The sequence below is a fragment of the Hylobates moloch genome, unplaced genomic scaffold (genome assembly GCF_009828535.3).
Source record: "Hylobates moloch isolate HMO894 unplaced genomic scaffold, HMol_V3 SCAFFOLD_3, whole genome shotgun sequence".
NCBI lineage: Eukaryota > Metazoa > Chordata > Mammalia > Primates > Hylobatidae > Hylobates > Hylobates moloch.
The window spans coordinates 108191258-108263346 of NW_026652278.1; the positions used below are offsets into that span (position 1 = coordinate 108191258).

Consider the following 72089-nt stretch of genomic DNA (forward strand, 5'->3'; position numbering starts at 1 on the left):
AGTTGTGCTCACTTCAAAGGAGCGTATATTTTTACGAAGTTGTAACTATTATGCACAGATATATATTGCAGATGATAACAAGTGCTATCAAGCAAAATAAATCAGGGTTATGGAAGTAGAGAAGGCTGGGACTGCAGTAATAGGAACTTCTCTTTTTTATAGGGAAGCCAGGAAAGGCTCCTCTGATAAGGTGACATCTAAGTTTAGCAGACATCTGAACCTAATGTACGAGTAAGTCAACGAGAATATGTGGTGGGAAGAATGCTCAAGTCAGTGGCAAAAGAAAATGCTATGCGATCATTTTGAAACACAGCAAGTAGGCTGTGAGGCACAAGTGGAGTGTAACTTAATAACTGTGGCAGAAGATGAGCTCAGAGAGGGAGCTGGAAGTGAGATAAACAAGCTTTCTGCCCTAGGATAGGCATTTATTCTCACTGATGTATAATGCTACTGGTGGATTTTGATCAGAATAGGAATGTGAACTAAATTATTCCATCAAGGTCATTTTACCTGCATTATGGAGAATCGATTATATGTAGACAAAGATGGACAATAACTTATACCAGGGTAGTAGTGGTTGGTTGCTGAGAAACACCCATATTTGAGATAAATTTTGAAGGTAGAGCCAATATGTCAAGTTGATGCATTGGCTATGATATTAACAAAGAAAGGAAGGAGCCCAAATATTTAGTTTTAGTATCTAAAAGAAATTATTTACTATTGAGATAGGAAAAAATGTGGGAAGAACAGCCTTGAGAGATAAAATAGGAAAAACAACTTGGGAACATGAAATTTGAGAAAAATATTACATATGCAAGTGGCGATTTTGAAAAAGCAGTTTTATATATGCTTGGCATTTTAAGGGGCAGGTCATTGGTACACAATGACTAAAATATTTTGAATATGAATCAAAAGAGTCTGTTTCCAAGAATGGTGTTTGGTAAAACTTTGGGACAAAAAAAGAATAGAAACTCAACATGGAAGTTGATCAAATTTAGCTTTATATAACTGAACCTGATATCATTTTGTTTCATTAACAATTTAATTAGTGTGCTGAATACTCTATATTAAATACTAGTTTTAAACATATATATGTTTGCATGTGCAATTATTTTGTTACAGTTTTATTGAACCAGATTACAAGCAGATTTTAAAAATAGGTAATTATTGGGCATATGCAATGGTTCTCCGTATACAGAAAATTGGGTCATCATGAAACAATGTTAATGACAATAACACTAATTATAACAGTAAACATGTGTTAACAGTTAATCAAGATAAACATTCCTGAAACAAATAGCCATTTACATGATACTAGGCCTCTGAAGAATATAATAACAGTCAAAAATTGAACCATATCTTCACAGCATGTATTACATTTTAGGATTGAAAACAAATAGAACCTCATAACTCTCCAGGTAGAAGAATTTGGGCACCAAAAATGCAAAACATCAATAACACAACCCTCAGGGTAACTCATCTTATTAATTATCTTACATAAAATTAAAAAAGAAAGAAACTTAAGAAGTGTCTGTAGAATTTTGAACCAACTCATGCTTTTCTGAATGAGGCAACAATTTCAAATATATAACAACTTTGAAAGTATTCTTATCTTTTTTCGTTATAAACTTATTTAAAAATTTTAACAATTCAGCTAATATGTGAATCCAAGTTAAACTTTCAAGAATGGAAGTAGAGGTATAAAAGTACTGGCAGAAATCAATTAAACTCACTTATACAGAGAATGTACAAGAAATAACCAAAGTACTTCTGGTCCTAAAATAAAATACAATTTTCAAGAACCATTGCTAGGTGTTCATTGAGAAATGTCGTCTTCTAAGTTTTATCACTCCTTTTTTCTGGGTTTTTCTGAAGTTGATTTAATCATGAAAAACTTTCATTTTCTTCACCCTCTCCTTTACAAACATATATACTTATACACATATACAGAGCTTTTTATACTTTGCAATGAAAGAAAACAAATTTTTTTTGGTGAAGCTGAATAGTAGATCTTCATGATCAATGATATCTGGGCTCCAAGGGAAGACACATTCTATTTTCTGTATCTTATTTATTCAGTCTTATGTGGAAGCTTAATAAGCAAGAAATGGTTGAATCTGCCACCACAAACAAAACTTTCTTACTCTGTCTGCAGTATGTTGGATGAAAATGAAAGAGCTTTTCTCCTTAATACAAAAAGCAAGACTTAAACCAGGGTTGTGTCTGTCTCTTTCTAAAACAGTAGCATAAAATAAATACCGTGTGGAATCATGAGCCAATTCAACTTCTTTTCTTTATAAATTACCCAGACTCAGGTATTTCTTTATAGCCATGCAAGAACAGACTAATACAAGACCATAATAAGTCTTATGTCTCACAACTGTTACAATGTCTTAAAGGACTCAGACTTAATTTCTTATACATTTTAGTTTTTTAAACAATGCCTTTTTAATGTTTGATGTAAGTGCTCCAAGATGATATAATTCAAATATAATTTCTAGCCAAAAGAAATATCACAAGAGTCTGTTTTTACAGATATATTTATTCACATATGCCATTAATCATCATTCTCTGGTAAGTAGGAGAACACTTGGATTCTTAAAAAAAGTCACAATAAAATTTTACTTTAATCATAAGCTGAACATATTTTTGGACCATATTTTATTAGAATTAGAGTTACTCTTGGCTAAATCTTTGTTGTGTCCTTTCAAATCTGAGATTGCATGAATTAGAAAGCTGGAAAATCAATGAGCCTGTTTTGGTGTCAGCATAAACACATGATGGCATTTCCAAGAAGGGTCACACCTTGGATGAAAATCAAAATTCCCAGAGCCATTCATCCTTTTAGGGTCTGTTATCCAATCAAATAAATGAGCTACTCTTATTTCATAAAAAACAAACTTGCTTTTATTATTTGTGTTGCAAGAAGAAAAAACTGCCAAAAGCCAAATGAATGCTGTAACATATCTTACCCAAATCTGGTATTTAAATTCTTTGGAATGCACAGCCAATAGTCATAGTATTAGGTCAACCAAAAAATACTTCATGTGTAGAGGTAAGATTACAGATATTGACTTGAATTAATGGTATCTATTAAAATATCTGTTTGGCTTTGTGATTGTCTCTAATCTCCAAAAGTATTCTTATATTTTCTTTTCTAACTGCAATTTTGACATAAATTATTTTATGATAATAAATCATGTTGTTACAGCCTTAACATCTAATAAAATATTTAAACTTTACAAAATGCTTTCTGAAAAATAAAGCCGATAACGTTTAATAGTATCTTATTTGTTTATCTTGGAAAAACAATGGCAACAACAGAAACACTTTACAAAATAAGAGATCAGTTTACTTTTCCACTGAAGCTCTTACTATCCGAAATAAAAAGATAAACTGGCATAAGGTCAAATTACAGATGAAAAATAGAATGAAAGAATAAGTGAAATGGACATCTCCCCATTATCCTCTTTTAAAGGTTATTTTCATTTTGACAAAGTATCTCCTTCCATGTCACACTGATTCAATTGGCTTTATGCAATCCAAATATCATTTGAGACTCTCCCTTTTTCATAAATATTTGCAAAAAAAAGCTTTCTTTTTAGAATAAGTAACTTATAACCTGACAGTTGTAAGTCAGGTCATTATTTTTTATTAAAACAAAAAACTTTTAGCAATTTTAATTTAAAATTTCTGCACCAATAATTGGAAAACATGTAGTTAGTTTAAAGAGATTATTAGCTGTCTTCCTTAAGCAACTCTTACAGTTCCTCCTAAAGGAAAGCTTAATCATATGTAAGCCCTGTGGCAAAATGGCATGTAGTACCAGGGAAAACACATTATTGGAAAAATTCGTCAGAGGTCACGTTCTGTGGCTACTTAGGAAAAGTGGCACATCCAACAATGGTTATATTTTAAAGATGGGATTTCTACTCTTTGTGTTAAAAATATGATAACTCAAAATAAATGTAGTGTTATCTCATTCACGCATGCTTTTTTTGAGGTAAAATACATATAAAATTTACCATTTTTGCAGTTTAAAAGTGTACAATTCCATGGTATCTGATACATTCACAACATTGTGGAGCCATCACCACCATGTAGTTCCATGTTTTAAAGGTATGTATTGCAGGCATATGAAGAGAATTAAAAAATGAAAATAAAGTCATGATTTCTACATTCAGTCTTAATTCAGCCTTCACATCTGCTCTGTCCCTTTGAATAGAACTTTTAAACTTTAGAGCCACATTTTACTAATCCCTAAAACGTACGTGTGTGTGCACATTGTGTGTGTGTTTTTAAACTTTAAGGGATCTCCAAAGTCTAATTTTACGTTTCTGAGAGGAGCCTGATATTAATGTGATATATGACACATTAATTTAAGACAAAAGTCTAAAAGACAAATAGATTACTCAAGCCACAGAAATAGTGTATCATTTGTATTTTTAAAGTTTTCCTACTTTTAACAACTAAATATGTTTAAACTAATTTAAATGAGACTTTTAATGAGAAAGCATTGCTTAGCTTTGATAGCTAACTTCTCAATTATAATCCATGTTATGGTGGCATCTGAGGATTTCCATCCTGGCTTGCTGAGCACAGTTTTTAACTATAACAACCATTGACTTTATTTTTTAAAAAAATCTATCAGTTATTTGTTTGTTTGCCATTTCTGTACAGTTTTTTCCGTTTTTATTTAACGGATATTTTTGTTTTAATCTTTGTATGTCATTAAGTTTTAAATGTTTCTTGGCTCATTACCAGAAACATAATATGAATAATTGTTTCTTGCCTTGAAGCTATATTTTTAAATGTACCCTTTTTAAAAGTAAGCATATCTTTTTAGTTTTGTTTCATGACTATAATATTTGATTTTGTAATTTATAAAATTTGGGGTTTTCTTTAGTTTCGATTATTTTGCTGAACTACATACATTTTTTAGGCCCCCATCAACTTTTTAATGAGATTCCTAAATACTTAGTCTCCTATAAATTTTATTATAACTTACCTTAATATTTTCAGCCACAAATGGACCCATTGAAAATGTACTTGAATATGGTAGCCATGTCAAAATTCCACAAAAGTTTCTAAAATATTCTATCAATTTTTGACTTTCTCTAGTTCTAGACTGGTAATTAGTTTATCAGCCAGTGCTTGTGGGCAGGATGCACTTTTAGTAGAAACATTTTACTAGTCTCCTTGGTATCTCAGCAACATAGTCCTCAACCAAGATCAAGAAAGTGGACTCATGGACTCATATTTAAGAATTCTCTGGTCTTCTAATGTTTTCCATTACCTAGAAGTGGCAAACCTGGAAAAATTGTAAAATGGCTTATTGTATAATCAGTTAAGATGCCAGTAGGTTAAAACATTTTCTGCAAGTAGGGGAAGCTGTTATATAGCCTTTATTGTATATTTTTTAAGGTCATCATATAACTTATCGTGTAAGCTAGTATACCTTCTGGAGGAAAAGGAAAACAATATTCAAAATGATGAAAATAAAAGCTGTGAACTGGTACTGTTTGGGGATAACTCCAAAATATAGTTACCCCACCTTCAACCCAGGGCCATTTGGTATGATCTCCTCCATGGAAAGAAAGCAAAGGACTGGGATGCATGAGGATGAGTGAGAATAACCTCCCTCACTATCATACCTAATCAATCACTTGTAAAATTATTATATTCTATTTCTTTTGTCTTAGAATCCTTATGTTTTGCTGTCCTGCTACCTAAGGAGGAATGCTTTCACCAGGGAACCCATCTATCGTTCTGTTACATTAAGAGAAGGTAAGAAAGTTCCCCTCTCATTCAAGCCTTCTATGACACTGACCCAACAGGCAGAGATGAGTTAATGTACTGTCTAAGGTGATTTATCTTGATTACTAAAAGGAAATTGAGCTGCTCCTCCATAATAGTGTAAAGAACAGCTATATAATCATATCACAAAGTGAAGAGAGTCTCTAAAATTCATTCTAGTTTTTCCATGCTGAATAATCATGGTCAACCTATCAGGACAGAAACACAGAAAACTTGGACCCATGGGAATGAAGATTTGTGTCAATATAACTCTCTACATAAAAATGTCCAACCAGCAGATATACCAGCAGATATAGAGGGTAAGAAGAATATAGAATAAGTCATACAAGAAAGATTTTTTTGCCTAGGCCTAATGACTAGTTACATAAAAGCAACCATCTTTTATGTAAATTTATCAATTTATTTGCCCTCCTACCTTGCTTGAGTCTTTTATTCAAATGAAATATCCGAGTCAATGTTAAAGGCAAAAAGGTGAAAAGATTGTGAAAGTTATTCTGTTAGTTGTCCGTCCACATTCATATTTCCACCTACTCTATCCTTCTACAAGCACTGAAAAACTTACTTCCAGGTGCTAACAACTGACATCTAAAAAGCCCCTAAATCTCCTTCCAGGAGGGTTTGTCCAGTGGAAGGAACTGAAAGGGGTTGAAGAACAGTTGGAGAGAGAAGTCACAGGATTTACTATCCTGGCTCACATGAATTGCTGTTTGGCTGTACTTTGACAGTGATTGCTCACCACATTTTTAAAAAATAGCCCCAGCAATCAGAATTGATAAGCACTAGTTCCCTATTTCCTACTAGCCTAGGGGTCGTAAGGAATGACCGCTCTTGCTAGCACTGTACAATTCACCATCCCGTGTTAGGTTTCCTTAACTTTTTCTTTACTTTTATAAATAGCATTGCATTAAACTCTTCATTTATGCATTTTTAGTCACCATCTGTTTCATGTTAGAATTCTTACCAATCCTATAATGGACATTTGACACTGTTAGAATTGCTGAAGACCTTTTCTTTTTGTAAAAAATTTATCTGTACTGATTATAATTTTTATTGTGTATAGAATAACTGCTGCTGGTAAAGGTCAAAGAAGGTGGGATTTAATAAAGAAGTAAAAAAGAGGATTATTGATATAAGGTAAATGAAAATTGGTCTTTCATTTTATAGTTGTATCTATATTAACATTACATACATACATATATACTGAGAAATTACTTCATGAATAAAATTCATAAAAATAAATGAGCTGCTTGAGAGCAAAGACTTGATACAGTTTAAGGTCATAAGTAAATTTCTCTGCACATGATACAGCATTTTTGAAACAGGAATTAACAGAAAAGAGATAAAAGACAATGCAAATTCAAAAGTGAAAAGACGAACTAGGTAGCAATGTAGAAAGCTAGTGAACATGAAATTTCTTTGGGAAAGGTTGACAACCAACTTTTTATTACTATTAGAGACATATCCACTGTAGATTATTTATTCTATTGTATAATAACATTAATCCATCTCCTCAAATATTTAGTAAAAACTGGTACACCAAGAAAAGGCTTGAATAATAGAACTAGGAGTAAAAATAGTGCAAAGCACTGACATACATGATGGCCTACCCAACATTCACTCCTCTGCTTCAGTTAAAATGGCAAGACCAGCACTGAAAAGACAATACAAGTCTTTTGCTATTTTCAGCCGTGACAAAAGCAGCAGAGTGAATGCACTGGAGACGAGAATGGCAAAGAAAAAAGCTACATCCTAGAACTGCCCTCGGAAATGATTAAGATAAATTCCTTTTTGGCCTAATATACTGAGGAAAGGGGAAGATTGACAGTCGGGTTACTTTTTAAATGATATTTTTATTACAGCCTTTAATATGAAGTTTTATAAGTCACGAATCATGCATGTTCATCAGTAAAATAAGCATCACATTTATAATATTTACCTTTAACATATTTTGAATGAATTACATTCTATACGGTAAGACAATTTTATTTCACCTACGGCCTTTTCATACACTTCTCCTGAATATAATCCCCTAAAGACATGTTTTTCTTTCACTTTCTGGTTCCCCATTTTCTCTCCTTATTTGCTGTTTTATCCCCTTTGATATGACAGGGCAAGTTTCAGGAGGTCAATGAAGATACAGGGAAGGTTTTCAGATGATTGGTTTCATGTAATTGGGTCATGTACTAATCTGTATTTGGTAGATTCAAAATTTCTTGCCGTTTCCCTTAGGTGATGCTTATGTGGATTTCCTAAAAAATTCATTTGCTGTGCATTTCAGCAGTTCACACTGTCAATTAAGAAATTTTCCTTCTGATGGGCCATTTTTCCTACAACCTCTAGTTGGTACCTCTGTTTGTATATCCTGGCCTTTTCAGGCATATCTGTTGGACAGAGATGACTCAGTCTAACTCCCTTTTGCCAGGTTCACAGGAGAGTTATAGGCATCCTTACCCCATCAGTTTCTGGGGGTGTCAGCTGTCCCTGCTCTGCTGCCCACAGTAGTGATTCTAGTCATCATTGCTCACCTTTGACTTGTGTAGATGGAGTCAGTATACCCTAGGTTCCATGACCTCATAGCAAACTCTTTCAGTGTTTATTTTGAAGACTCTCAACTGGCTTGATACATATAAAAACACTTCTTCTCATTCCCCATGAGTTAGAGTTGAGAAAGAAAATATAAGGCAAACCATCAGCTCTCTTTACAATAGAAACTTTTCTTTGTCCTATAAATAATTCACATATACCTGGATCTACATATATATATATATATGAATATACATACACAAACATATATATATATTCATTTATATACATCTTCAAAAGTAATAGTCTATTTAATCTCCTTAGTGATTACTTTTCCTTTAAAAGGATGGAGGTAACGGACCAGGTGCCGTGGCTCATGCCTGTAATCCCAGCACTTTGGGAGGCCAAGGTGGGCAGATCACCTGAGGTTGGGAGTTTAAGGCCAGCCTGACCAACATGGATAAACCCAGCCTCTACTAAAAACAAAACAAAATTAGCCAGGCGTGGTGGTGCATGCTTGTAATCCCAGCTACTCCAAAGGCTGAGGCAGGAGAATTGCTTGAACCCGGGAGGCAGTGGTTGCAGTGAGCCCAGGTCGCACCATTGAACTCCAGCTTGGGCAACAAGAGCAAAACTCCATCCCCCACACCCACAAAAAAGCATGGAGGTAATGATATGCTGTTTGTGAGAGTACACTTTAATATCTGTTTAGTATATCCTGCAGTGGTGATCTCTTCTCTGTCTTTAGGATGCAGGACTACTTGAAACCAATAATTTATTATTTGCTTTCAGTTTGGGAGCCACAGTCCAACTCAAGAAAAGTCTCCTTGTAAGTGCTTGCATATGTTTAAAATATTGTAAACCTATACACTGTTGGTTGTTTTAAAGAACAAACATCATTTTACATTGCAAATATATTATTTTAATTTTGAGTGATATTAATTTGTGTTCTTTATTTTTTCCATTTTACTTTTCACTCTTTCCCCCTCAATTCTCTTACGATTTAAAATTCTCTCCTCAATTCTATTAGGATTCAATAATTTAGTACTTTCAGTGCCGATTTTCCCAGGGGAAGTATATAACCAAACACAATTGAACCTTTTTAAAAATACATCATTATTTTTTTTAAAAAACCTTTGACATTCCATGACATTAGGCAATTTGATAGTCTAGTCATAGACAAAATTGTTGATAGATATTCAGGGATTGTAACAGGGCATCTGTCAAGTACGAAGACTTCCTCTGAAGACTAGAAAATATTTTTCCTGGATTTAGGCTAAAGAAGGGCCAAACGATATAACAATGTTCCAGTTTAGGGCTTGTAGCCGGTGTGGTGAAAGACAGAGAAGTCCTGTGCCCTGCTTTTTATAGGCATCCAGTAAGACCTATTAAAAAAATAGCATGTATGTTCATGTCCTTCACCCACTTTTTGATGGGGTTGTTTGTTTTTTTCTTGTAAATTTGTTTGAGTTCATTGTAGATTCTGGATATTAGCCCTTTGTCAGATGAGTAGGTTGCAAAAATTTTCTCCCATTTTGTAGGTTGCCTGTTCACTCTGATGGTAGTTTCTTTTGCTGTGCAGAAGCTCTTTAGTTTAATGAGATCCCATTTGTCAATTTTGGCTTTTGTTGCCATTGCTTTTGGTGTTTTAGACATGAAGTCCTTGCCCACGCCTATGTCCTGAATGGTATTGCCTAGGTTTTTTTTGTAGGATTTTAATGGTTTTAGGTCTAACATTTAAGTCTTTAATCCATCTTGAATTAATTTTTGTATAAGGTGTAAGGAAGGGATCCAGTTTCAGCTTTCTACATATGGCTAGCCAGTTTTCCCAGCACCATTTATTAAATAGGGAATCCTTTCCCCATTTCTTGTTTTTGTCAGGTTTGTCAAAGATCAGATAGTTGTAGATATGCGGCATCATTTCTGAGGGCTCTGTTCTGTTCCATTGATCTATGTCTCTGTTTTGGTACCAGTACCATGCTGCTTTGGTTACTGTAGCCTTGTAGTATAGTTTGAAGTCAGGTAGCATGATGCCTCCAGCTTTGTTCTTTTGGCTTAGGATTGACTTGGCAATGCGGGCTCTTTTTTGGTTCCATATGAACTTTAAAGTAGTTTTTTCCAATTCTGTGAAGAAAGTCATTGGTAAGGACGTGAACAGACACTTCTCAAAAGAAGACATTTATGCAGCCAAAAAACACATGAAAAAATGCTCATCATCACTGGCCATCAGAGAAATGCAAATCAAAACCACAGTGAGATACTATCTCACACCAGTTAGAATGGCCATCATTAAAAAGTCAGGAAACAACAGGTGCTGGAGAGGATGTGGAGAAATAGGAACACTTTTACACTGTTGGTGGGACTGTAAACTAGTTCAACCATTGTGGAAGTCAGTGTGGCGATTCCTCAGAGATCTAGAACTAGAAATACCATTTGACCCAGCCATCCCATTACTGGGTATATACCCAAAGGAGTATAAATCATGCTGCTATAAAGACACATACACACGTATGTTTATTGCGGCACTATTCACGATAGCAAAGAGTTGGAACCAACCCAAATGTCCAACAACGATAGACTGGATTAAGAAAATGTGGCACATATATACCATAGAATACTATGCAGCCATAAAAAATGATGAGTTCATGTCCTTTGTAGGGACATGGATGAAACTGGAAAACATCATTCTCAGTAAACTATCGCAAGGACAAAAAACCAAACACTGCATGTTCTCACTCATAGGTGGGAATTGAACAATGAGAACTCATGGACACAGGAAGGGGAACATCACACTCCGGGGACTGTTGTGGATTGGGGGGAGGGCGGAGGGACGGCATTAGGAGATATACCTAATGCTAAATGACAAGTTAAATGGTGCAGCAAAACAACATGGCACATGGATACATATGTAACAAACCTGCACATTGTGCACATGTACCCTAAAACCTAAAGTATAATAATAAAAAATAATAAAAAATTTAAAAAAATGAAATAAAATTCACACCAAAAAAAAAAAAATAGCATGTACGAACTCAGTCATTCTGGGCTATATGGAGGTTCTTTGAGAGCTATTATCCCAGCACAATGAGAAATTGCAGAAGGATTCTCAGCTACAGCCTGAGATAACTGCAGAGCGCTGCTGATCCTGAGTCTTTAGAGACAGTAGGGAAGAACATGCTCACATTTACAATTTGGAAACAAATAAACAGATGTAATGAGGCATCTCAACAAGTTGGTTGACATGCATGTAGACAAATGATGTCAGGGCTACAGGTATTTCCTACTACTAGTATAATGGCCTCCCGGCATTTTCACACAACTGGAAATCTTCACTTCTGAAAATGGAGGTAAGTAGCACATGAACTAAGATGAACTTTTTCCTACCTTAATGAAAACGTGATTCAAAATAAAGATTAACCTGAGTTCCCAAAAATACATATGCACTAATGCATATCAGAGCTAAGACTGAAAACTGGAGAGTATTTCTGTGTGTGTATAAGAGAACATATACCAAATGAATACAAGTATTTAGAAAATAATATTTGTATATTACAGATGTCATTTGGCTGTATAATCAAGAAGATGAGTGGCAAATAAATTGTAAGTTCATATGGAATAATGAAAGAATAAAGTTAACATTTCATAAATAATTTAAATCTAATTTATTATACACAAACTATCTATCTTTGTTCCTTCATAGCACAGAGAATTTTTTAAAACCTGCAGAGAGTAGGGTGATTTTTTCCATTATCACTTTGAGTTAAAGCTCACCACATGTAATGCCTTAGGTGTAATAAATTACTCAATTCTACAAACATTATTTATGCCACCAGGTGCCTTATTTTCATAAAGAATCAATTTTCCATAATCCCTAGAATAATTAAATTACACGAACAATACTGTGAAAACACATACAGAAAAACTAAGCTCAGAAATATTTAAGTAGCTTATGGGAAAAAATGAATGATAGAAATGTTAAGTAATGAAATATTAAATGATTATTTTTAAAACATGATGGTTAATTTGCCTTTGCATGTAATTTGTACACTGTGCATATTGACTCCTAAGACCAACGTATCATCCCCCAATCCTCTCTAATTGCGAAACTGTCAGGTTCCTTACTTTGGCAAGCAGTGCCCTGTTCCAATAGCTGTTCAAAAAATCAGTGCTGATAAGAAGACTTGTGCCAGAACTCGTAAGCAATTAATTTCTACATTGATCTCTGGAATTCATCCAAACTTTTCAAAACTGAAAAGAGCCTTGCCATACTGTCACTCATGAATATATTTCCAATTAGGCTGTCTAATAATTTCACCGTGAAGTGGTGAGATTAACTAAATCTAATATTAAGGTATTTGGTTCCTATTTTAATGTATAAATGTATAATGCATACTTCTATCAGTGAAAGATGTTTATTAAAAACAAACCAATGAACAGAGCTAGTTCTTGTTAAAACACATTTGGACCAGAAAAATAATATTTATTTCAACATGGAATAAAAATAAATGTCCTGATCAAATATCTTGAGATTATCCTTCGAGGAATAAACTTGCCACACCCCATATTTGCCTTCTCAGAGAATCCTCATGACTATAATTTCCTCATATGTATAAGGAAATTACATATATATACATATTATATATAATAAATACATATATTCATATTTTTATCTGTACCTAAATACCTCTTATCGCTTACCATTTTCTCTCCAGTCCATGTCACCGATATCGCACTCCTGTACTGACTTTAAACTTACCTTCCTAATATCTGTTTTCCACATATTAATCATAGTCATTGCATTAGTTTTCTAGGGATTATATAACAAAACCACAGGCTGAATGGCTTAAAGAAATAGAAATTTATTCCCTCACAGATCCAAGATGAAAGTGTCAGCAGGTTTGTTTTCTCTTAAGGACTTCTTCCTTGACTGGCAGATGACTGCCTTCTCTGTGTGTCCTCACGTGGTCTTTCCTCTGTTCGCATGCATTCCTGGTGTCTCTCTGCGTATATAAATTTCCTTTTATTATAAGAAAACCATTCAGATTGGATTAGAGCCAACTTATATGACCTAATTTTACCTTCATTACTCCCTTAAATGCCTCAATTCCCAAAGCAGTCACTTTTGGAATTACTGAGATTTAGGGCTTCAATATACAAATTTTGGGGTAACAAATCCAGCCCTTAATAATCATCCTTTTCAAGCCAAAGTAACACTCTGTCATACCTGTGGTGTGATTACTTCCCAAAACATCTAAAATGAAAGGAGCATTTGGTTCTCTCTTCAATATCTTTCTCACAATTTTCCACCCCTGTACCAGACAAATTTACTTCTTTCTTTTCCATAATACTGAAGGAAGCTAGAGCTAGTGAACTGGTGATTCTTCAGTGTGAAACCCTCTTCTCTAGATATCACTAAGACTTTCTCCAATTTGTATGCTAAATCTTTGTTTTACCTATTATCTGATACTTACAGAGGTTTCCCTGGTCACTTGTCAAAAGTACTACCACCCTACTTCTCTGTCCTTTTACTTGCTTTTCTTTTTATTTTTTATTACTGTCCAATATGTATTTGTTGATTATTTGTTAATCTCTTACTGGCACAAATAGAATACAATGACTTCTCACAGATTCTGTCTAAATGTTCCACCCTAGCTTCCCTGAGGAATGTCTTAGCTTTAAGCTTCTTCTCACATAAACAAAAGTAAGTTCTTTTATTTAAGAACTTACTTTGTAGTTTTCTTCATACATTGAACTTCTCTGATAGTTGCTATATGAGATAGGATCAAATAAACAAATTTTAATATAAACAAGATTAGTAATTTTGTACCTACAATATATTCACATGTTTTAAGCTTAATGACTTAAAATAAGGATGGATAAAGTTTCAGACATCAGAAACAAGATAGTTTGTCAGATGCTGGGTTCTCTTCCTCCAAGACCAGTTGAGAGAAGCCTAAGAGTCTCAACCACAAGCCCCTCTACTCAATCGAATAAGCATCAGCCTCACTTCTTGTGTTTTGATTACTAGTGATTCAGATCTGCCTTATTTTTCCTAAAGAAACATTGTTTTCTTCACTGTTAGCTTATATACTAATCTTTCTGTCTGACTAGAAATTGCATCTACCTATTAGATCTTTTGTTCTATATATAATTGCTTTCCTGTTTTAGCTTTGTTTTCCTTCATATTGGTTCAATTTCCCCCAACACTGCAAATATTACTATTTGTTTCCCATGCTTGCTTGGGGATGAAATGCAAGAGGAGAGGTTAATATTTAGGGTAAACCGTCTGGTCTCTTAAATCATACAATTTGCACTTTCTATTCTTTGTAGAAAACACATTGAATGAACATGATATGGTGCTGGCTTATGGTTTTATACTGAGTATTAATAATAAGGCTTTTTAACTCTGAGGAGAATCCTGGTTTGGATGATACACTGTATGGTCACCCTATAAAGGAAAGTGTTAACACAGTGGGTTGGGTTACTCAATATTTGTATATCTCTGAAGGGTCCTGGAACGATGATTGATCTTTAGTCATCCCTTGGGAATGTGGTCTTTGGATTGTTCTTTATGTCACTGACAGATGATGTTGTTTTATACCCCTGGATAAACAGGGCACAGTGTACTGCTAGGTTATGTTGTAAATGTATCTGTAAATGTTTACCAAAATTTATAATATAGATCTGGGCCCTGTACTAAATCTTGGGTATCAGTTATCATGGCTGTTAGCAGGAATGTGCCTACATGATCAATTCTTATGATCATTAACTACCCAGGCCTGGAATTCAGTGGAAAGATAAGCAGAATTCAGTGGAAAGATACTTCTCTCATGGGTTCCTATAGTTTGCTGCTAGAGAGAAAGTGCATCCTATGGTACCCTATGAGTAAAGGATTTGTAAACCTGTTTTTGATGACTCTGGACTTTGCCTAATATATGTTTTACTTGTTGCTTTTACTCTTTTATTTTTTGTTTTTAATCATTCTGTAATAAACTCTAGCCATGTGTATAACCTGCTGCTATGTCCTATGAGTCTTTCTGGCACATTAATTAATTTAAGGTAGTTGTAGAACCTATGAAACACTGTGATGTGGGCACCATTCACTTTCTTATAGATAATGGAAATACCATAGGTAGATATTAGATAATTTGCAGAATTATCTAATAGGTGACACGTCAAGAGAATTTGCTCTTGTAACTTCTCTTTCAATTAGATAGCATAATTTTTAAATGAAGTTATTCTAATTTTTTTAAATTTAAATGCCACCTGGATAGCTGCATCTAATGATATATGTTTTGATTTTTAAATAAAATGCCTGTGGGTGATCTCAGGATTATCCAGCTCTACAGACCAAACTCTGCTGAGTTTGTAGGCCTTATATCTAAATGCATACTCAATATTCTCACAGAGGTATCTGAGAGATACATCCAACCAAACAATTAATCTCAATTCTATATGGTAACCTGAGCTATTTTATCTCCTGTTTCCCCTGAGACTCTATTAAATAACAACACAATTTTTAACATCATGAACTTACCATAAATATGATAATTAGACAGGACTGGCAAAATGAAATAATTTCAAAGTTTCTGGAAAACATTAAGGATGGTAGGGTAAAATGAAAAAAATAGAAGCTAAAATATGAGGAGAAAAAGATACAGCTGAGACAAGTATCAATAATCTCTGCAAAAATACAGTAAAGTAGCAGATACAGGGAAAGATGGCCATGCAGAACAGGGGAAGACAGAAAACATGACAATCTGCTAAAGTCTGTACAGTTCTTTTCACTGCTTGTCCTTCAGTATTCTCATGTTCACCATGTCCAATAATTTGGCATCTAGATGAAAAAAACTAGGTTACAAACTTTACCCAATTTGTTACTTGTCTGAAGTATTTTGTTAATAGTTTATGGACTGCTATGTTGCACATTCTTACATGTAGGAAAACAAAACATTCAAGTCTGTTTTACAATTTACTCATCAAAAATTAAAACTTAAGCCCTGCACATATACACACAATGCCTATAGCTTCATGCCTAAGCCTGAATTAAAACTTAAGGCTCACTAAATATTTCCACAAAGTTTGTGCATTGCCACTTGTGATGCTAACGGAAAAAGATAGAAAAACAAACCCGCTTTAATTTAATTCTGCATTATTACCTTAGGGACACAAAATAGGAAATATAGTATGAATATCATTTTCATCTCATCAGGAATTCTAGAAGCTATCCACACACATCTTTATTTCCTCCTTCCTTACCCATACCAGATGTGTAAGCCTGCTGCAGACAAGAGGCAAGGTACATGAGTATCACCTAACCCCAAGTATTCATGCAAACTCACATGTCCAGGGATTTGTAAAAAAAATCAAGAAAGATATATCTTATTATAATTTCCTGTGGCTTCCAAGGGCTGATGAAAGAAGAGAGGCAGGCCAGGCCCAAGGTCATTTTACCTAACTTGACTAGGCCAGCACAATCTTCAAAATTCCTTAGTCAAAGACTGTATCATAAAAGAGTAGTACACACCCTCCACACCAACACACACAGATTAAAACATCATGCACACACACACACACACACAGACACACATAAAATCCTAGGTCTCAGTGAATCAGAGTTAATATACATGATTTAACTTACAATTATAATTGACAATATAATTTTTAGAAATACCTGAGAAGATATTTATTCATAATACAAAATTAAGAGAAAATGTATAAATTAAGAATAATAGGAATAAGAAAAAGTGCTTAAAATTTTCATGTTATTGCCATAATAAACTTTTCAATGAAGGATTCTCAAGACAAAATGAGAAGTTTTAGCTAGAAAAAGTCATATGAAAATGATAAAAAAATAAGAAATATGAGAAATATTCTATAAAGTTCAGAAAAATAAAAGGGAATGAAATATTATTTAGTGCTATAAAAAACTAGCTATTAAGCCATGGATAAACATGGAAGAAACTGAAAGTGCATATTACTAAGTAAAATAAGAGAATCTTAATAGGCTACATATTGTATAATTCTAGCTATATGACATCTGGAAAAGGAAAAACTAAAGAGACAATAAAATAATCAGTGGTTGACAAGGATTGAAAAAGGGAGGGATGAATAGGAGAAGCACAGAAGATTTGTAGGGCAGTAAAACTATTCTGTACAATACTACAATGGTAGATACATGTCATTACACATTTGTTCAAACCCATAGATTACAGAGTACCAAGAGTGGACCTTAATGTATAGTATGAACCTTGGGTGATAATGATGTGTCAATATAGGCTTATAAATTGTAATAAATGTACCTCTCTTGTGGGGGATATTAATGGAAGAGGCTTTGCAGATGTGTGGGCCGGAGGTATATGTGGAACCTCTATACCTTCTCTTCAATTTTTCTGTGAACCTAAAATTGCTTTAAACAATAAAGTCTGTTTTTAAAAAAGCAACTCACAGAAAGGACTATAGTATTATGTGGACATTTATCTTGAATAATTAAGCTATATCCAGATTATTCCCAAATCTTTTTGTCTTTGCATTTGCTGGCATATGAAGATGAATTACCAGCACCATTGGAGTATAGTACAAAAATTTCACAGACGAAAGATAGTAAGCTGGTCTTTTACTGTGCTATTAAATTCAAAATGACCATCAAAGAGGTCAGTAAGATCCTTTAAAGAGTCCTCAGTCAGCCAGGCGCGGTGGTTCACGCCTGTATTCCCAGCATTTTGGGAGGCTGAGGCGAGCGGATCATAAGGTCAGGAGATCGAGACCATCCTGGCTAACACGGTGAAACCCTGTCTCTACTAAAAAAAAAAAAAAAAAAAAAAAAGTCCTCAGCCACAGCAATCAAATCTGGAGGTTATGAAAATGTGCAAGAAAGAGCCCGCCACATTCACTAAAGTCAAGGAATCTATGGATAAACAGAGTCAAAGATATTGTAAGAAAAGTTTCCAAATTTTTCCTCATCTCAATCACTTTTATAATGATGCTAAAGAGTCAGGACTTTATAGATAAGAGAAAAATAGCACAACAGTGAGGGAAAGGAATCACAGAGATGTCCTTGTGGTGATTGGTAATAATGTGAGCTAAATTCGCATCTGTCAGATTAGAAACTCTAGTATGCACATGTTGCATAATATTCTATATGAAAAGGTGATAATAACCACATAAATTAAAACAAAATAGATACAAAATACTGCCCTGAAAACCCTGATTATATGTAACTAGTGGTAAGACAAAGGCAACTTCTTTGATTATAATCATAATACATTTGTATTTTTCATATGCATCCTTATATTGAATACATGTGACTCTTTTTTAACCTTTATATCTGATTTTATTGTTGTCGTAATTTAAATATTTAGCAGTGACATTGTTCAACCTGTAAATTCGACCTTTGGCAGGGCTCTTCTTGTCTTTATCATCACTGAATTTACTCTACTTGAGAGTATAAATTTATCAGAGTAAAGTCGAAAAATAATTCTAAGCCAGGCATGGTGGCACATGCTTGTAGTCCTAGCTACTCCAGAAGCTGAGGTTGGAAGGATTACTTGAGCCCAGGAGTTCCAGGTTTCAGTGAGCCATGATCCTGTGATTGCACTCCAGCCTAGGGGACAGAGAGAGAGACCCTGTCTCAAATAAATTAAATTAAATTTTAAAATGAAAGAAGAAAAATAATTATATTCAAGTTATTTTCTAAGATTTACAGTCTCTCAGTGAATAAATCAAGAAATAGGTATAAAGATTTAGGGATTGACACAATGGGAGTTGAGCACATTAGTAATAGCATCATTGATGATGTTTTGGTTTTCAGATGTTTTGTGTTTTTGAAGCAGGAGACAGACCAAATGGAAGGCCAGAACTTACAGATCCAGAAGTTCTCACTTTCAGATGGTAAGGCAAAATGAGCTACTAATAGTCTGTTTTTTAAAGATTTCACATTGACCTTACTCTAAGTGAAAATTTCTCCAAGTGTTTGCACTGTGTCTCTTGAGAGTTTTTTGATATTTTTATTTATTTTCTTTTATGGTATGTTAAGTGACACTGCAGTGAGGAATACTGACCAAATGCTATTCCAATCCCAAATAAATGCCTTAATTTTTTTTATCATTGTTGAATATGAATACAGTATTTGCAAATAATGATTCAAATTGTTGCACTTCACCTGCTCTATTCCTTAAATTTGCAATATCATATTCCTACCTATAACAATTTTTTAGAATAATTTATAATTAAAAATGTTTATTGTTTACAATTAGAATTGTTGATTCAGAATTTCATACTGCTCTGAATATATACCCAGTATATAAGACATTAAAGTTAACAACTTAGGTGAGGTCACATAAAATGTGAGTTATTTAAATAACAAAGACAAATAGAAACTAATTCTAATTAAGCCAAATGATAGATGTAAGAAAGTTTGAGAAAACAATGGAGATTATGGAATGAATTAGTAGGTGTTCATTACGTTTTCCGCCCATTACAATTTTATCAATGGTGATTTTATTCTTTTAAATAAAGGAATTGACATATATCTCTTTCTGTAGGGTTATAAATATGTGCATTTGTTGGAGTGTAGAGGGCAATGTCTACAGAAATGTATTAATTTTTTTCTTATCTTTATGGTGTAACTCATTTTAAAATTATGCTTCATATTCTTGGGCATTGATGGCTAGAAAAGGCCACTAGCTAGGATTTAAACACAATACCCTCCAAGTGTCTTGAATTTGACATTTGCAGCCGAGCTTGCTCTCAGTTTCGCTATGCTTATTAATGGTCACCAGGAGTTCACAGAACCAGGTCACCCAGATGTGATCTAAAAGTTCAAAACTGAAGGAAGCCCATTGCTACATCTCCCTACAGTTCTAAAGTACATTAAAATATGAAATAAATAAATTTAAAATAAATTATAGGTAGCTAGGGATAGGGAAAATTTTTGTTTTCGTTTTGGTGAGTTTTGAAAATCTCAAGTTCCCTCCAAGGGAATTTTCATTAAAAATGGTATTTTTCAAAGATGGGCATCAAGGACAATTGGTAGCAACACAATACATTTTCATCATATGCCATTCCCAGAATGATCAGCAACATGTTTGACAACAGAGACCTAGGTACAGTCTAGTTGTCACAAGGTAGTAACATTAATTCCATATGCTGCCTCATATTTTAAATCAATAATTATTAAGGAGACATTATGCATTAGAGAAATAACCCTTGGTTCTGAAGAAGATATACGTGAGTTTGACTCTGGCTTGTATTAGCTTTAAAAGATTAGACATACAACTTAATATCCTAGAGTTTCATTTACATTTTTCTGAATACCTCAAATAGGAACCAAAAATGTTGCTTTTTAATTTGATTTTAAACTATTTAAAAAATGAAAGTTTTTTTACTCCAGTTATGAGTTATGAGAGTATAAAAATGGCAATCATTCAGATAAGAGCTGTTAGTTTGCAAAGCAATACACAGTTTACACAGGAATTTTATACCCATTAAAAATAAAATGTTTTTTAACAAAATATGCATTAAATATTTTTGATTCTTTTAATTGATACATTTTTTAGTTTTATGGAGAAATATGGATATAGCAAGTTATTTAGCAGAAATAAGTCACATCAGAGTTTACTGAGATTAGGGGAGCATCATTAGACTAAGTGCTTTATATGTACCATCTTATATAATTGTGATATGCTTGTGATTGTTATACTGAACATTTTATTCATTGAAATATATTCAAATGAGTGATGATATTATTAAGCAGCTGTCTTCTGGTTTTTGTTATAAAAAAAAAAAAACTGTATGTGGAGGACACATTTTGTTCTTTCCCAGCCTTCACCTTAAAATTCCATACTCTTCATATCTTCAAATTGGTATAATAGTGGAAAAATATGCATATTTACATTTTATAAAATTGTTGTGTCAATTAATGTATTTATTTTCTGAGCAAATATTTGTCATTTATATTTCTCTCAATGTATCTCAGAATAATGATGTAAATTTGTAGAGCTTAACTTATAAGAAAATAATTATTTTTACATACAAAACAAACTGTTTTATGCTCCCCACAGGTATGTTGGATTTTCTTTGTTATTAATTTTGTCAATTTTGATGAAAAATCCTTAAAATTTTATTTTCATATTTAATTAATTTTATCTATTTTAAAATCATAATAATGATTAGATTAAAATGTTACTTCTCATGCTGCTCTCTAAGGATTTTTCCATATGAAAAATTGAATAGTTTGACAATAACATCATTCCTAATTTGCAACATTTAAGGATAATTTGAAAACAACTTTTGAATATCAGTATAATTTACTTATAGAAGTAGTAGCTCAACGAAAATATACATTGCTCAGTATATTCGTTTATCTAACATGCCGTTTTGAGGGAGGCTTAGTATTGTAAATGCACATTTACATATGATTTTTCAGTGATTATGTATCAAATAAGTATGTTTCTCTATATTTGTATCTGTGGGTATGATAGCCCCAGTTGAGACAGGTGCTGGCAGTCTCAGCCAACTGTTCTTCAAAGGACTATACACAGCTATTTAGAATCATAGCATCATCTTAATATTCCCAGATACTTTAATGAGTTTTCACTCTAATTAAATGTGCAACTTGCAGATTATTGGGTGCCAGATTGCTGTGACTGGCAACAGGCTTTCTTTGTTCAGAATCAAATTTTATATCACCTAAACACGTCTATTTTTAGTAGTTTCATTATAGATGAAATTAGGCTTTATTTCAATTAAATAACTTACAAACTAAGTAAACAATTACAATTTTCAGGAGTGCAAACACAAACAAAGTAGAGAAAATAAAAACAATATCCACCAAGCAGGAAAACAGATGGAAGAAATAAAAAGTCATCAAAGTTCAGTGTTAAAATTTCATGTTGGAATGTTAGAATACTTATGGGCATAACACCATGGTGTGGTAGCATGTTACTTCCATCTCTAAATGGTGATTAATTAACACCAAATATATTTTTGCTGGTGCTTCAACAAGGTTAAATGATGCCTTATGCATTGTGTGGTAACTTTTGTCAGAAGTCACTTTCAAAGCATCTTTTTAGCTGCAACAATCACACATTTTAACCATAAAAATACTTAACATAAAATATATTCTGTAAGTTTTAAATTTTAGGTTATTTTGTAAATTTTATTTATTTTAAAATATTCTGAGCTGGCCTGTGTTAAAAAGAGTTTACCAGTTGTTTTCTACACACTACATTCAATATTGTGTTAAAGAAAGCCAAGTAGGAACACATTCATCACTGGGAATCTAAGGAGCAACTTTAAAATGCTATGCAATAGATATCATTTTTCCATATTTCTACCTAAATGCCGAATCCATTTTTAGGTTGTCTCCTAAGCAAGAAGATATACGTGGAAAGCAGAATAAAATCTTTCCCATTGCCTCAGTGTGCTGAAAAAAAAGAATCAAGGAAGAATATAGGTCATAAGGGCACGGTGTTTAGGTCAGAAAGTAGAGCTAGTGAGAAATCCACAGAGTATTCCAGGGTTATAATGTAATGGGCTGCAGGGCTTTTGCAGACTGTGAAAGAGGGAATGAAATGTTTTAGAAAGGCAATTGAAAAAGACTGTATTTAAAGTGAACTTTGATCTATCACATAAACAGATCCCTGGAGATTTTTTTTATACAAATAGAAATTACGATTTCAATTTAAGATTATCGCATCTAACCACCAGGGTTAAAATAAAATGTTAATACTCGGATAAGGATCAGCAAAAGTCAGTATACATTGAAAAAGGCAGATCAGAATAGATGTTTAGAGAAGAGAATTCGATTATATAAAAGCCCCATTATGTGGAATTATAGTTCGTTGTATATAATTTTATATAAGCTAACTTTCTATCGTATTCGTTTTATTGTATGTAGTAGTAGGGACTGAGATTGTCTTAGTCCATTTAATGTTGCTATAAAGGAACACATGAAGCTGCGTAATTTAAAAAGAAAAAAGGTGTATTTGGCTCATGATTCTGATGTCTGGAAAAGCTCAAGATTGGCCATCCGTGCTCCTTCTACTCAGGGTGGAAGGTAGGCAAGGGATCTGGTCATCAGTGTGTGCGGAGATCACATGGTGAAGAGTAGGAATGAGAGAGAGAGAAGGTGCACGCTCTTTTTAACAACCAACAACAACCAACTCTCTGGAGAACTAATACAGTGACAACTCCCTAATCTCTTCACTGCATTAATCTACTTATGAGGGACCCACCCCATGATCCAAACACCTCTCGTTAGGTCCCACTTCCAACATTGGGGATCACATTTTTTTTTTTTGAGATGGACTTTCGCTCTTGTTGCCCAGGCTGGAGTGCAATGGCATGATTTCGGCTCACTGCAACCTCCACTTCCTGGGTTTTCAAGTGATTTTCCTGACTCGGCCTCCCAAGTAGCTGAGATTACAGGCATGTGCCACCACACCCAGCTAATTTTGTATTTTTAGTAGACACAGGGTTTCCACATGTTGGTCAGCCTGGGAGATCACATTTTAACATGAGTTTTGGAGGGGACAAATATCCAAACTGTAGCAAACATATTTTAAAGTCATCATTTTTGTGACCCTGAAAAAATTTTGTTTTCATTTTTTGGTGTGACAGAATAATTTTTGTTTTCCTCTGGTATTAATGGTCATCTAACCCTGTAAAGGTAAGGACTTTAATATAGTAATCCTTGCAAAGTATATATGAACAAAATAATTGTGTACTTGCCTTACAGGAAATTCATTCTGAAGAAATGGGAATACCCAAGCTTTTCTATATGGAGGAATGCCATGATCCACCATCACGATCATGCTTCCCCGAGAAAGGGAAAGAAAATGTTATCTTAGACTCTGACCACAAGAGGTAAGGAGATGAGGCAGTTAGCTCTGGAAGATTGAGCAAAGATTCAGATGAGAAAGAAGATAAATTCATGGAGGAAAGAGAAAGAATAGAGGAGAAGGAACTTTTATCTGCTCATGTATCATTGAATCTTGTACTCTGAATATGTTCAAAATTGCCTATCAGAAGGCTCACATTGTTTTCAGTAATGAGCTCTTTACTCATGTTTCAGGTAAGGCTGCAGCTAACAATCCCAGATAGCACTATATTTTAAAGGATTCATAATACACAGTCCTGCATCTTATTTTTCTCCTCCTCCTCTTCCAAGAATATTAAATAAGGTAATCAAAATATGTAAAAGAATAGATTCATATTTGGATTTTATTCTCAGTTAATGTATAAAACAAAGAAGGTTCTAAACACTGGAAATAAAAACAGCTGCCTTTTATTCAGCATCTACTAAGTTTAAAACACTGTTCTGGGTGATTTATACTTGTTATTTGTTTACTGCTTAATATTTCACTAGGAGTTTGTATTATTTTGCCAATTTTGCTAAGTAGGAAAGCTCAGAGCTATCCAAGTTTACTCAGCTGGAAAGCCATAGAGATTGAAATTTGATTGAGGTTTTTCTAACTCCAAAGCCCCTTCTGTTACCACACAAACACACACACATACACACGCATACACATATATACAAATCCAAATCGAACACTGTCTCTGCCCTACTGGAGCTTAGAGCATCATCTTTTAAAAGATATATGTATTTTTAAGTATCATACATCACATAATGTTATGTTTTATTTTGCAATACAAACAAACAAACTTGCTAAAGCTCCTAAACCTGGTCCTTTTGAATTTCTAAATTTCTTCTATATTAGCAAAGAGAAAGGCCGCCTTTTTTTCCTTTAACTAATATTAACTAATTATTCTAAAATTTTTGCTGTTCATGAAAGTTCCTTTTCTGTTTTTTTTTTTTTTTTTCCTCATCTCCTTGAACACTACATTCTCCTGGATTTTCCCCTACCTCCTGGGACCTTCCTTTTCTTTAGTTTCTGCTGTTTCATCTTATAATATTATTCTCAAGGCTCTGCCCTTGTCCTATACCTCTACTACGAGGTAACCAATTGTTGGTCAACCATATCTATTTTCCAGGCCTCATCTGATGAACCAAATGTCTTTAGCAAATATATCTATTCAAAAGTATTTCATTCAACATTCATTTCTTCAGTAATTTTTTACTAAGTTACTATTGTATGACAGGCACAGTTTTTAGGTTTGGGAACACAGTAGTCAACAAAACATATCAAGTGCCTTCTCTCAAGCATTTTGGATGTCCCATCAATATCTCAAACTCATTTTGCCACAAACCAGACTCTTTGTCACTTCCTATGAAAATACATTTTTTGAATACTCTATCTGAGTGACTGATTCATTCATATTCTTAAGTTAGAATCTTGGAGTCACCGCATCTCTGCATTTACACATTCTATCATGTCAATAAATGCTACAGGTTTTGACACTCATCTCATAAATCCTTTTCTCCCTTTCTACTCTCATAGCCCGACTCACCACTTTTCATGGGATTCCTCAGGAAAAGCCTCAAACTTTTTTTCTACCTACTGTGTAATCTATTTTCTGTACTACTTCTCAAATGACCTTTCTAAAAAGCAAATTTGATCAGGACACTGCACTGCTCAAAATCCCTGAGTACATTCCCAGAACAGCTTAGTGCACAAAACTTTGTCTCATTTACTCTCGTCATATTAATTTTTTACTTATGTACAGTCTTATATGCAATTCTTATATAAAATCTACAAACTGAATAGTGCAATTTCTTCTGTATATTCATGCATTTAATATTTGTCAGTTCTGACGCTGTTGATTTTGGAGAGCTTTCTGTGGATCTATCTTGATTAATTAGAGAACTTTCTGACATGCTTCCTTTTGTATTCAGTGCATCTCTAAAATGCACTGAAGTTTAACTGATTTCCTCGATTATTTTTCAATCCGAATCATGAGTGTGTTAAATACATTTGAGCTCTACTTACTTTCCAACCCCATCACACTGCCTGGGCCATGAAAGGCACTCAACTCATACTTACTATGGTGGTGTAGAAACAACGGTATACCAGACCTATGTGGCCTGGGGTTAAAGGTTTTATGTGGGAGTGGAATAGAATTGGCATTGAAGTACATATACTGTTTGAGTTGGTGTTGAAGAAAAAAGCTTTTGGTAAAAGCAACATCATGTAAAAAGTGACAGACAAGTAAAATGTACAGAGGAAAGAGACTAACCTGTTGGAAAGACGATGTCAGTAGCTAGCTAGCCTGAACTGTGCACTGGGATTGATAAGTGATATCTAATGTAACAAAAATTTGTGGAGCTCCCTTCCTTCCCTCCTTCCTTTCATCCTTCCTTTTTCTTTTTTCCTTAAGGTTCTTTCCTTTTTTTATTTCCAGGCACCACATAATACTATTGAAGGTGCAAAGTTTATTCATTCATTGATATCAGAAGTTGTCAGTACCTATGGAGTCCTTTTTTCCCCCAGAGCCATGTTTTCTTTCCATTAGACATGTGCACATATTTTTTTACTTTCTCATCTTTTCACACAAATGTAAATCTTTACACAGAAACTAAAACGTGGGTCTTGCTATTTGTCCTCCCTCATTCTGCTCTACGGTTACATCTAAAGAATAAAATCTGGAATTCAGACCCCATGGATTACTGTTTTAGTTTCCTCTTGTCTGTTATGTGGATTAAAACTTTAACTTGCTTATCAGAGGTTCTTGGTTTGAACCTGTGTTTTGAGACCGTCTGTTACACATGGTGTCCTCTCTAAGATTGTTTCCTATCTTTCTCCTCTCCTCTATGTACAACCTCACGGAACACCTAGAAAACTTGTACAGCATGCTGACTAAGAGCATGGTCTGTGGAACCAGACTAGTTGGCTTAGAATAGTGGTTCTGCTCCCTACATACTGTGTTAAGTGAATTACTTAACATTTTTTGTGTTTCAGCAACAAAACAGAAATAGGAATAAAATATGATTTGCATAGAGTAATCAGGAGATTTAAAATATTTAATATGTATAAAGCATTTAAAAATATAGTAATAACTAATAAATTTTATATTATACTATTCCTCTGAAATATCACCTCCTGCTAATAACAGATACACACAATGTATATAGGTGTATGTATGTACATATATACACACACATACATACATGTGTATATATACATATATTTTAACATGTAGTTTACTTAAACACTTGAAATTTTGTATACAGGGCTTGGTGCCTCTCCCTATGTTTGTCTTCTATTTAAATAAGCTATGAATATTTATTTTTTCCTTAAATGGTCTTTACATTTTATTGCTCATTAGTTGATTGCCAGTGTAGTTGCATTTTTTCTTTTCATCATCATGAGTGACAGGATGTCAAGCTGAGGCATTTTAATGCCAATGAAAATGGTAAATTATGTATCTTGATGACTAACAAAACCTTAATCAACAATGTGGAAAAGTTTATGTGCATTCTATTGACATTCATTGGCACTCTCTGTTATCCTTACATAATTAAGCATATATACATATATATATACTTAACACTCTCTCCCTCTCCTTCTCTCTTTCTTTCTCCATATATATGTGTGTGTGTGTGTGTGTGTGTGTGTGTGTGTGTGTGTGTGTAACTTTAAAACTTAATTATTGGTCAAGGTTTAAAATTTTTGTCAGTTTGAATTGATATTTTTGGAAAGAAAATAGGTCTTATTTTTTTTTGAATACCGGATTTTAAACATTGTATAGACATATAATAATATTTTAATCTTCTTTTTGAAGCAACTTATTTGTCAAGTCAGAGAAGCTACTAGTAATAGCTATTTAATCTGTGATGTCAATAATCACATCAAATGTAAATGGTCTGAATGTTCCAAAATATTGTATGAATTGTTATAGCCTGAAATTTTGACTTTAGAAAGATGTTTCTTCACCCAGCACTTACAAAGCTGGGCAAGGGTGCAGTGATATATCACTTAAAATGAAACAAATGGAAATTAAGAATACTGAAAAGTTGAATGTTTGTGAGAAAGACCAGATATTCTGGGCAAATAATAGGGCAAAAAATGACTAACTTGTGTGGATATAATAATTGAATTGCTCAAATTATTTTGGATTTCTGGTTTTTAAAAGTTGATTTGGAATTATTTTAAAATACAAAACATTTAGACTTTTTAAAACTTTTTAAAATAAAATTATTATCCTTGTTTGGTTATTTTGTTTTTACTCTATTTATATTTTTGGACATAAACTTATATTTTTGTAAATGTTTATCTTTCTCGTTTTAGTGTCTTCATGGCTATATGGCTTATATGTAATGCTTAAGCCTTATTAACTTATTTCTGTGTAGAAGAGTTGGTCAAGCTTAATTTTATCATTTTCAGTAGGTTGTATGACATTTGTACCAACATGTTATATTGAAAACCAATTATTCCAAGACTGACATATATGTGTGTGTGTCTATTTGTGTGTTTGTATGTGGCTGTGTATAATGTGAATTACAAAATCATATTTATTATGTAATGCTAAATTCACATCAGTAGTTACTGACACTACATACTACTATTTCTTCAAATTTTTGTAATTTCTGTTTATTCCCTCTATCTATTAATTTCAATACCAATATCAAACTTCTGTGATTTTTATAGCATGTATACATATAATGCTATATTTCAAATTATCTTTCTCACATTCAACAATTTGTGTGCTTTGAATTGCTTCACAAAATAACACTATTCTTGCCAACATTTACTGTATCTTTGAACGTACATTTCTTTAATTTTCCATATAATACTTTGGCAGATTGCATTTTTCCAAGATGACTGCAACATTATCTCTCCTCTAACATGTTTCTATTTCTAGTATCCTTACTCTTCATCATGAAATATTGTATAATCCTCATCCCCTTAAATTTGAATGGGTTTTAATATAATTCGTGACCAACAGAATGTATCAGAAGGCATGCTCTATAACTTTCAGTCATGGATCATGAAAAATGATGCAGCTTTTGTCTTTTCAGCTGAAATACTGGGATACTCAAGTTTTGAAGGCTTCACATGTTATGTAAACATACTAGTGGCTATTGTATCACCCTGCTGTTAGAAACACTAAATTAGCATTCCATGGAGAAAAGAGAAGCTGGGCTCACCACTTGCTCATCCAGCACCCAAACCCCAGCAATATGTCAGCCTCAGCCACTGTTTGACTGAATCCACATAAGCACCTAAGGATGGAACCACAAAAGGGAACATTTTTTGAATCCTGGATCCAGAAAAACAATGAGAGTTAATAAAATAAATGCTTTGTTTCAAGTCATTACATTTTTAGGTAATTTTTAGGTACAACAATACCTAAGTGGAACAGAAATGCAATACTTGGAATTAGGGATCTGATGTAACAAAAACATACAAAATGTGCATCGTCTTTGAAACCAAATGGTTGGTGAATGTTAAAAAAGACTTGAGGATACTGTTGGTAAACACTTGGAGGTCAGAGATGAAAGTGTATGAGACAAGAAATAAAATAAGACTTTAAAAATACTTATAGTGTTTTCTTATCAGTTATCAGGGTAAGAAGTTGATGTAATAATTATCTTTGATGTTAATCGATGGTTTCATACACACTGTAATTTAATTTTAAATATTTTTATTGAGATATAATTTATATACCATATAACTTACCAATTTTCAAGTGCACAATTTAATAGTATTTAGCATATTTGCAGAGTTATGCACACATCACAATAATCTTAGTACATTTTCATCGCTCTTAAAGAGATCCTATAGCCACTGACAGTCACTCTCCATTTCCTACCCCTAGCCTTAGGCAACCACTAATCTACATTCTATATTTATTGATTTGCCTATACTGAATATTTTATGTGAGTAAAATAATATAATATGCGGTGTTTTACACTTGGCTTCTTTGACATAGAGCCCATGACATATTGGCCCATGTTGTAGCACCAGTACTTCAATCCATTTTAATGTCAAAAATATTTTGTTGTATAGTTATACTGCATTTTCCTTATCCATTCTTCAATTGAAGGGCTTTTTGGTTAATTCTACTCTTGGGCCACTGTAAATAAATCTGTATTTATAGATATGTTTTTTTATTTTATTTATCACAGGCATATACCTAGGACTGGCATGCTGGCTCATGTAGGTGATAACTCTGCGTTTATCAGTAACTGTCATTTCTTTTCCAAAGTGGCTGCTCCATGTTATAATCCCAGCACCAATGTGTAAGTGTTCAAATTTCTCTGTTTCCTTGCTAAATTAGTAATTGTGAGCCCTTCAACTTGTAATCATTTTTAAGATTATTTTGAATCTGGGACCATTGCATTTCAAAATCAATTTAAGAGTCAGCTTGTTAAGTTCTGCAGAAAAAAAAAAAAAAAAAAAGTAAAGAAGAAGAAGAAAAAAAGAGAAAGTTTTCACAGGGATTGAATTTGTATATTAACAACGTTAGGTCCTCCAGTCAATGAATATTGGTACTTTCCAGTTATTTAAATCTTAAATGTTCCCTGCCTGATAGCGCCACAGTGGGTGCAACCTGGGCTATGTACATAATCTTCCTGAGCTTCAGAGATAACAATGATTTTACCTGGGTTCTGTTGGACTGCTTATTTCCTGATGTTTCCATTAAGCCTTTGGCTGGTCTGTCTCTATTAGTATTACACTCAGATTTTTGCCTCTATTAATTAATTGCCAGCAAATGGCTGTATTCTTTTCAAAAACATCTTAGGATGTTCCATATGTTGTTTCAGTCTGACCCCCACAAAAATGAGCCTCTTGGCAGGGATAGAGTGTTGCTATGCTTTGATAGTTGTTCTGGTCCTCCCTTGGACATCGACTGTGCGCTATGAAGGTTTAGTTTGGATTAAATTTGCATCATAGATCTCTACAATGCAGGAGAAAAATACACCACCCACGCTGATATTTCCTTCCTTCAAATAAAAGAGTGAAAGTTATAGTTATGTGGATTCAGTTTTATGCATACTAATGTTTTGATAACAACTCGAAGATTTAGTTTACTTCTTATCCATGATATTTTGCAGTTAATATTTTAAATATCTAAGTATTTTAATTTCCCTTATAATTTGCAGTTCTGAAATTTAAACAGAGTTTAAAAGGAAATATTGCATTCTCTTATGTTCATATTCACTATCATATCTTTTAAAAGGAAATTATTCTAATCCCAAATTTATTCAATACTCAAGGGTTTTTAAAAAATTCTTTTTAACAGAAAAAATAGTATTTTCACAACAAGAACAGTTGGATTGACATACTGGAATGAGGTTTGTTGTATGTCTGATAAAGAATCAGAAAAGTCACGATAATTTCAGAAAACTAATAACTAGACCTGAGGACTAACCCTCAAAATACTAAAGATTTTATATTTGTTAAACAACTTTGGAGCAAATTTTTCTTAAATTTCTACTACATAGTGTGTATATTCTGCTTAAGCATGTGCATTTTTATGAAATTTAATTTAAATCATATGAATATGTCTACAAAATAACTTCTGCAGAAAATATTTTATGGGAGTTAATAATTGGTTTATGTTTTACTAATCTTAAAATATATGTTCATTGTGGTATATCATATATGATTCCAAGCAGAAATAAATGTAATTTAATAATGTTCTTTTAATAATTATAAAATTGAAAATACACCCATTTAGAAACCATTGCCCAGAGAGTATACTGTTACCCATCCATGGGAGAAATTTAATTCAGTAATTCCAAGAACTTGACTTTCTACATTTTATTATCTACACAACAGTTGGAGTGATCTTTAAAAGCAAACAAGTATGTCATATCATTCCATAGCTATAATAATTAAAATGATGTCTGGCTATTATTATAATAAAAAACCAAACTTACAACATTCATTGAAGTCCTGTATATAATCTGGGCCCTGGATCCTTCACTCTATAGTTTATTTATTTGTTTCTTGAACAAAACATGTTTGAAATAATATAACATAATGCCTATAAGCATGCAAATTATGAATATGGGTTTCATAACTGCATTTCCTTAGCAACGTATTTATAATCTTTAAAGATAGTAATGCTATCTACTTTGCAGACTTCTTGCAAGGATTAAATCAAATAATACATTTAAAATATTTAGTGTCTGGCTCACAGTTTGTGCTGAGTAAATATAGGCTATTTTTATTATAATGGTTTTTATTTCAGAGGCTTTACAACTCTTTACTCTTACTGGAATGCTCTCGCCATACAACAGCTTTTTATAAAGCTGTTTCTTTCTCATACTGCATAACTCAACACAAATTTAATAGTTTCAGAAAAGCCTTTCTGAAAAAAATACAAAATCAGTCACTTACCCAACTCATACTATATCCCTTCATTATATTGTATCTTTTTTCATGGCAGTTAAATTTATGCATAAATATTTAATATTTGCACATACTGGTTTAATTACATCCAATAAAATGTAAACTCCATAAATTCAGGGATTTTGTCAATCTCATGGATTGATTTCCGTACAAAAGCTAAGAGAAGCTCTTATGTATAGTAGGTCTCAAATAATAAATAATTAATACATATGTATGTTAAAACAAAAGCATAAGTTCCAAACAATATCCATTGTAAAAAAGACATTTATCAAATTTATATATTGTGCTTAAAGAAAAATATAAAACATTTTGTCTCAGTGTCTCTACCACAACATGTTTTATCAACAGCAACAATTCGATGGTAAATTCAATGTTTAATTTTTATTTCTCTTCTCAGTCCTCTAAAGCTTTAACAATTACCACTGCCTCCTCCTTAAAACACGTCCTTGATTTCCATTCCAAAACATTATGGTCTCCTAGATTCCTTCCTACTTTGCAATTTGCTTTTTCTTGGTCAACTTGGCTGGCTCCTCTTCTACCCCCATGTCTCTCAGTAGAAAATTGACCTCTTGGGTCTTTTCTCTTCAGTCTCCTGTCACTTCCTTGATGATCTCATAAAGTGTCATGACTTTAAATGTCCCTGAAAATTCCAAAATTTTTGTCCCCAGCCATGCTGTTTTCCCTGGAATCTAAATTTGAATGTCTGTTTATGTGGCATCTAGTTTAGAATTTCTAATAGACATCTCCAACTTAACATGTCCCCAAATTGTTGTACTCTCATCCCTCCAAACTACTCCATCTGTAGTCGCCGCCTTTCTTCATGCCGATCTGGTAAGAATCCTTGATTGTATCTGTGAGTTTCTCTTTCTCTCAGACCCTGAGGGCAATTCACATGAAAATTCTGTTCTGTCTTGTCTTCAAAACATACTACCACATCAACCTCTAATACTCTTGTCCAAGACTCCATCTGATCTTATTTAGAAATATTGCTATAGCTTTATAATTGGTCTCCCTGTTTCCATTCTTACTTTCCCTCCCAGAAATGCACAGTTTACTCCCAATACAAGATCTAGAATGACACTGACACTTACAATGGGTAAGAAGTATTATGTCACTTCTCTTGTTTGCTTTTTTAAATCTCATTGAACATTAAAAACAAACAAACAAAAAACACTTGGCATTTTACGCGGTTTGGGTTGTGGATTGCAGTAGCCATGGATCAAGTTGTAAAGCCCAAAATAATAACAACCAAGAAATTCCTTGAGAAGAGAGAACTGAAATTCAGTGAAAATATTAAAAATGCCATGTTGATTAAAGAGGAGAATGCAACTGCAACAGTGACAGAAGTACTTAGAGATGTGTATGCACTGAAAAACCTATGTGGCTTTTTGTACAAAAAGAAAAATATTACAAGACCATTCTAGAGTCAGATATCACTGGAATTCTTCAAAGAAGTCAGATTGTTCCTTATTCAAGTATGGCTCCCATAATAAAAAATGAACAAATAATCTAATAAGAGATCACATGTATGGCTATCTTTTGCTAGATATGATGGAATTAGGCATTGAGAAATTTGTCTCATTAATAGACATTAAGAACAGTAAATGCCCTGAGAAAACAAAACCCATGATAATATTTGCTGGTGAGGATTTTGATGTTAAAGAAGACTCTATAAGGCTAAAGAGTCTTCTTACTGATTTCTTCAGCAGCCCAGGAGTATCAAATATCCTCCCAACTAGATCAGAGTATGTTTTACACTTCACCACACAGTAAGGGAAGATTTATTTTTGAAGTTATGAGTTACCGCTGAAGAAATCTGTTGCAGAATACCACAGATTGAATTGGAGATATGGAAATCTCATTGGATCGGGTTCTGAAGAGGACACACGTGGCATCAGACGAACTTTATAAATTATCTATGCAAATGCCAACAACTTTCAAGCCAAAGAGGAAGAAAATTATCTCCCATGATACTTTTGGTGTAATTTGTGGAAGGATTCATATGCAGAAGTAAGGCCTAAGCAAACTACAGACTGGGAAAATGAGGGGTTTGATGTGACCTGAAGAAAATAGAAGACCATGAGAAAAAAAAACAAAGAGAATTTTTAAAAATAAAAAAACTTAGCCAACAGACCAACAGCAATCAAACCATAAAAGCAAAAATTTATATTACTCTACAAGACCCCATATAATATCTCTTTTTCCCTCTGATCTTCTATTTTGCTTTTCTCACCCTTGTTCTCTCCATGCAGGCCACTTGGTATTTTCTCTGTACCATAGAAAAGCCAGGTATGCTCCTAACTCACAGTGTGTGTACTTGCCGGTCCCTTTGTGTGGAATACTTTTCTCTCAGATAACTTCATGGCTCTTTCCTGCACTCCCTTGGATTTTCTTCAAATGTCTCCTTTACAGTTAGGCTTTTCTTGACTACTCTCTTTAAAACTGTAATCCCAAACTCTACATGGCACACCCAATTTATGTTCTCAGGTTTATTTTTTTAAAAAAAACAACTTTTATTCATTTGACGACTACCCATTTATTTCATTTTTTAATTTCTGTCTTTTCTTAGTAAACAGAGAATAATTTAAATCTTATTTCTTAAGTGCTGTATTCCTACAGGAGGACAGAGTTAAAGTAGCTAGTCTGTGATCCATTCATTTTCTTTATTTTCCAGAGAAAGTGAGCTCCTTTTATTTGAAATTTTAGATAAATAGACTAATGACATTTGCTATAAGCAAGAAAGTATCTATTAGATACTTTTTCTAGGATGCCTTGGCTGCAGGATTCCTTACATCAAATCAATATAAAATCCTATGAGACATGATTCTTTGAAGAATGTTATGAAAATGAAACAGGATTTGAGGTATAAATTGGTATTTCTCATCATTTAAATGCTCACTACAATGTGAATAATTACATAAACCTCACATAAAAAAACTGATTTATTAATCTGAGCCAGATATGTGTGCCCTATGCAAGAAAAGGATCTGGAGAATGCTAGAGACCCTAGGAGACCCTAGACAGGTCTCATCTCAGAGGTCTATCTCTGCTTCATGAGACTTGTTTAGTTGTCTATATTCTTGAAATTGTTAATAAAGATTGAAACTGGCTGAGCTTATGCGATGTGAATATAATTCAACAATTCCATGTTATGTGTTACCTCACCAAACACTTTAAACAGTGCCTGAAATATTATGATTTATGAATATTAGGGGTATGAATAAATAACTAGATTATCCTCACAGTAGTCTCATGAAAATTTTGAGTTTTTTATTTTAATATCATTAGGTAACCACTTTTGTTTAAAATGATAAATGTTGTAGATGTAGAACTATATTTAATAAAACAAGAGAGAGCAGAGCTCTTTCTTTTTATAGAGATTTATTATTGTTTTTGTTTCAATTTCATTTAGTTCTGCTCTGATCCTGTCATTTGTTTTCTTCTGCTGGGTTTTAGTTTGGATTGTTCTTGTTTCTCCATGTCTGTGAGGTGTGACCTTAGATTGTCTATTTGTGCTCTTTCAGAGTTTTTGATGCAGGCATTTAATGCTATAAACCTTCCTCTTAGCACCACTTTTACCATATTCCAGAAATTTTGATAGGCTGTGTCACTATTATTGTTCAGATCAAAGCATCTTTAAATTTCTATCTTGATTTCATTGTTGACCCCAAAATCATTCATGAGCAGGTTATTTAATTCCCATGTATTTGCATGGTTTTGAGTGTGCCTTTAGGAGTTGATTTCCAATTTTATTCCACTGTCGTCTGAGACAGTACTCAATTGTTTGTTTGTTGACTTTCTGTCTTGAAGACCCCTAGTGCTCTCAGTGGAGTATTAAAGTCCCCAACTATTACTGTGTTGCTGTCTCATTTCTTAATTCTAGTAGTAATTGTTTCATAAATTTGGAAGCTCCAGTGTTAGGTGCATATATATTTAGAATTGTGATATTTTCCTGTTGGACTAATCCTTTTATCATTATATAATGTCCCTGTTTGTCTTTTTTAGCTGCTGTTGTTCTAAAGTTTGGTTTGTCTGATATAAGAATACCTACTCCTGCTCACTTTTGGTGTCCATTTGCATGGAATATCTTTTCCACTCCTTTACCTTACGTTTATGTGAGTCCTTATGCATTACGTGAGTCTCCCGAAGACAGCAGACACTTGATTGGCGAATTCTTATCCATCCTGCCATTTTGTATCTTTTAACTGGAGGATTTAGGCCATTTACATTCAATGTTAGTATTGAGATGTGAGGTGCTATTCTATTCATTGTGCTATTTGTTACCTGAATACCTTGTTTTTTTGTTGTTGTTTTTATTTTTTTCATTGTGTTATTGTTATAGATGTCTTGTGAGACTTTAAGGATATTCTATTCTGGTGTATTTCAAGGATTTGTTTCAAGAATCAGAGCTCCTTTTAGCAGTTCTTGTAAGTGCTAGCTGAGTAGTGGTGAATTCTCTCAGCATTTGTTTGTCTGTATACAAAATTCATGGTTGATAATTGTTTTGTTTAAGGAGGCTACAAATAGAACCCAAATCCCTTCTAGCTTGTAGTGTTTTTGCTGAGAAATCTTCAGTTAATCTGATAGATTTTCCTTTATAGGTTAACTGATGCTTTTGCCTCCCAGCTCTTAAGATTCTTTCCTTCATCTTGACCTTAGATAACCTGATGAGTATGTACCTAGGTGATGATCTTTTATGATGAGTTTCCCAGGTGTTCTTTAAGCTTCTTGTATTTGAATGTCCAGATCTTTAGCAAGGCTGGGAAACTTTTCATCAATTATTCCCTCAAATATATTTTCCAAACTCTTAGATTTTTCTTCTTCCTCTGGAACACCAATTATTCTTAGGTTTGGATGTTTAACATAGTCCCAAATTTCTTGGAGGCTTTGTTCATTTTTAAAATTACTTTTTCTTTGTCTTTGATGGATAGGATTAATCTGAAAACCTTGTCTTCAAGTTCTGAATTTTTTTCTTCTGCTTGTTTGATTCTATTGTCGAGATTTTCAAGTGCATTTTAAATTTCTCCGTGTCCTTAATTTCCAGAAGTTGATATTTTTTAAAAATTTACACTGTATTTCACTGAATAACTTTTCTTTCATATCCCAAATCATGTTTTTAACTTATTTAAGTTGAGCTTCACCTTTCCATGGTGCCTACTTGATTAGTTTAATAATCTACCTGAATTCTTTTTTTGGCAATTCAGAGATTTCTTCTTGGCTTGGACCCATTGCTGGCAAGCTGGTATGATCTTTTGAGGATGTTAAAGAAACTTGTTTTGTCATATTACCAGAATTGTTTTTCTGTTTACCTCTCTGACTATGTCAGAGGGAATATCTGGTATTCAAGGGCTGCTGTTCTGATTCTTTTTTCCCACGGGGTGCTCCCTTGATGTGGTGTTCTCCCACTTCCCCTAGAAATGGGGCTTTCTGAGACCTGAACTGTAGTAATTGTTTTTGTTCTTCTGGGTCTAGCCACCCAATGAAGCTACCAGTACTCCACTACTGGGGAGTATCTACAAAGAGTCCTGTGATGTGATCCGTCTGTAGCAGGGGAATGAAGTAGACTCTCTGAGGGTCTTGGTTGTTTTTGTTTAGTGTGCTGATTTTGTATTGGTTGGCCTCCAGCCAGAAGGTGGAACTTTCAAGAAGAGTGCATTAGCTGTGGTCCTATTGGGAGGATGCAAACTTGCCCTAGGGACACCTGGTTAAGTATTTAGGGTTCTCAGATGGTTGGCAGGGCCATAGAGCTCCTAAGATATTATGACCTTTGTCTTTGGCTACCAAGGTGTGTAGAGAAAGACCACCAGGTAGGGGAAAGGATAGGTGTATCCAAGCTCAGCCATTCCTTGGGTCTGGGTTGCTGTGGCTGCTGTGGGGAATGGGGGTGTGGTTCCCAATCCAATGGAATTATATCCCAAGGGGGATTATGGCTACCTCTGCTGAGTCATACAGTTCGCCAGGGAAGTGGGGGAAAGCTAGCAGTCATCGGCCTCACCCCACTCCCATACAGCTGGCAGTCCTAAAGGCAGGTCTCACTCCCACTGTGCCCCCTAAACAGTATCCAGTCAATTTCCAGAGAGCTGGTGACCAGGACTGAGAACTTGCCCAAGACCACAACATTCCCTGTTTAGAGACCAAGAGAACTTAAAGTTTTTTGGTGTCTTTAGGAGCCTGCAGTGGTGATCCAGTTCCCTCAAAAGGTCTGTGGATTTCTCTTCTTTTTTTATATAGATTTACTAAATTAGAGCAAGAGAAATGATATCGTGTAGCTAATATTTATTAAAGTTGTTGGGTAAATTAATCCCCTGTGATAAACATACATTAAAATTTTTAGTCAATAAAAGCATCTTCCTTTCATAAATGCTCTGTTTTGTCAATAAGTTTTTGTTTAATCTTCCTGTCAAGTATACGTGTCAATAACCTTTGGAAATGCTTAAATAAATTTTTCAGTATTTTAGGAATGTCCATTGTCCTTCCTAACAAGTAGACTTATATGGGAATTCAAATTTATGATGAAATATTAGAGAAAGTACACAGTTAATGTAAAGTTAGGATATTGGTTATGTAAATATTTGATAATTTAGTGCTCTAATCCATAGTTAGCTGAGTTGTCTTTCAAGACCTGTACAAAAGAGTTCTTTTTTTTAATTCTTAATTATCCGAAAACTCAATTTGATAGTAAACTTTCTTAATTAGGTTTTAACGAAGAACGTGAGACGTATATCTTTTTACTCACCATTTATTATTCTGTGCTTCTTTTTGCATTACTCCAGCCTTTAACTTGAACCCATATGAGTCATTGTTTTTTGAAACTTTTTCAATTCTGTTTTAAATTCCTATTGAAGTTTCCTTGTCTAACACATTACTAAAATAAGTATTATTTCTTTCTAATGGCACAGTTGAGGAAATATTTTGACAGCACCACTGCTGCAAATTACATATTAAGGAAAGATTTGTGTTTATTAACTTTCATGCTGAAAAAAAGCAGAGAATAGGCAAGAATAATTAATATCTTTGTCCATTGCAGCCTCTCAATTTTGTTATATCTTTTAAGACTTTTGAGGAAAGTTGTGTAACTGAATATGTCTAGCAATAGACATCTTGGACTTAACAGGTATTTAAAAAATACGAGTTTCCTAGGAAGATGACTGTACTTTAAAAATTTTAGCTTTATGCATGATATGGCGTATGCTAAGCCTTAACCATGAAAGAATATCATAATCAGCTAAGTGTTTGCCACTTCTGATGGTGCACAAGCTCCTTGAAATCCATGTATCTCTTTCTGATATGTGTTAAACACTTAGCTGATTTCAAGGAACTAAGTGTTAGCTCCCATCAGAAGTCTACCATCTGAAGTCCAACTACCATCAAAAGTCAAATTGTTTTCCTGTTTACCTCTCAGAATTGTTTTTCTGTTTACCTCTCATTTAGGTAGACTGTCAAAGGGAATATCTGGTATTCAAGGGCTGCTGTTCAGATTTTTTTTGGAGTGCAGGAAGAGTGAATACAGAACTTAGCTATGGTATTTTACTATAGAGTTTAGTAGGGAAATATTATTGTGGTCCCTGTGCCTCAATTTAAGTGATTTCCCTTCTTGGATCCAAATCTTGGCACTGTTTTGGGGGTGCTTAAAAGGCTATTCTGTAGAGTTTGTTGTATGTTTTAATAGGGTTCTTAACACAAAATATTTATGAATTATAACATTTTAGTAACATTGCAACTTAGTATGAAATTTATCCTTGACTTTAATAATGTGTTCATGAGCAAGACGTTGTGAGTCTGAAAAATTGTAAGGTTCCTGTTGATAGAAAATATAACAAAATTTATGCAAAAGTTTGCATTTGCCTATTTGACATATATAAAATGTACACCTGAACATTGTTCTTTCACAAAAATAATATTATATATGTGATACAAAAAATAAATAATTTGTATTTTAAATTTTATTAAGGGGCCAGTTTTGGTTTTACAAATAATGACTTCTTACGTCTTTCTAGGCAAACTATCATAATTTGGCCAATGGGAGCTCATTTAAGATGACTGTCATGTCCTGTTAATAAATTGTATAAAATTTAAAAAATCTTATTTTTTTCCTGGAAGAAAAAGCCATATGTCATATAACCACTATGTACCTTTCCTGAGCCAGCTATAGAAACAGACATGCATCAAATAAACCTGCAATTCCTCTTAGTAGAAAAGGATATTAGTAATTATAATCTTAGCCATAGTAATTACTTGAAATTTGGAATTGTGAAGTGGCTTTGTTTTGGGAAAATTAATAGAATAGTGGTTAAGAAAATAAACTTTGAAATCAAGTATTCATTTTGATATTTTTACAGTTACTCTCCAGCAGTACTTCATAATGTACTTAAGCATATATATGTACTTAAATATAGCTATATATCTAGGGATTTTCTACACATTTTGCTCATTTAATGTAATTGTTGTTATAACTAAAATGAAATTAGAATTCACACATAGATTTTTAAAGGTGAAATAAAATGTTTGTTTTAACTGGGGAACAACTATTTCTGTCAAATCTAAAAGCAACAGAAAATATAATGTACATGTTTCTTAAGTATACAATATAGATGTTTTCAATTTTATTTTTATCAGTATTGTGTTGCAATAAGAGAAGATTTCAATTCAATTATTTGCCTTCAGGAGTTATCAGACTTTCAAAATAGTAGCATATATATCTATATCTATAGTGAAAACAAATAATATATTTATACTAGATCTTAGCCAAAAGGCTGAGAAGTGATCCAAATAATATATTTAAATTACAGTGTTATGATTTGCTAAATAACATGTTTAAATTAGAATAGTATGTCTTAAAATCATAGGCTAAATTAATCAAATTATATTAAACACTCTAAATACAATACAGAAAAATCTTACTGTTTTAGTGTTGAGCCATATGAAAAAGTTTCTACAATGATATACCTAAGTACAGAACACAAGGTGATGGTCTGAGATCAGGCTTATTTCTTATAAATTCTCCTCTAGATAGCTAAGAATTAGGCCTAGCCAACCTGAACACAGTGCCTATTGCCTGAGAAGTTGTCCTAACTTAACTTTGAAAACACTAGGAAAGACATCTAGATTTAAAACATATTTCAAAATAAATGAGAAAACTATGGAAAGAATCATAACTTTCTGAAATTATACTTTTATTTGCTCTTTGATTTTTCTGAGCCAAATTATAGATTGAGTTTATTCATATGAATATCTATAAAGACATACATATATAAGCACATTAATGTTATTGTGCCTATGTGTGTGACTTTTATTCAACTGTCAGCTTCATATAATCATTTTCTCGGAAGTGTTCTTAGGTAAGTGTAGCCTGTTAATTACCTCAGTACTACTAATTATTCTAAAGATTAGAACGTTACAAAGGAATTTCAGAAAATATGTACAACTTAACCTCACAGTACTTGTAATATTGCTGATATTGTTTATCTCAGAAAATATTATATATCAAAAATAAAACAAAGTTTAAAAGTTTAATTAGAACAATATCTTTGGTCCACATGGTTTCAGAATCATCTGAATTTTATGAGACATTTATGAAAGACAGTAGTATTTTTAAATATAAGGGTTCCAGAGCCATCTTTATATTTACATGGCATCAAATTTTAGCTTAATTCAAATGATCTGATTTACAATAATAAAGATAAGAAATATAGAAATTAAATGTTCCATTCAATTTAGCTTTTATGCAAAAATCCAAATAATTTCTTGAAAAGATATATTATGCTCTTAAACAATTTTCCCTCTAGGAACACATAGTCACCACAGAGATAAAACAACACTGAATTATCTTAAACTAATAGGATAAAACAAACTTACACTAAATGACATAATATAACTTACTTTGCCAAATAATTTATTTGTAAATGCGTGTGAAGTAAATTTTGCTCAAGGTTTAATGTTTAAAATTTGTTAGTCTTCAGTTGTAACTCTGATTTCTATTCAATATTTTTGAATTAAGTGCAACCAATTTCTGATTCTTAACTATCTAACTTTAAAATATACCTTTTGCCAAAAGACAAACACAAGTATCTTCTATTTTTCTTTGTGAGTTTGTGTGCACGTGTATGTGTGTGTTGGTTATGTTTATTTGTTGAGTTTGGCATAGTTGATTACTGACTGCTGATCTGCTTTGAATTAGAATATTTTTATTCTTTAATCCTGGGTAAGTTTGGCTTTATCTCATGGGTTCTGAGGCTGTTTGGAAAAAATAATATTTCATTTGCATTTCTGCTTTTAAGAATTTAGAAAATATTACACTGGAAAATGTTTTAATTTTAGATACACTTTAATACTGATTGAAATCATTCTTATTCAACTATACTTACATTGATTTAATTAGAAGAGGAATTTGTTTTCAGTATTTCTTAGTACATTGTAATTAATTAACTTAAAATAGGTTTTGAAAATACTAAGAGGTCAGATATACAATAATCCAGTTTATCAGTAACTTCCCAAAGTGCATTTTTTAGATGAGTTGCATATCAAGATAGGCTTAACAACATATAATAGAACCTTACCGCACCCATAAATAGTACAAAATTAAATAATACAGAAGTTTATTTTTCTCTTAAAAAAAAAAAAAGAACCAGTGCCTAGCCTGGTGGCTTACGCCTGTAATCCCAGCACTTTGGGAGGTCTAGGCAGGTGGATCACAAGGTCAGGAGATGGAGACTATCCTGGCTAACACAGTGAAACCCCGTCTCTACTAAAAAAATACAAAAAAAGATTAGCCGGGCATGGTGGCAGGTGCCTCTAGTCCCAGCTACTCGGGAGGCTGAGGCAGGAGAATGGCACGAACCTGGGAGGTGGAGCTTGCAGTGAGCCAAGGAGGCTGAGGCAGGAGAATGGCGTGAACCTGGGAGGCGGAGCTTGCAATGAGCCGAGATCGTGCCACTGCACTCCAGCCTGGGGAACAGGAAGACGCCGTCTAAAAAAAAAAAACAAAAAACAAAAAAACCGAAAGGGTTGCCACCTCAGTCTGGAATAATGACTCCACAAAGTCATCAAGGTAGCAGGTGCCTTCTAGATCATTGCACTGTCACTCCAAGGTTTTGTTCTTAGTCTTTGTGATGGTTAATATTGAGTGTCAACTTGACTGGATTGAAGGATTCAAAGTATTGTCCCTGGGTGTTCTGTGAGGGCGCTGCCAAAGGAAATTAACATATTTGAGTCAGTGAACTGGGAAAGGCTGGCCTACCCTCAATCTGGGTGGGCACCATCTAATCAGCTGCCAGCGTGGCTAGAATAAACAGGCGGAAGAAAGTGGAATGACGAGACTTGCTGAGTCTTCTGGCCTTTATCTTTTTCCGTGCTGGATGCTTCCTGCTCTCGAACAACAGACTCCAAGTTCTTCAGCGTTTAGATACTTGTATTTAAACCAGTGATTTGTCAGGAGCTCCTGGGCCTTCGGCCACAGACTGAAGGCTGCACTGTCAGCTTCCCTACTTTTTGAGGTTTTGGAACTCGGACTGGCTTCCTTGCTCCTCAGCTTGCAGATGGCCTATTGTGGGAAGTCACCTTGTGATCGTGTGAGTCAATTCTCCTGATAAACTCCCCTTCATATATACATATATCCTATTAGTTCTGTCCCTTTAGAGAAAGCTGACTCATACAGTCTTCTTTCTCCATGTGGCTACTATCACACTGGTCATCGTATATGTGTCCTAAGAAGCAGGACGTAATAGGAAAAGGAACTTGTAGCTTCCATAGTTAAGAGTATACGCTGAGAATATCATGATTAACCTAAGTTGACAATGTTGTTCAGCTCTTGCGTACGTCGTCTTCTCTATTCTAAGAGAGACTGAAAAATTCTATCTTGTGCGTAGTTGCCATTACTGAGATTTCTTTCAGCTAAAAACAGGGATACTGTGATTAAAGTAGACAAATACACATTCATACTATTAACTAGTCATCACTGCCTCCTTCTGTGCAATGGCTCTTCAAGGAATTAAGGAGAAAAATTAGAATTCACTTCTTTCAGATCGTTTTTGACAAAAGCTACCATCGTACAATATTACTCAGGTGTGTTTAAGAGGAATGTAAGTATTATTTCCTGGCTTTTACATTATTTCCTGAAAGTTCCTTTAACATAAGTTTAATAATTGGTTTCCAGCTACATGGAAATATTTGACACTGGCCATTAGGCTTTTCCAGTAAAATAGTTTCAATAATGACTCTCAAAAAATGTTAACATTCAGACTTCAGTTACCTGCTTAGCTTGATTTTATAATTAGAAATTTTGATTTTGCTTACAAATATATAACAAAAATATATAATTATTTCATCATTACATTACAAAAAGAAAAATAGTACAATAAATGACCACAAAAAGGTAGACAGTATGGTATCCCCTTTGTGTTGGAGAAGAAAACATGAAGCTGAAAAACATATTTTTGGTTATGCTGAGTTCGAAGTGTTGATAATACATTTATTTGGAAATATCCTCTAGACATAGAACAAATATTTGAAGTAGAAATTTGAGGCTCAAAATAAATGAGATTTTTGAAAAGCAGATAACTGCTCTCAATGATTCTAAATCTCTTGATCTCTGAAAATTATATCTTGGGATACTAAAAATATTTGTAGGTGAATCTAAAACCCTTTTGAGAAATAGACAAGAAGTTAATAAACTGGAAGTACCATAAGTTAACATGAAGTAAATGAAGTTGTGACTCCAAGAAAATGTGAAAAACATTTTACAAAACAATCTATCCCAAGGAAGTTTATCAAGCACAATGAATAGATTTTGCATCATTAAAAAATAAGTGATTATCAATTGGTACTATAATAATAAACAGGCATTGACTGCAAGAGATTTGAAACACTGGCATATGTGAAATTGAAGATATTTGATGAAGCAAACCAAGAAAGAAACATACTGGCTCTATGACACAACTGTTAGGTAAAATAGCAGTTGACTAAGCCACCTTTGAAAAAGTATTTCTTAATAGTCACTAAACAGGCGTGGGCTGAATAGAAGTAACATACCTCTGTGTGGGTTCATTTGCTCTTTTTTGGGTTATAATTTTCAGTTTTTCTATGACAAATTCCTGTTCATCCTTTGGAAGAAATCAAGCATCAGCTTCTCTGTGAGGGATTATCTAACCCTCTACCTAGAGGACCACCTTTAACATATATATGGACCACACACGTCTCTTTTGCAGTACTTGCCCAATTTGCTTGGGATGCTCATTTATTTTGACCACACACATACTTATAGTCCCATAGATCTAAAAATATGGAGGACAGGAATTTTGTCTATTTTAATCAGTAGCTTGAAAAAGTACTTTGGTGCTATGCTAATGAAGAAGTATAGTGAGAAAAAAATAGAAATATTTTAGATAAAATTTTAAACATTTTGAAAAGTGTTGAATATGCCAGGATAAAAGGAAACATGAAGAGTTTAAAGTCACATACGTTTAGTCACAAAATGCACAATAACTGAATGGGAAATATGTTCTTCTTATTAGTAAGTAATTATTATGAAAAATAGAGGTATTTTAATTGATTTTAATTTAAATAAGGATTGACTATGTGGAGGATACTATAATTCTGTCAGTATTTCAGAAACATAAGAATGCTGTTTAGAATAAATCAAAACACACAGTACTTTGATCTGGTCAGATCACATCTCACTTTTGAACATTTTGTTTGATTTTTTTATTACATTTATTTAGTGTAACAGTCAAAAGCCATAAGGAGGTAAACAATGAAAATATTTTCTTGAATCACAGTCCTCTATCTTCTTGGTTTCCATCCCTCTCAAACTCTTTCTTGAGTTTCCTTATGTCTGATAAGAAAACACAATTATAAATTATCCTCTTCCCCCATTTTACATAAAAGCACATATATAGGCAATATTTATATTTTGCTTGTTTTCCATGAAAATATATTTTAAAATATGCCCAACTTGAAACATAAAGTCTTTTTTTATTATTTTTACTGCTGCAGAATTTTATATTGAATTTTATTTAGTCCTCTATTGATAAACACTTTTGTTGTTCCCAGTTGTTTGAAATTATAAGTGATACTTCAGTGAAAATATGTCAAATATTTTGTTTCACATAAAGTTGCATAATCGTGTGGGATATTCTTATACGTAGAGTTAATGTCTCACAGTATATGGGAGATCATTTATAATTTTAATATACGCCATCAAATTGACCTCTTAATATCTCATACTTTAAGTATAATTCTGGTACAATGCACATATCTTTGCATATTTTTCTATTAGATTATTAATCTTTTTTATCATTCACTAGAATCTTCTGGCTTGTTAGCAAGAGTAATCTCTTTTTATGATATAAGTTGCCAAGATTTTCTGTGTTTTGCTATTTATCTTTTGACTTTAGAGTATTTTTTGGGTCAGCCAAAAACATTGAACTAATTTTTTGTTGATGTGGTCTATTTTTTCAATCTTTTTATTTTATTTCTACTTTGAGATTGTGTCATAGTTTTAAAACAAAAGTTTCTCTAATTAAGAAAAAAAACTTCCTTGTCTTTCTCTAACATTTTTGTTCGTCTCATTGTTTATAGTTAGAATTTTGATCTATTTGGAATTAATATTGTATAGTTTGAGTTATGTATCCAACACTTTTCCAGGTCATTAGCTTTTTATCCCAGCAATATTTGGTCTATTTATCCCTCTATCATCATTGCTTTCAAATGTCACTTCTAGTAGAGGCAATTAGGACTCACTAGATAGTCCAAATGATTCCTTATATATTCTTGTCTGCTGTGCAATTTGGCTGGGACCATACGTGTTCTTATGTCTGAAGAGCAGTAACCAATTGTAGTGAGTTTCTCTTTTGAATAGGATGTCATTGAAAGCTGATGTACCACACTCATCCCATTTTTCTCCCTTCATGTCAACTCAACTGTCACATGTTGCGGAAGTTTTAATTCCACAGTGGCAGAGTCATTATCAACCTAGGTACCTGAGTAAGCATGCGTAACAAAACCTTGCCAGTCCATACTTGCCATGTAGTATGAACAAGAGATACAACACTGAAATTTGGAGGTTAATAACAGCAATATATCCTCTCCTAGCTAGAACACTAAGCCATATTTGTCTTATACTAAAAGCATATGTCTATTTAAACATATTTCTTAATTTTTATTTCCATTAGTTTGTATGTGTGTGTGTGCGTGTGTGTGTGTGTGTGTGTGGAGATACATACCAAGATTGACAAGGAGGCCCCTTCCCGTCATCTTTTTTTTATAGCTTAACAGAAAACTATCTCACAGGCCTAGACAGCTTAAAGTAGGGATATATCAATGACACAGAATTCTCGAGTCTCATTTTTTTTCTATAAAGATGACTTTACCGATTTGGGAACTAGACTTTTGAAACATTTTAGTATTTATGAATTTCCTTTTACATACAAAGAGGTTTTGCAAAAGAATTACTTGGCCACATTGATGATACTAGCACTCAGAAGACATATATTATCTCTAGTTAAAATGCTGCATTTGGAGTTTAAGACCATCACCATTAATATAAATCTCAAGTATCTTGGATATCCATATTTATATTGAATTGCTCTAAATAGATCTACATCTATAATTATCATTAAGGCTATAATCTTACATATTTATAAACACATTGATTTAATCAATGTTCGACAGTTTTAAATTCCTGCCAAAAATTGATTAGCAATTTAAAACAAGGTGGATGTCTTTAAATGTATTGCTAAAATAGTTTTTATTTTGTTGTAGGAAACTTTGAAAATTGGATAAAAGTTAGGTCAATCTATATAGAATAGAAATAAAATATTTAAAAAAACTGCACAGTATTTCTTAGAGTTTACAGATTCTACTGAATTTATAAAAGAGACTATCTCCCTCACTTTTTTTCCTATAAAGTGGAGATAGTAACAGATAATCATTGTAAAGATTTTGAGAACGCTATGTCACAACAAAGAGTGTTAGAATTAACATTATAGCTACCACAAAAATTATGACTAAATTTAAAAAACTAAGGCCTTTGGAAGAATCAACAGGATACAAATGCTAATAATTATTAATAGTATTATTAACATTGAAAATGCTGACAGTGTTCACAGAGTAATATTTTTAAGACAATCATCAACTTAGTATGAAAATTTTTTAAGTTTTTAGTTGTAATAAATGTTCATTATTTTAAAAAAGATCATACTTAGAAGGTTTGAAAAGTATAAAAATATCAAATCTCTTTTTTTAAGAAACTCTAAGATTTGGTGGTTGTATTCTTTGGAGGTTGAAAAAATATCGAGGAATAACATTTGGCACACAAATTCAGTCACTGCATTGTTCGGATAGCTATTTTTTTCTACCATCATTATTTTTTGTTAACATGGATTCCACTCAAAACAAAACAAGAGGCTGACCGTCTTTCTAAAGTTTTAATCCTTATATTGGGGAGAATGTGATGAGTAAGAACAGAATAAATTTTTATGTTTTTCTAAAATAAATATTTATAACCATGGTTAATATTAATAATGGAGAAATAAATCATGCTCTGCCTCATTGATGTCTTTGTCATGCCTTCTTAGGTGGATATCGCTGCTTATTCCAACATTTGGTCATTGCCAACATTTTTAGGTTGACTTGATTTACAGCATCTTCTGTAATTAAATAATTTCTGTACTCCAGCCAAGCATTATAAGATGTATCTCATGCCTACCTGGACTCTAAATTTATTCTGGAAATTAGCTGGCATGAATTTATTTCCTCTATTCTCATTTGATAATTTTTCAGATACATCAACTGTTTTGCCAGCATTTTATTAAGGTATATCCACTCTACTTTTTTTTCCTTTGGATTTTCATGAATTAGATGGCTTTTCTGCAAAATTTTCTGGAGCTATATTTTATTCCCAAAACATTGTAACTATAGCTCATCTGGAAGAAAACTCAAAGAGTTAATTATTCATAAATTTGAATATTGCTTCTATTGACCTTATAAATAATTATATTTGATAATCTTGACCTGATTTCTTAGGTGCTTTTGCTTACAATACTTTATGTATTTTATATATTATATACTATATTTACATAAGACTGCATAGAATATATGAATCATGTATAATACACATGTAAATATAACACAATAAGGAATATGTGCATTACACACGTTTCAAATATACACATATGGTATACATCAGAGAGTAACTGTCTCTGCCTCTGGTGTCAAATTTTATAAATAAAAAATAATGATGCCAGGTGCTATGACATATTTACTAGCACCACTTCATCTTCATCTTTCTGTAAATTTCTTCTCAAGCATAGTCTAATTTTAAGATAATTCTTCTCTTTCTGTTTTCACATTTTGTGCCAGAAAATAACTAGAAATCATTCATATACTAGATTCCATTTCCTGCAATTTATATGTAATATTTATGAGTTTTTCTGATTAAAACCAATCCAAGCAGACTTTCTTCTGTTCCAGTTATCATTAGGCAATTTAATTTTGTCTCTCTACTAAGATGTTTGTTTGCCCTTCAACTTTCTTAAACAGTTTTCCATTATTCTCTCTGCTGATGTGTCTATCAACTGATGTGTTGCAGTATTGGCAATTCTACTTTATTTTCCAATTTTCTCGTACATGTTATGAATGAAATGTCTTCCTAGTTACAGAAACATTCTGTGTATCTGGCTTTCTCAGAATCCCTTTAAAGATGCAGCAGGTAGAGTGACAACTGAAATTTTTAATGAAATGTTTCCTTTATGTATCCATTTGTGAGTGGTTAATAAGAGTCTAAAACCCCCTTCAAAGTAGTGCACGTGTAGTACCTGTTCAGCTGGCACTGATTCTGTGGCCTTCTATCTTGTCAGCAGCAGAGAATTTGAATCTTCATTAATTTTCTTGTAACAGTAACTCAAATAATTTAAAAGTATTTATTAATAATGGATGGAAGATTAATGTAAATGAATTTGCTAGGAATAAGATAAGTTTTCTGGGAACTAGATGAATTTACCTGAATAGAAAGGGAAAAGGTAAAATGACCTCCGAGATGGTGGCTTTCTCAGTCTGAAGTGGTCTGAATTCATTCATTCATTCTTATGTCTTGACCACATGTTGCTGAGATTTGATATAGGTCTGGCTTCAAAGCACAGCTTTTTAAACACTTGTTTATATTCCCTAAGGGAGTATTACAGATCACAATCTTTGAAAATAATTCAATAACACATTATTAATAAACAGATGACCCCCAAAATCAATGACTTAGAAATCAGTAGTTTCAAAATAAAGGTTGTAACAAAGATGACATTAAAACTAATATCTAAATTACATTTTGATTAATTTTGGCCATTGCATTTTTTCAGAAAAAAATTAATGTCCTTTAATTTGTATTTGTTTGCCGTATAACTGAATTTATGCATCTTTTAAAACAAAATCTCAATGATTTTTTTCTTCTAAATTTATGGTTATATCTTTCATTCCTAAACTTGTCCAGTTTTTCTGGCTTCTCTGTCCTTTTATCTGACTCTCTCTCTCTTTCCCTCGCTGTCTCTCTCTCTCTATATATATATATACATATGTTTTTACTTAAATTCTATTAAGTTGTCTCTTTGTGTATTTTAAAATAACAAAATTTTGTATTTATCATTTTTATGTTTTGATTTTTAGTTCTTTAATATTTTAATATTTACAGCTTTTAAATTAAGGTACTTATAGTTCTAGAAAGTTTTTTTTATTTTTTATTATTTATTTATTTATTTTTGAGACAGAGTTTCACTCTTGTTGCCTAGGATGGAGTGCAATGGTGTGATCTCGGTCCACTGCAACCTCCGCCTCCTGAGTTCAAGTGATTCTCCTGTCTCAGCCTCCCAAGTAGATGGGATTACAGGCATGCATCATCACACCTGGCTAATTTTGTGTATTTAGTAGAGATGGGATTTCTCCATGTTGATCAGGCTGGTCTTGAACTCCTGACCTCAGGTGATCTGCCCACCTTGGCCTCCCAAGTGCTGGGAGTTTAACTTGTTCTTTTGTTAAGTTTTTAGAAGGTGAGTACAAGGTTCATTTATTTTCCTTTCTTGTTAAATAATAAAGGCACTAAAAGTAAATTAAAGGCATTCAAAGGCTTATATGGAAATACTCATTTTCATTGGTTTGTGGATAGATTATCACTTTGAATTTCCTCTTTGACACAAAGGCTATCTAAAAGTAGGTTTCCTAATTTCAAAGAAGTTATAATTTTGAATAATTTTTATTATTTGTATTTAATTCGATTGATTTCTAAAATGTAGATTTTTAAATGTCTTACTTTAAGAATTTTAAGCACTTTGTAGTCAATGATATGAAAAATTTTCTGCAAATATTCCAAATGTGTCCTTGATTTTATGCCTGAATTTAAGAGCATTACTGTTCTTTTGCTTTGCCATTTCTTGCTATTGCTTGAATTGTCCTTTATTTTTAAACTTCTGCAAAATTAAGTATATATGCTTTACAATTTTACAGAAATAATTGAAATTCTCGTATTTCCATGCAATATACAGAATATATTTTCTACTAATAGAATTTTCCTGTTTCAAGAATCCTTAATAACCACTTAACTAATTATCACTCTCTCAATCATGTTTTATATATATGTGTGTGTGTATATATATAAATATATATATAGTCATATAAAACATTTTGTTTTTCACTGCAAACAGCTTGAACATATTTTATTTCTTTTGGAGGTCTTTGCTTGTTTTTTTTGGGTTGTGTGTGTGTGTGATTTTTTTTGAGTTATTATTTATTGAGTATTTTCCTCACATTGATATGCAGGAGACATAGTCTGAAACATCTACTAGTTTACACATACATTTATTTAATCTGCTATGTGAAAATTATCTTGACTGCTATATGTTTCTTGGGCTAAACTTCTCAGATTTTAATGTGCATATGAATCTGTTAGTATTTTAATAAAATGCAGACTTGACATTGTAAGTCTGGGATGAAGTCTGATATTCTGTTTTTCTAAGAAGCCCACAGATGATGCCAATATTTCCACTCTGTAGATTGCAAATAATTTAAATAGTAAGGTTGTACTTTGCCATTCTTATCTCTCTGTAGTCTATAGATGTTATTCTGTAACTTTTTGTCTATAGATGTTACTCTGTTTCTTTTTGTTACTCTATATGCTGTCTGATTCTTTTTTTTCTTTAACATTTCTTTTTTTCTTTTTTTGAAATGGGGTCTCACTCTGTGGCCCAGGCTGGAGTGGCGCAGTGGCATGATCTCAGCTCACTGCAATATCAAGCGATTCTCCTGCCTCAGCCTCCTGAGTAGCTGGGATTCCAATTGCACACCACCACACCTGTCTAATTTTTGTGTTTTTAGTAGAGAAGGGGTTTCGCCATGTTGGCCAGGCTGGTCTTGATCTCCTGACCTCAGGTGATCCACCTGCCTCAGCCTCCCAAAGTGCTGGGATTACAGAAGTAAGCCACCGTGCCTGGCCTGATTATTTTTCTTCTGTTAGTTATTTACACATTTTCCCAGAGAGCTTGATAATTATTTTCTCCTTACACTTACAGCTCGATAATATTTTTTATTATAATTCTGGGTGTACTTCCTGATGTTGGTGAAGGTTTAAATTTGCTGATTTAGGTTCTCCTTTCTGTATTAAAATAAATTCCTCTTATTTGTTTAATGGTCATATTTTATTATTTTCACATTAGATCGCATGGATCTCATGTACTTTTAGTATTTTAATCCTGTGTTTTAAGGTAGTTTCCTTCAATAATTGTAGGATACCATTTTTATTTTCATTAGTGATCATGTTTTTCTCCAATTCAATTACATCTTTTTTACTTGAAGATTATTTTGTTAGTGACAGTATTTTTATTTTTGTGCTATACTTGAAACACCCTAAGGGTTTAATAACAACACTAAAACTCTTGTTATTGTTTCTTTTCTTCAAGTTGTCTTTTATTTCCCCTGCCCTTTCCTTGCAGTAGAGACCTATTTAGATTGGTCTTTTGTTCTCTCTGTTGGAATAGCAGGCTTCAGTGTGATTTTGGTTTTGCTTTCCTGCTTGTTAGGGAGCCTTAGGGACAACAGTGGAAGCTGCTACGGCCTTTAATACCTCAAACTAGTGGCATGGCCTAGCCAATTTCCTGGTCCCATTTCTAGGTACTGAGAATAAGTCATTTCTCCCCTGTCCTTCATATTTACTGGCAGTCTTAGGGATGGAGAAAACTGAGTTAAACCCTTAGCAACTTTTTAGTTTCTGGTGGCAAGGATTACTGGGCATTCCCACCGTGACTGATGATGAGTCCAAGGATCTTCACAGACGAAGGAAACGCCACATTCGAATCTTTGTCCAGAGGCTTTTTATATTTAAAATCTAATCTAAAAATAAGAATGTGCAACACTGGGTCTCTGATCTGTCTCCTTCAGGATTGGTCTCACCAGGGAAATGGATTAAGTAAGCTTTTTGCTTGATTTTACATTGCGGATGTATGTTAGGTGGTAAAAGCATAGTTTTCTATCTAACCTAAATCTCCTTGTTTCTCCCATGAATACTTCAAATGAAATAATTTGAAATATGACTGATAGAGTCCAGTACATTCCCATTATATGTGAAGAATTTGGATTAAAAATAGTCTTTATGGCAGGCAGGTTTTAAGTTCGCTATTGTTCATAAAATTATTTCTGGAAATTGTAAGGGGTTGTTTTATTCTCTTCTGAGAGTGGACATGTCATAGCCATGTCCCTGATTTTTCTGAGCTATTTTTATTGGTGTTTTTAAAACATGTATCTACTTTATTTTTTTATCAGTGATATTCCTATAGAACGCAAAAAAAACAGGATCTATGAAAATGGTATTTGCTTATTGAGTAACGTAAGAAAAGTAATATATTAGCATGGTGAGTACTCCACTGGTATGGCACTCTAGGAAACTAAATGTTGGGATAAATGTATTTGCTCTTCTTTTCTAATTTGAAGTTATTTTAATTATGCCTAAGGCAATAGAACATAGAGACTTAACGCTCATCTTTACTGAGCACTGAATTGTACCTGGTTTATAATTCAGGATTATAAAATTAATATTATTTTTGTAGCCAATGTTATTAACATTGAGAAGAATTTAGTAAGAGTATCCATTTAACAATGTTAGCATTGGAACAAAGTGTAAATAGTTTTTGCTGTCATACTCAATCCATTTATAAAGAAAATTTGAAGTATTTATAGATCCTATACATATTTTTAAATTTATGCATTTATCTTTAATAATAAAATAATTCTATATGAAACATTCTTAAAAATACAATGCACTTTGGATTATGATTTTTTTATAACACTAGATTACTATTGCTGGGTTCCCTCTACTTTCTGCCTGTTCACAATAACCTAGCAGTTCTGATCTAAAGATTTTGAAGACTGTCTTCTTGAATAATGACTGCAATTTAATTAGATTCTAAATATGTTGATGTCTTACAGGGCCACATTTCTCAGTATTCCAATGTCAGATATATATTAGAACTAGGTTTCCAGGTTTTTTTTGTATTTCTGTATACTTTTTATTGAAATGCTTTTAGCAAGTGCACATATCTTAAGTGCATATTCCAATAGATATTTATGAAATACATCCCTTTATAATCAAGATATGGGAAACTGCCAGAACCCAGAAGTCTTCCACATGTCTCCTTTTTCTTAGACATTGTTTTTGATGATGTTGACCATTTTGAGAAGTACTGCTCAGATATTTTGTAGCATGTCTTTTGTGTGGGATTTTTCTGATTTTTCTGATGCTTTTCTTATGATTAGTCTGGGGTCATAGGTTTTGTAGTGAAGGCTGCAGAGCTAAGTTGCCATTCTCATCATATCACATCAAGGACACATAAAATAAAAAAATCACTGTTGATGCTAATCTAAGCTGAAGTAACATTTGTCGGGTTTCTCCACTGTAAAGTTCTCTTTTTTCCTCCTTTTTACAGTACTGTTAGGAAAGAGTAACTATGCATGGCCCGCAATGAAAGAGTGGCAAATTAGGCTCTACTATCCTGAGGGCAGAATATGCATAGAAATTATTCTGAATTCTTCTGTGCAGGCAAGTTGTCTATTCTTCCCCATTTATTTATTAACTCAATCAATTAGTTTCATCAGTATAAAGTCATAGATAGTTATTTTATACTTTGGGTTATAATTTAACACTATTTTATTTATTTGGTTGTTAAAATTGTTCCAGCTTTTGTCAACAAGAGCAATTTCAGTTGGCTCCTATGTTGCTCTGAAAAAATCTAATCATTATGGAATTGTTTTTTAGCACTTTCTAACTTTCTGGCACATCAAGGTGCTCCAGGTTCATACTGCGTATTTTTTGCCTGAGAATCAGTCATGTCTCCAAAATGCACTTGATCTTTTTATTGGTGAATGGAGTTAGAAACCAAGATACGGGCACTAAATGTCCTTGTTACTATGGGCATGTTACTTCTAGGCTCTCTCAGCTAATTGAAAAAGGGAATATACAAATGCATATAAACCCATGTATATATCATATATTCATGAATATTTCTATAGCTAGTAATCTGTATTAGTTTCTTTAGGCTGTAATTAACAAAGTACTACAATCTAAGTGTCATAAAAAGACAGAAATGCATTATGTCACAATTCTGAAGTCTAGAAGTCTGAATTCAAGAGGCCAGCACAGTCATGCTCCCCCTCTGTGACCTACAGCAGAAAATTCCTTCTTGCCTCTTTCTAGCTTCTGGTGCTGAGACAGAAACTTGCTGGAAATTTTCAGCATTCCTTCACTTGCAGCAACATCCCTTCAATCTCTGCCTCTGTGATCACATGGACTTTTCCCCTTGCATGTCTGTCTCTGTATCTCTTTTCTTTTTAAAAAGACACCTTTCTTCCTATCCATGAGCATAGAATGTTCTTCCATTTGTTTGTGTCCTCTTTTATTTCGTTGAGCAGTGGTTTGTAGTTCTCCTTGAAGAGGTCCTTCACATCTCTTGTAAGTTGGATTCCTAGATATTGTATTCTTTTTGTAGTAATTGTGAATGGGAATTCACTAATGATTTGACTCTCTGTTCGTCTGTTATTGGTGTATAGAAATGCCTGTGATTTTTGCACATTGATTTTGTATCCTGAGACTTTGCTGAAGTTGCTTATCAGCTTAAGGAGAGTTGGGGCTGAGATGATGGAGTTTTCTAAATATACAGTCATGTCATCTGCAAACAGAGAAAATTTGACTTCCTCTTTTCCTAATTGAATACCCTTTATTTCTTTCTCTTGTCTGATTGCACTGGCCAGAACTTCCAACACTATGTTGAATAGGAGTGGTGAGAGAGGGCATCCTTGTCTTGTGCCTGTTTTCAAAGGGAATGCTTCTGGCTTTTGCCCATTCAATATATTGGCTGTGGGTTTGTCATAAATAGCTCTTATTATTTTGAGAAACTTTCCATCAATACCTAATTTATTGAGAGTTTTTAGCATGAAGGACTGCTAAATTTTGTCAAAGGCCTTTTCTGCATCTATTGAGATAATCATGTGGTTTTTGTCATTGGTTCTGTTTATGTGATGGATTACGTTTACTGATTTGCGTATGTTGAACCAGCGTTGCATCCCAGCGATGAAGCTGACTTGATCATGGTGGATAAGCTTTTTGATGTGCTGCTGGATTCGGTTTGCCAGTATTTTATCGAGGATTTTCGCATCGATGTTCATGAGGGATATTGGCCTAAAATTCTCTTTTATTATTGTGTTTCTGTCAGGCTTTTGTATCAGGATGATGCTGGCCTCATAAAATAAGTTAGGAAGGATTTCTTGTTTTTCTATTGATTGGAATAATTTCAGAAGGAATGGTACCAGCTCCTCTTTGTATCTCTGGTAGAATTTGGTTGTGAATCTGTCTGGTCCTGGACTTTTTTTTGGTTGGTAGGCCATTAATTACTGCCTCAATTTCAGAACCTGTTATTGGTCTGTACACAGATTCAACTTCTTCCTAGTTTAGTCTGGGGAGGGTGTATGTGTCCAGAAATTTATCCATTTCTTTTAGATTTTCTAGTTTATTTGTGTAGAGGTGTTTATAGTATTCTCTGATGGTAGTTTGTATTTCTGTGGGATCGGTGGTGATACACCCTTTATCATTTTTTATTGTGTCTATTTGGTTCTTCTCTCATTTATTCTTTATTAGTCTTGCCAGTGGTCTATTTTGTGGAGTTTTTCAAAAAAACAGCTCCTTGATTAAATGATTTTTTTTTGAAGGGCTTTCTGTGTCTCTATCTCCTTCAGTTCTGCTCCGATCTTAGTTATTTCTTGCCTTCTGCTAGCTTTTGAATTTGTTTGCTCTTGCTTCTCTAGTTCTTTTAATTGTGATGTTAGAGTGTTGATTTTAGATCTTTGCTGCTTCCTCTTGTGGGCATTTAGTGCTATAAATTTCCCTCTACACACTGCTTTAAATGTGTCCCAGAGATTATGGTATGTTGAGTCTTCGTTCTTGTTGGTTTCAAAGAACATCTTTATTTCTGCCTTCATTTTGTTATTTACCCAGTAGTCATTCAGGAGCAGGTTTGTTCAGTTTCCATGCTGTTGTGTGGTTTTGAGTGAGTTTCTCAATCCTGAGTTCTAATTTGATTGCACTGTGGTCTGAGAGACAGTTTGTTGTGATTTCTGCTCTTTTGCATTTGCTGAGGAGTGTTTTACTACCAATTATGTGGTCAATTTTAGAATATGTGTGATGTGGTGCTGAGAAGAATGTATATTCTGTTGACTTGGGGTGGAGAGTTCTGTATATGTCTATTAGGTATGCTTGGTCCAGAGCTGAGTTTAAGTCCTGGATATCCTTGTAAATTTTCTTTCTCATTGATCTGTCTAATATTGACAGCAGGGTGTTAAATTCTCCCATTATTATAGTGTGGGAGTCTTAGTCTCTTTGTAGGTCTCTAAGAACTTGCTTTATGAATCTGGGTGCTCCTGTATTGGGTGCATATATATTTAGGATAGTTTAGCTCTTCTTTTTGAGTGGATCCCTTTCCCATTATGTAATGGCCTTCTTTGTCTCTTTTGATCTTTGTTGATTTAACGTCTGTTTTTTCAGAAAGTAGGATTGCAAACCCTGCTCTTTTTTTCGTTTTTTGGTTTTGTTTTGTTTTTGCTTTCCATTTGCTTCGTAGATCTTCCTCCATCCCTTTATTTTGAACCTATGTGTTTCTTTGCATGTGAGATGGGTCTCCTGAATACAGCACACTGATGGGTCTTGACTCTTTGTCCAATTTGCCAGTCTAGGTCTTTTAATTAGGCCGCTAGCCCATTTACATTTAAGGTTAATACTGTTATGTGTGAATTTGACCCTGTGATTATGATGTTAGCTGGTTGTTTTGCTTGTTAATTGATGCAGTTTCTTCATAGTGTTGATGGCCTTTACAATTTGGCATGTTTTTGCAGTGCTGGTACCGGTTGTTCCTTTCCATGTTTAGTGCTTCCTTCAGGAGTTCTTGTAAAGCTGGCCTGGTGGTGACAAAATCTCTCAGAAATTACTTGTCTGTAAAGGATTTTATTTTTCCTTCATTTATGAAGCTTAGTTTGGCTGGATATGAGATTCTGGGTTGAAAATTCTTTTCTTTAAGAATGTTGAATATTGGTCCCCACTCTCTTCTGATTTGTAGGGTTTCTGCCAAGAGATCCGCTGTTAGTCTGATGGGCTTCCCTTTGTGGGTAACCCGACCTTTCTCTCTGGCTGCCCTTAACATTTTTTCCTTCATTTCAACTTTGGTGAATCTGACAATTATGTGTCTTGGGGTTGCTCTTCTTGAGGAGTATCTTTGTGGTGTTCTCTGTATTTCCTGAATTTGAATGTTGGCCTGCCTTGCTAGGTTGGGGAAGTTCTCCTGAATAATCTCCTGAAGAGTGTTTTCTAACTTGGATCCATTCTCCCCGTCACTTTCAGGAACACCAATCAAATGTAGATTTGGTCTTTACACATAGTCCCATATTTCTTGGAGGCTTTGTTCATTCTTTTTTCACTGTTTTTTCTCTAATCTTGTCTTCTCACTTTATTTCATTAATTTGATCTTCAATCACTGACATCCTTTGGCTATGGAAGCTTGTGCATGCGTCATGAAGTTTTTGTGCTGTGATTTTCAGCTCCGTCGGGTCATTTAAGGTCTTCTCTACAGTGGCACTATTCACAGTAGCAAAGACTTGGACCCAACCCAAATGTCCATCAATGATAGACTGGATTAAGAAAATGTGGCATGTATACACCATGGAATACTATGCAGACATAAAAGGAGATGAGTTTATGTCCTTTGCAGGGACATGGATGAAGCTGCAAAGCATCATTGTCAGCAAACTATCACAAGGACAGAAAATCAAACACTGTATGTTCTCACTCCTAAATGAGAGTTGAACAATGAGAACACTTGGACACAGGACAGGGAATATCACATACCGGGGCCTGTCAGGGGGTGGGGGGCTGGGGGAGGGATAGCATTCAGAGAAATACCTAATGTAAATGACGAGCTGATGGGTACAGCAAACCAACATGGCACATGTATACCTATGTAACAAACCTGCACATTATGCACATGTATCCTAGAACTTAAAGTATAATTAAAAAAAAAAAAAAAGACACCTTTCATATGAGATTAAGGACCCATTCTACTACACTATGGCCTCATCCAAACTAATAAACTTATTATACAATGACCCTTTTTCTAAATCAGATCACATTAGAAGGTACTGGTGCTTAGGACTTCAACATAGAGTTTTTGGAGACAAAATTCAACCCATAACACCATCTATATCTGCATTAAGCTAAACATGAGTTCATACTGATGCTTCCAACTCTAATTCGTTACCATATGGACTATTCTTGCCTTCTTTACTTGCTTATCTGCTATCTTCCAATTTAACAGTCAGAACATTTGCTCCTTCTATCTACCTCCATTTACTTTATTCAACCTCTGTATGCATGTTGTTGAGTTTTAAGAGTTCTTTGTATGTTTTGGATATAAATCTTTTGTATGTTTTAGATAGAAACCAGATACTGTAAATAGGTTTTCCTAGTCTGTGGCTTTTTATTCTCTTAACAGTGTTTTAAAGAGCAGAAATTTTTTTATTTTAATAAAGTCTAATTTATAAAGCATTTTTCTTAATGGATGATGATGTTAGTGTCATATGTAAAAACTTATCATCAAATCCCATGTTATACACATTTCATATAGAGAGGGTTACTTGATGAATTAATACTTAAATTTATTGATATAGTTTAATTAACGTCCGTCATTTTACATTTTGTTTTCTGTATATCTCATATCTTAGTGTATATGTTTTCACCTCTTCTTTATTGATTTATTTTAGAATAAGAGACTATTTTCTAATGTAACATTTTAATGTCTTTAATCATTTTTCACTATTTAGTTTTAAGTTATTTCTTTGGTGATTTCTCTAAGTCTACCATATAAATCTTAACTAACCAGAATCTGTCTCAGATACATACTGATTTAATTACAGTGAGATATAGAAAAGCCACTCCCATATAACTCAATTACATTTTCCTCTTTTTTAAGATATTAATATTATACATATTTTATTTATAAATGTTATCTATTCAGCAGTACATTTTTATAATTAATATTTTATATTTTTATGTACCTTAAAGAAGGTAAGAAAGGAATGGGGAGCAATTATATATTTATGTATTTTGATATATTTATTTTCTATTTGCTATTTCACTTTTTCTTGTGGGTTTCATTGATAATTGGGAGTCAGTTTCTCAGCCTATTGTTGCCTTACTAGCACAAAGAATATGCGTCTATGCATACTAACTCATGTATATATGGGACACAAAAGAGATGTGTCTCCTTTGTGCTAGCATGGGAAAATACATTATATTTCTATGTGTTTACTCAACAATGTAATTATATATATATTGATTTTTAATTCATCTGAGAGAAGAAAGGAGATAAAATATGCATTTACAGTGTTTTTTACAATTTCATAGTGATCTTCACTATTTTTTTTCTTATAGCTTTAAACTATTGTTTGGACTCTCTTGCTACCAGTCTGAGAAACTTCTTTTTTTTTTCTTATTTTTTTTTTTTTTATTTGCCGAGATGGAAACTGAAGTCTGAGAAACTTTCTTTGCTATTTCCTGTAAATCAGTTCTACTCACTACAAGTTCTTTAGATTTTGTTTTTCTCGTAATGTTATTTCACCTAGATTTTTGAAAGATAACTTTTCAGAATGTAGTATGTAGTTTCCTTGGATGACATGGATTTTTTTTTTTTTACTTTTTGAACATTTTGAATATGTGATTCTATGGCTCTCTAGCTACCATTATTTCTGATGAGAAGTAAACTGCTAATCCTGTTCAGGATTGTATGGAAGTAATCATTTTTCTGTTACTTTCAAGATGTCTTCTTGTCTTTAACTGTCAGCATATTCACTATGACGTATCTGTAGATATTTTTTGTGTTTATCCAACTTAGATTATGATAATCTTCTTTAATGAATAAATTAACTATTTTCATCAAATTTTGGAAGTTTTTAGACATTATTTGCTTTAAAAAAAGTATTTCCTCTCCTTTGACCTTCCCATTTGTATGTTGTTGCACTTAGTAGTCCCTAACATTTCCCTGAGACTATATTCATATTCCCTCATTCTTTCTCTCTACTCTTCAAATTGCATAATCATTATTGATATATCTTTATGTTAGCTGTTTTTCCCATTGAAAGTCAACTGATGAACCTGTATAGTAAATTTTTAATTTTAGTTGTTGTACTTGCAACTCCAGAATTTCCATGTATGATTGTTAATTGGTGCCTTAGTTAGTCTGTGTGTTGAGAACATGTTTCCCGATGTCCCTGATGCTTGTGGATCTTTGTTCATGTCTGGGTATTGAAGAGTTAGATATTTAGTCTAATCTTGACAGTCTGGGCTTCTTGCTGTCCATCCTTCTGGAGAGCACTTTCCAAGAATTCCAAGGACATTGTGTGTTGCTACTACGCCTGTGATCACTGCAGCCCTATAAACACTCAGGGTGGCCTAAGCCCAGTAACACTTTGAGTCTTACAGACTCCTAGATGCACAGCCTTGGTGGAATTGGTGAAGATAAGCGATTATACCTTGGTTCCCAGGTAAAGTAGCTCACTCTGTTCTCTCACTTTCCCTCAAGCAGAAGGAATCTCTTTATGCTGGCCCGCCTAAAGTTAGGGGAGGGGTGATATTGGACTCTGCTAGGGCCACAACAGCTGGAACTGTGCTGGATCACACCTCAACCCCACAGCCTCCCAAACCAGCACAGTACTGAGGTTTGCCCAAGTATGTAGCTGCTATTGTTTGGCTGCAGCTGATGTTTCTTTAAGGCCCAAGGCCACTTGATTCAGCAGGTGGTGAATCTTTCTGGAGCTGGGTTCACCTCACCAGAGCAGCAGATTTCTTGCTAACCCAAGGTGGGTCTAGAAATTTGATCCAGGAGCAAAGGCCTGGAACCAGGGGCTTCAGGAATTTCCTGGTGCTTTTTTTTTTACTTTGGCAGGGCTGGCATTCAAGTTGCAAGACAATGTCTTCTGTACACTTTGCCCTCCTTCCACCAAGCAGAAGTTTTCCTCACTCTGCACTTACTGGAGTTTGGGAAAGAATGATGCAGGCACTCCCACAGCCACTGCAGCTAGTGTTACACTGGGTTACACCCCAAGCCCACTGCCTTCCAGACAAGCACATCATCAGAGCATGCCCAAGACTGCAACTTCTGTGGTCTGACTGCCACTCAAATTTATTTGGGTTCTTAGAGCGTTTTAATCAACTAACTGGTAGTGAAGCTGGCTGAGATAAGGGTTCCTCTGTCTGGGGCAAAGGATAGTTCTCTCACCCAGGGCTGGGGTAAATGCTCCCTCCATGAGCACAAGCAAAATTCTGTCTGGTATTGTGTTCCTCTGCAACAGGGAGCACTGAATTCTAATGCAAAGTCACACACTCACTTTGCTCTCCCTCCCACAAACACACAGATTCTCTCTGTGCTGTACTGCCTGGCCTTAGGGAAGGGGTGGTGTAGACAATGCAAGACTGTCCTTCCTACCCTCTTCAATGCCTCTTTCCTTGTATTTATGTTAAAAGCAGGAACTGTGCCCACCTGATTTTTTTGGTTCTTATTAAGGTGCTTTCTTGTTTGGATAGTTGTTCAGTTTGGTGTTCATGTGGGGAGATAATCACTGAAAGGTTCTAATCAGCTGTCTTTATCATACATACTTTTAATTGTAGAATATCTGTCTTTGAATGGCTGATCACAAAGAAACAGAGAAAATCATAATATTTTTGAGGCATTGTATTCACAAAAGACCCAGTTCTACCCTATATTTAACTGTTATCCCACCCATGAGTTAGAATGTACTGCTTACTCCTTTTCTTTTATCTGAGTATATGTTCTAATAAGATAGGGACACTATTATTCTCAACCCGTATTCTTGAAATACTAAATGGAAACCAGTGTTCAGGGATATGAGAAAGGATATATCAGGCAGAAATATTGTTTTCAATTAGCTTACAACACACCACTTAAGTAGAATATAATACATAAGTAATTGGTGAGCTTAAGGAATATTAATTAAGGGCACAAATAAATATGTTTGAATAAATGGAAATGATTTTATATGTAAGACAGATGTTTAGAAATCCCTTCTATATTTTTACTTATATATTAATATTTGTACTATATTATATCCATATACATAGATATAAAATGTATATTATACATGCATATACAAAAATCTCATAGATTAAAAGGTAAGTATGAATACATTAATAACATGTTAATGTGCAATACGCACATAACACCTCACTGTGGCTATAAATCTTTTACACTTTAATTTGGGTCTGTGATACTCACATATTCTAGTTCCTGTCAAGCCTTCAGGGTAAGGTTTATATTGGTGTGTAGCCCGGTGCTTTTCAAATTTTAGAGTGCACTGATTTCCTAGGGGTATATGACAGTATATATAAAATCATTTTCAGAAGTATTGGTTCAGTGGGTCTATAGCAAGGAGCAGGATTCTGTAATTTTAACAGGTAACTTTTGAGAAATGCTGAATTAGTTTTCAGAATCCTTCAATTGCAAATACGCTTGGATAGAACTCATTTCACTGATTTGCATTAAAGCAATAAATCTAGCCTATTATTTTGTGAGAATAGAAAAAAAAGAATAAGTTATTTCTTTGTTCTTTACTTAATGTAGAATGCCATTATGCATTACTCCTGTCTGTATATCTATAGTAAGTTCCTTAGAGGACAGAGTACATCTACCTTTAAACTTAGTTACTGCTGATTTCCTAGGTGACAGTGAAATAAGATTTCTGAAAAAGGGATTATAGACTAAGATTCGTTCATCTAATTCACATTTAGAGTGAAACTTTGCATATTTAATTTTCTATATTTTTCCAATCTTGGTCAAATACCTCAAAAGATATTCTTGACCTTGAATTTTTTTTTTTTTGGAAGTTCAGTGTTAAGGCTAAAAAATGACCTCAATGATTTCTCTTGATACTTTCTATTCTCTTAATTCCATCCCATTACTCCTTGGTATGCCTTCTCGCACTATGGTAAAGTATTCCTCATCTGTCTCTAATGTTGACACATGTCAAATACAGATGCATTATTCTAAATTGAAATGAGTACCATGGCAGCAGTAAACATGAGAGCGATGTAACAATGCAATAAATAGAGCCTAGCTAAGCATATACAAGGATTTACAAACTGCTGCAACAAAGATTAAAAGTCACTCTGACAAGAGCATTAGAAAGTCTTTGCCTGACCTTTAGTTAATGAGTGATCATGTTTCAGCACAAGCACTTTATGGCAGTAGCGAGTATCTAGCAAATCATTATTATTTATCTCCCATGCTATTATAAAGAATACAATCATAGCTATTTGGATTAATTCATATTTATGAAACTAGTCTAACAACATATTGTATTACAAGTAAAAGAAAAATGTTCACTCCTTTCCTTGTAACTCCTACTCTATCCTATCTTATTTAAAAATTTATAGATAAGCTAATGTACCTGGAAACTCTCCCATACTTGTTTGGTTTATTTTTTATTTAAATATGTGAAAATGTGTGACTTGATATAGGAATACATATACCCTTTTAATTTTAGGCCATCTACGTTTGCCCAAAATACAAACCCATAATGTAATGTTATATATATATATAATATATATATTCATTTTCCCGTTCAAATATATGATGAAATAGAGATTGCATGATAAATATGCTTACTTAATAGCAAACACTTTTTCAATGTAATGAAGGATATTTCAAGTAATTTCTCAGAATTTCTTGGGTCCTTAACTACAAATTGGAAACTCAATTAGTACCAGTCCCAAAGATTTGCTAGCTGTTTTAAACAACAAAACTAAACTAAAATTTAATTGTCTATCCCAAAAAACAGAAAGTATAGGTGATATTTTTACAGAGATGAGATAGTGCCTTTTTGGTATCCATGATTTTTTTCCTTTATTTCTTAGTAATAGAATTCCAATTATATCCAGCCAAGCAATGTCAAACTACAATATCAAGAGATGTTGACTGCAATAGTTAGGTGAGATTTTTAAAAGGCTCTTTAAAGAGCAGAGATTTTTAAGAATAAAACCTTTAGAAGGTTTTCCCACCTTCTTTTATAAGCAACTATAAAATATTTTTCAGTTATTAATCTTTACCTACCATTTTTTTCCTAAAGTCTCACTCCTATAGCAGGGGTCTTCTCCTTCCTTCTGCTGTTTATCCAGTCTAAGATCATCAGTACACACCTAGATTCTAATCATCCCATTCACTTTCTTATTTCTAAATCTTTATGTTTGCAGTTAGCTATTAAATTCATATGCTTTCATAATTTCTATCTTCTGTTCAAAATAATTTCTTAACTTTGCTTTGTCATACACAAACTTAAAACTAGCGTTTCAGAGCATCCTCCATTAGATTGTATGATAACTCTCCATTTCTTCCTTCTGTCTCCTAATTTAAAGAAGTGGTTCCTGTGACAACGGTTTATTCCAAATCCGCTGTTATCCATGTCTTTGCATGAAGAAGTGTGCCTTATCTCATTCTGTACTAAGATCCACATAGCGCCCCCTGATTATTTCCCTGTTCAAGGTCGTTGTCTTCCATAGAACCTTTCCTTAGCACTCTAGTATACCATGGATTTTCTTTCTCTAAATGTTTATATGTCATATATATCACACTAATCTATTAATGGAAATATTAATTTTATATCAATCATATGCTCCTTTTTATTATTGGGGAATTTAACCTGTTACTTATTGCATCAAGTACCTCAAAGACAGAAAATATAACCATTTCATACACCTCATAGCTCACATTCACAACACCTAACATATTTGTATTGGTCTGGTCACTGAGAAAGTTTATTTTATCTATCTAAATATATTTTCACCACAACTTTTAAGACTTATTTAAAACAGAAACTCACAACTTGCCTCTCCACCATATTAACCTGTTAGGTATTATCACAAATTACTCCAATTAACCTTAGTGTTCTACTTGACTTTGTGAACATAAGCTGTTTTCCTCAAACATTCTAGAGTCCCATGTTAACTGGGGAACATGCAGACAGACAGACACACACACACACACACACACACACACACACACCCACACACACACACGGCAAATTAAAATGCATAATAATTTAAAAATTTTAACCTACTCATAACCATTTATGAAACACATACTTAATGTAAGCCAGGCAAATTAAAATCCTCTCATAGGTTTTTCTAATTTAAGGTAGCATGGGGTCTTCATTTATTTCTTGGTCAGAAGTTATGCATATAACCCAAAACACAGCAGTTGTTAATTCCTCCCATACCATAAAAAAGGGGAACAGAAGGAAAAGTAGCAGAAATAAATTAATTCTTGGTTCTGGAATCTGGGCTACCTAGGATTCTCTTGATTCTTGAAATTTTTATTTCAATTTTTTTAGTTATTATAGTGTATTAATAGTAAATTCCTTCTTACATTAAGTTGAACAGAATTTCTACTAAAGACAACTTAGAGGGTTCTAATTAATTTAAGATCCATATAAGTTAAGGGTTTTGATGCTTAAATATTATCTCACATTGCATGTGAAGTATTTACTAACCATTCCTTCCAGTGATGGAACAACATCAGAGCAGTGGGAATGGTTTGTACAAGGTGTCGGTGAAAGAAGGGGTTGCATTGTCTGTAGAGAAATATTATCAATAATAAAATCAATTCTTTGTCAGGCTACTTTGTTTAGATTTTTTTGTGCTGATAATCATAATAACATTACTAATTATAAATTATTTCCTGAAAGAAATAACGTTTGATAGATCATCTTCTAAGAAAATTGTTGCAGTTATTGCTGATCATGTGTGTGTGTGTGTGTGTGTGTGTGTGTGTATAATTAAACTTCTAATTAGTCCATTGTGTTACTTATACTTTAGTAAAAGTCATATTCCATGTGATATTAGTTTGGAGAACTCCCAATAATACAGTGAGCTCCCAACATACCAAGCTTAGCTACTGAGTCTCCTCAGAGAATTAGTTCATAATAGTCAGAATTATATTCCTGCATTTAAATAGTAAATTGGATATAAACAACAATAACATAGCAACTGTAAATATGAAGAAGCAGAACTTTAATTACTTCAGTTAAATCATTATATGTGCATAGCATCCTTAAACCTTGTAGAGTGCAATTTTTGGAAGTGTTTGGCATTTGTATTTATGTCCTTTTTATAAAAACACATTAATGTAATAATATATATTAACACGTTACTTCTTCCTATTTCCTCTACTAAAAGATTTCTTTACTTTTAATTGTATATATTTCTTAACTTCTAAAATTGTTTATTCATTGTATTTTTACTTGCCTTTTTACTTACAACTTCAATAAAAAAAGTCCATAGCTATTATTTGTCTTATTTCATGATTATTATTAAAGAATCTGGTTAAAAATGATCTAGTAACAATTGTCCTGCTCTTCCTTCCCTAAGAAACTCACGTTATGGAGTGGGGATGGTAGAAAGGGTTTATATATATGAATGATATATTTTTCTTTACAATGTATAGACATATATTAAGATAAAAGTGTGTTGTTACCAACAAAATACAAATTTTATTATTTTTCTCTTAAATTTCTTACTGAGTCAGTAAAATTCTAATATTTCAATATTTTATAGCTAACTACTATTTTCAAAATGGCATGGGTATTTGTTCTCGTTTCTATCTCCTTTATTTCTATTTTCTATAAGTTGCTTCTACAAAAGCTTTTAAAAAAGGAAAAATGGCCACCAGCACCTGTCTTGTTTTGAGAGGCAAGATCTTATCACTGACAGCTAATCAATAAAAACAAATGAAAAGTAATAACGTCAGACTTGAGAAGTAAGGTTTTTATTCCTAGCCTGAAGCAAGGGTTCACCGATATGCTAAAATCAATCAATCTTTCCTTCAGACTGAACCTAAATCCTAATCGTTAAATCTTTAAAAGTACCATATGCAGAGCACCCTGCTGCTTGCACTCAGAGTACAAAATAGAACAGACTGTCACTGCTGTTTTTCTCCCCCTCGGGCCCTCATAACCAAGACAGATCACCGCGCAGGATAACAACTGACCCCGAGAGTAGAGGGAGCAAAGCATCTGCACAACTTTTCTTGCTAAGCAGATTATAAGCAACCTCCTTGCACCCACTGTGATGAAAGTCATTCCGAGCATTCTGAGAAGCAGGCAGTATGCAAAGCTGGATGGTGATCAAATACGCTGCAAGTAATGGTCAAAGGGCTGGGAGGGGGCTTGCATATGCATCATAATCTATCACCAATAGGATAGAAAGCAGAATGCCTGTCTTTGCTGGAAATTGTGTATTTCATCAACTAAGAGAAAATAAGTCATAAAAGCTACCAAATAGTGTTTTCAATTTCTTTTGTATATGCAGCCTGCATAATTTTTTCAAATGTTAAGAAACCATTATTCTCTTCATGTATCTTAATTCTGCTTAATCATGAATAGTCCCTGAACTTTGCCCTTAAGTAGACTGTCACAGAATTTTCCTAGTAATCCAACACAGTTAATTAGAATATCAATGAGCCTGAAAAAGGTGAAAGTGTGCACTATAAAATATTTGGCAAAATTAACAAGACATAGATTCTTATAAGAGCTCCACAACTACTTTATTCAGCGTGGGAAAACCACATGAAGACCCTGCATGGAAAGAGAGTCCGGGCCTATATTTACCTCACTTCTAACGCTTCCATGTGGTCAACATTACCTTTATGACACCAGGCTACATGTCACTTTCCTGAAGATAGAATAGATTCTGAGAATTAGAGAGTATTGGATTACTGGAGCACACCACCATAGCTGGGTAATTTTTGTATTTTTTGTAGAGATAGGGTTTCACCATGTTGCCCAGGCTAGTCTCAAACTCCTGGACTCAAGCAATCCGCCTGCCTCAGCCTCCAAAAGTGCTGGGATTAGGGATGTGAGCCATCATGCTGGGCCCTGATTTTATTATGCCTTTATTATGAAGCAGCTGTGTCCAAGAAAGGGTAAGAGCCTTGGGCAGAGTCATATGACTTCATTTTTCTTTTCTTTCTTTTTTAACTTTTATTATTTTTTTTTGATACGGAGTCTTGCTCTGCCGTCAGGCTGGAGTGCAGTGGCCCGATCTCGGCTCACTGCAACCTCCACCTCCTGGGTTCAAGCGATTCTCCTGCCTCAGCCTCCTGAGTAGCTGGGACTACAGGCGCTTGCCATCACGCCTGGCTAATTTTTGGTATATTGTTTTAGTAGAGACGAGGTTTCACCGTGTTACCCAGGATAGTCTCAATCTCCTAACCTCGTGATCCGCTGGTCTCGGTCTCCCAAAGTGCTAGGATTAGAGGCACGAGCCAATGTGCCTGGCCAAGCTTCATTTTTAATAGTTACCTGCAATCAAACAGACCTAAATTTATTGTCTAGATTGTTAGCTTAATCCCTCCCTCCCTCCCTCCCTCCCTTCCTTCCTTCCTTCGTTCCTTCCTTCCTCCTCCCTTCCTCCCTCCCTCCTTCCCTCCTTGCCTCCCTTCCTTCTTTCCTAGCTAATTTATCCACATATTTCTAGTTTGTACAGAAAGACAAAGTGGTCACATTGACCTATTACTTACCATTGATTCTACTTAAACTTCGCTCAGGTTTTTCTTCTCCTTCTAGGTTCCCGAACTTTGGCTCACCCCCAAGCTTAAGCACCTAGGTAGATGCCTAAGACCCTTCCTTAAAGGCTTATTCCAAGAATCAGTTAACTAGGGGGGAAAGTTTCTGTTAACCACAGTTACGCCATCTGCTCAACTCTACCTGCTCGTTCCACTCCCCCACTAGTTCCTGCTAGTCCTCCGTTACACTTCCCTATGAAAGAAAAGCCTTTGCTTTCTGTTTAATTTTGAGACATCTATAGATCTTACAGTTGTTCTCCCTGTTGCAACAAACATTTGGAATAGTCTCTGTTTACATCTAGATTCGTTGTTTGACAGTAATAAATATCAAAAGTTATATTTTCAAAAAGAAAGCTTATTTTAAACGAATCGTTTTTACCCAATAAGGACCATCTTCTACCTTCATTCCTTTTCATATTTCTATAGTATGAGTTTTCCACTTTCAGTTTACTAAAACTGCTCTCTTCAAGCTGATAGAAGGCTGTCTCAGAAACTTATTCTCTATCCCCAAACGCTTGAACTCTTCCTATATGTCTATGCTTTACCCAACCTTTTTTATAATATATATCTTGGCTTTTATAAGGATAATATTTCTCTTTCTTGTAGCTATATCTAAAAATATAGTATACCAAGACATTCAATCTTCATTCTTCTCTATGTCTCTTCCACTAAGCGTTTTCTAATTTTTGTAATTGATTTTATTTCTTCTTTTTCGTAGATAGATCATAACTATTTTTCATCTAGTGTTTCCTTCTAAGAAGTATTTATTTTTTGATACTTCCCTGGGATATCAAATTGATAGCATGATATCTTGGTAGATAAACACATAATGTATATGCGGATTCTCATTTCAAAGTTTTGACCATTTAAGTAACGATGATAGTTGCATAAAAATAAATTAACATATGCAAACTGCTGAATGAACTTAAGTAATTTACAGTAAGAAATTGCTCAAAATTCCTTCTGAAAGCTCATAATTTTTACAATGAGGTGATGAATTTGTCATAAATTATATATACACAATCTCATCTTTTCCTTCAAGTAGCTAACAACATGAATTTTAAAAGGGATTATTGTATTTAAGGATTCGGTTTATGATAATAATTTTGTCTCTGTACACTGTTAACTGAAACTCACATGGTCTGCTTTCTTAAAGGAGTTAATCAGTGACTAGAAAAGTAAGAAAACAATTTTTGCTAAGTTTTCTCATGAACTTAACCATGATGCATGAATATGCCTGCAAAGCAGATGTCTAAAACAGAGATGACAGTCAACATGTATTATACAAGGTGCACTCCTG

General features: G+C 33.7%; 1 pseudogene; it reads left to right on the plus strand.

Moving 5' to 3' along the window:
- The first annotated feature begins 33817 nt into the window (after positions 1–33817).
- Positions 33818–34662, plus strand: LOC116481047 (ribosome production factor 2 homolog; annotated as a pseudogene).
- Positions 34663–72089: the final 37427 nt, after the last annotated feature.